This window comes from Eutrema salsugineum, unplaced genomic scaffold, assembly GCF_000478725.1.
Source record: "Eutrema salsugineum unplaced genomic scaffold, Eutsalg1_0 scaffold_2, whole genome shotgun sequence".
Classification (NCBI taxonomy): domain Eukaryota; kingdom Viridiplantae; phylum Streptophyta; class Magnoliopsida; order Brassicales; family Brassicaceae; genus Eutrema; species Eutrema salsugineum.
In genome coordinates this window covers 12,798,051-12,870,139 of record NW_006256829.1, presented here as the reverse complement: position 1 = coordinate 12,870,139, position 72,089 = coordinate 12,798,051, and the positions used below count along the sequence as shown (strand labels likewise).

The 72,089-nt window shown below is 36.2% G+C and overlaps 7 protein-coding genes and 2 non-coding genes across 10 annotated transcripts in view; 4 read left to right on the top strand and 5 right to left on the bottom strand.

The window, feature by feature from the left end:
• LOC18016406 (dehydration-responsive element-binding protein 1D) overlaps positions 1-21 on the bottom strand; it is a 905-nt gene extending 884 nt beyond the window's left edge. The window contains exon 1 of the mRNA XM_006401816.2: positions 1-21. This exon is cut by the window's left edge and continues 884 nt beyond it. The gene's annotated coding sequence lies outside the window, so the exon portion shown is untranslated.
• Positions 22-1,424: 1,403 nt separating this feature from the next.
• On the bottom strand, positions 1,425-2,966 carry LOC18016405. The gene has a single exon (XM_006401815.2). It carries the CDS (start codon positions 2,779-2,781, stop codon positions 1,588-1,590), a length of 1,194 nt encoding a protein of 397 aa, XP_006401878.1. The 5' UTR covers positions 2,782-2,966; the 3' UTR covers positions 1,425-1,587.
• A 5,954-nt stretch (positions 2,967-8,920) lies between these two features.
• Positions 8,921-9,026, bottom strand: LOC112086921. The gene has a single exon (XR_002899775.1). It is a non-coding gene; the product is annotated as a small nucleolar RNA R71 (small nucleolar RNA).
• Positions 9,027-19,659: 10,633 nt separating this feature from the next.
• Positions 19,660-20,145, top strand: LOC112086521 (glutathione S-transferase T3-like). The gene has a single exon (XM_024155482.1). The coding sequence runs from the start codon at positions 19,660-19,662 to the stop codon at positions 20,143-20,145; it is 486 nt and encodes a 161-aa protein (XP_024011250.1).
• Positions 20,146-27,061: 6,916 nt separating this feature from the next.
• On the bottom strand, positions 27,062-28,042 carry LOC18016404 (ethylene-responsive transcription factor ERF025). The gene has a single exon (XM_006401814.2). It carries the CDS (start codon positions 27,917-27,919, stop codon positions 27,215-27,217), a length of 705 nt encoding a protein of 234 aa, XP_006401877.1. The 5' UTR covers positions 27,920-28,042; the 3' UTR covers positions 27,062-27,214.
• Positions 28,043-35,047: 7,005 nt separating this feature from the next.
• On the top strand, positions 35,048-37,399 carry LOC18016403 (traB domain-containing protein). 2 transcript variants are annotated; one of them, XM_024155694.1, is made up of 7 exons: positions 35,048-35,550; positions 36,059-36,174; positions 36,249-36,337; positions 36,432-36,506; positions 36,589-36,696; positions 36,785-36,886; positions 37,020-37,399. In XM_024155694.1, exons 1-7 carry the CDS (start codon positions 35,174-35,176, stop codon positions 37,314-37,316), a joined length of 1,164 nt encoding a protein of 387 aa, XP_024011462.1. In that variant the 5' UTR covers positions 35,048-35,173; the 3' UTR covers positions 37,317-37,399. The 2 variants fall into 2 exon arrangements, with proteins under 2 accessions (XP_024011462.1, XP_024011463.1); XM_024155695.1 differs by having other exon boundaries at positions 35,172-35,550; positions 36,034-36,174.
• An 843-nt stretch (positions 37,400-38,242) lies between these two features.
• On the top strand, positions 38,243-41,832 carry LOC18016402 (serine/arginine-rich splicing factor RS41). Its single transcript, XM_024155696.1, is given in 7 exon segments — positions 38,243-38,329; positions 39,407-39,517; positions 40,420-40,532; positions 40,620-40,861; positions 40,945-41,289; positions 41,291-41,503; positions 41,580-41,832. Coding segments are annotated over 6 exon segments (1,050 nt in total). The 5' UTR covers positions 38,243-38,329; positions 39,407-39,411; the 3' UTR covers positions 41,611-41,832.
• Positions 41,833-52,567: 10,735 nt separating this feature from the next.
• LOC18016401 (protein DETOXIFICATION 50) lies at positions 52,568-54,269 on the top strand. The gene has a single exon (XM_006401807.2). It carries the CDS (start codon positions 52,611-52,613, stop codon positions 54,153-54,155), a length of 1,545 nt encoding a protein of 514 aa, XP_006401870.1. The 5' UTR covers positions 52,568-52,610; the 3' UTR covers positions 54,156-54,269.
• Positions 54,270-65,166: 10,897 nt separating this feature from the next.
• LOC112086883 lies at positions 65,167-65,273 on the bottom strand. The gene has a single exon (XR_002899737.1). It is a non-coding gene; the product is annotated as a small nucleolar RNA R71 (small nucleolar RNA).
• Positions 65,274-72,089: the final 6,816 nt, after the last annotated feature.

The window sequence follows — 72,089 nt, the reverse complement described above, 5'->3', positions numbered from 1 at the left end:
CTTTCTTTCTTTCTTTTCTGTTTGTTCAGATGTGGAAACTTTTTGGAATTAATTATAGAAGTAAAAGAGAACAAGTTTGTTGTTTTTATAAGGTGTGAGAAAAAAAATCAAAGAGGGAACACGGTGTATCTGGTAACGACAACTGTCCCACGGTTTGTGACTGACACGTGTCCTTTTCTTTAACTTAGTCTTGAGTATATGTGTACTGTCTAAGTGTGTGCTGCCTTTCAAGTATTTGATGATTCAGTTTTTAAATGACTTACTGTTTTTGGATTATTAAATTGGTTTTGGTATGTTCGAGGAACGGGGACGAATAAGGGAAAAGGACAAGAGACGCTTTAGTTTAAAAAAAAAAAAAGAAAGGTAGAGGATGACGTCAGTAGGACACGGTTAGGATAGTTGGACCGAAACTGCTTTCTCTATGGTTCGGGAGGCGCGCCACGTTAAGAGGCGATGGTGCGTTCGCTGTCCAGCCACGGTCTGACCCACGCGCTTTTTTCATGTTGGTCCCTTATTGTTTATTTTGGATATTTTTTTTTCCGGCACCTTTTTTGGATATTTTTTTTTTCTCTCCTATTTGTTGTTTACTGAAAACTAGAAACTACAGTCAACTTCAACTATTATGCATTTTTTATTAGCAAGATTTTGCATACGTGTCTGGATTTCGCTGAGTTTCTTTTCTCTATGTTAACTCAAATGTTTAAACTAACCGTTTTTGATAATGACTTGACATTGGAAGTTTCAGTATAGTTCGGTTTGGATTTTTTTATAGGTTTTATGTAATGAACATGTCCAAAATAATAGGGCTAAGGTTTGTTTGGTTTAGGTAAAAAGATAATAAGCAAAAAAAATGTATACATAATTATGATGGCTTTCTCCATCAAACGAAGTTCATTCAAAATTATTACTTTAATAATTTAACTAAAAAAGCCGGGTTGGCTTGGTTTGTTTGGGTAAAAAAGTTACTCTCTTCTTCTGTGACTTCAGTTAACTTCGCAAAAGTAAAGCGCAGATTTTTGTTATTTTCTTACAACGGCTCTGATTGGTTGTTTATTTTCTTACAATGGATCTGATTGGTTGGCATTGTTAGCGTCAAAGTAATTATGATACTGTCTTTCGCCAAAAAGTTGTCAGTCAAGTAACAATTCTCAGTTTTGTCTTATTAGTTATACAACTTATACTCATATGAAGATTAAAGAATTTGGAATTCCAATAGACTCTATTTACAAGTAAAGATTGCTGAAGCATTTGCATCAAATTCAAGAAGAGTAAGCTCTGTTTCTTTGATCCGATTATGACAATTTTTTTATCCTACCCATGGATGTGAGTTAGCACTTGTGAGAGCACCTCAGTTTTGTAGCTATATACAAAACAATTCCTAGATTCAATTAACTTACAACCACCAGCGTAACCAAATTGGGAAGTTTTCAGAGATCAACTCATTCAACAATATAAGTCTAAACTCTTGATTTCAGAATATTGTGCTTCAACCAATTATGTATCAACCAGAGAGCTCTCATTTTCCGGTTTAGTTCCTAAACCGATAAACATTAAGAAAATGTAACTTAATCAATCATCACCAAAGAATCAAAAGCAGAGCTCATCGTCACTATCATCATCACTATCACTCAACGCAAAGTCTTCATCATCCTCCACCCACTCATCTTCCGCAAACGCAGACACATTAAACCTCCCAAACCCATCACTCTCCACCGTCATCTCCGCCGTCTCATCCTCATCATAAGACAACGAAAACAACCCATCTCCGCCGCCAAATCCACCCTCCTCCTCCTCATCAAACCGCCGTCTCTTCCCCGGAACCAAATCCGCTTCACCAATCTCCCCATTCTCCACTCCACTCCAAGGAACCCACAAATCAGCATGTCTCCCCAACGCTCTATCCCAATCACTAACCACCACAGTCCCAAGATCAGCCTCTCTTGCTTTCCTCAACATATCAGCAAAATCCTTATCATCCGATACCAAAACCAACCAATCAATCCCACGTGTCATCGAATGTTGTATCTGTCTCTTCACAGCCCAATCCGCCGCCTGTGGCTTATCCTCCACCGTCTTCACATAAACACCAGCTCGCCGGAGCTCCGCCTCAAGCCCGTACCCAACTTTCGGCGTGAGCAGCCTCCTCGCCGCCTCGTTATACTTCTCGTTCCCGGAAACGTAACGCTCCTTAAACTTTTTCCGTTTCTTCCCTTTCAGAGATCTCATCCGATTCACTTTCTTCTGCCTCTCCCTCTCGTGAAGCTGCTTGAAATGCTTCTTCAAATCGAGATTCGTTTTGCATTTCCGGCCACACACGCCGCAGATGTAAGGATCGATCGGAATCACTTCTCCTTTCCTCTCGGCGAAATCGAGGTTCCTCCTCGAGCGACGCTCCTCGACGACCCAGTGAGGCAAGTGGATGAAAGCGTGGCGATTCGCGTATGCGGAGATCTCGACGACTCGGCCGAGTTTCTCCGCGACTTGTCGGAGAGCCGTCGCTGCCTCGTACGGTGGACCGCGTGGTGGTTTGTTGTCGAGGTCCCATAAGACGACTACTTTCTTCTCCTTTGGAGCGAACACGCCTTCTTTGTTCTTTACCATATCGATTTCCGACGACGAAGCTGATTTGAGGCATGATTTGATCGGATATTGACGACGACGCGGAAAGGCGGCAAATTTAGGGATTGGGGATTTTGCATCGGAGAATGAAAAGAAGTGAGATTTCTGGGGAAAGAAGGGTTTTTGATATAGGGTTTCTAGCGAATTACAGAGTAAACTCATCGGAGAGATTCTTTTGAGCTTCGTGGACGCGATTCAGAGATGGTGTCTCTGGAAAAGTTTGGGTTTTGATTGTTATCGAGCATGACCGGCGAGGAAGACGACGGATGTGCGGATTATTCTGGCTGATAAAAGTTTATCCTTTTGCGTTTATTGGTTTTTCTTTTCTTTTTTTTGTCGTGTTTTTTCTTTTCTTTTCGGCAACTATTAAGTACACTAAGATTATTATTTATTATTTCAGGATAAAAGTTATCGTAAATTCAGTGTTTTTAAACCCGGACCGGACCGGCGGTCAGACCAGATTGGACCACAAACCAGAAGTGTAGCCGGGTTGAGTTGAAAACCGGATTGAACCGTCTAAAATTGGATATTAGGTAAACCGATAGAACCGTATCAAACCGAATTCAACTAAAAAACTTAAATCAATACTTTTTTACTTTTTTGTTTTTTTTTTCTAAATCCATATACAATTATTTGAAAAAAATTTATCAAACCCGGTTGAACCTAGTCTAACCATATTAACCCATGAACCCAAAAGTTCTCCCGGTTCGGTCAGCGGTCCGGTTTTAAAAACATTACTAAATTGGTCAACTGTTTATGCTCCTTTCTCTATATAGAAACATCTATTTAAGAAACAAAAATACCAAATTTCTAGAGGCAACCTAAAGTTGCTGTGTAGTACATGGAGCTAGTCAGCAAGCTCTACTCTGTTTTAATAGTTTATTTTCCTCTCCTATTAACTCCAAATTTCTTAAAACTGTGGATGGATTGAACCTTGTGAATTGAGTGTGAACCAGGTTTAGTATGGACTATAAAACATATTTACTCACCAAAGTATCAGACACTGATAAACGGTGGAATTATATCAGACCGGATAATGGCCCGAATCAATCAAATCAAAATTGTATTTGGCTAAGGAATTTGTTTATGGATCTTCCGCAGATCATAAGATTAGCAAAAGATAAGGGATTGTACATCTCTAATTCTCACTCGTACAAACAAATATAGACTTGGCATGTGTTTTTTCTCCTCTTCTTTTGTGTATATCCAGGTTTAGACTTTTGGTGTCATATCTTCGCTTTGTTTTTGGTTTTTGTAGATGAGTTTGGAGTACCCAAACTGGAGTTAATATGCTTTTAATCGCCTTGTAGAATCATGCAAATCCAACGACTCACTCTTCGCAGCTTCATATGAAAAGATTTACATCTCAAAAACTAATGCTCTATCTATAATAGTTGGACAAAACTTTGAATCTATCTTGAAGTGATTTATGAGCACCAAATTCATAGAAAAATTAAAGGATCTTTCAACTTCAATGCTTATAATTCTACAAACTTGCATTGATTACAGTATCATATGTTGATATGTAAATATGTTGATACACAAGTTTTTGACAAAAATGGCATGAAGCAAAGGGTTGGTGGCTGCGGGACAAACAAACAAAGGGCGGACTTCATTTGCTCATCTGGTGTCTTCATTTGTGATTTTGGGGATCTTTAGACATCATTCACATGGTTTTGCTATCTCTACTAAACAAAAAAAAAGTTCAATGGAAACCAATTATACTCCCTCTATTTTAAAATATAAGTTGTTTAAAGTTTTTTCACACATATTAAAAAAAGTTTAATTTTCCATTATACCATTTATTAATGTATTATATATATTATGTTCATGCTTAATTAATTAGCTGTAAGAGTATGAATAAAAGTGGAATTAAAAAAAAAAACATTTGTATTGAAAATCGAAAACGACTTATATTTTGAGATATAAAATCAATCCCAAAATAATTTATATTTTGAAACAGAGGGAGTATATACCTAGCTACATTAATTCAAAATATTGCAAATTACTTCATAAATTTCAAACTTTTATTTTGGAATTTATAAATTCTATGTAATGTGTAGCCTAAGACCTGTGCCTCATTCGCCTCGCAGCTAGGCATATGTCTTTCTTTCTTTGAAGTTGAGCCATTTCTTTTCCAAAGACATCTCTCTTATTTTACGGTAATTTGTCCGAATCTATTCGGAACTAATCGATTCTTGAGCTATATGTTCATCAATGACTAAACTTCAAGAACCACTGATTTGTACTATCTGTTTTTCAGCCACCTTGCTATTGGAGACAAATCCTTCAAACCAACATCCAATGGTAGGGGCGTTAGTTGGTTTCTGGCAAAGCTGGTGATTTGGGCAACAAGAAAGGATCTCTACAGTGAATCAAGTAACCGACAACTTAGAGCAGTTCTCCAGTAACCTATCTTGAACTAGTGGAGGAGAAGTGCTTGTGTCGTGTTGGTCGAGGCAAATCGTGGAAAGTCTCCACATGTTCCCAAGTAAGATACATGTTTTGCTTTTGCTAAACTTTTTGTTTATGTGTTTTGTATTAAGATTTTTGTGTTATAGCTTGTAAAATGTTTGTAGTAGTCAGCATTAGTGTATTAGTTTTTAGGTATAAAATCTCATCATAGTACGCATCTTTCACGAGCATATCCTACGCTAGTTATATACTGTTAGACCATCTCCAACGCGGTATCTGCGGTACGTCGGTGGGCCCGAAAGGCTATTTTGCAATTAAAAAAAAACTTTGGGCCGAATAATCTGGACGGACCGTCTCTTTTAGATGAGACCGACGAGCCTGTCTCAAGCGAGTATCGTTGGTGACGTGGCGGATGGTGAGTAGCTGGAATTTGGAGGAAAGTGTTTTAATTTTTTCATTCTTTTTTTGCCCATGCCACTTTGTTTTCGAGAGAGAAGTTGTGTTTCCCCTTGGTCTCTTTATGTCACCGACGAATCGTTTCACCGGCGAATTTGACCGCTGAGACGACGAAGCTGTTTCATCGGCACGGCGCGACGAGCAAGGTAAGATTTCCGACCTCGTAGCAATCAGATTTGGTGGGTTTTTTCGTTCTTTAAATCGAATTTAGGGTTTGAATCAATTTGGGGGAAAATCTAGGGTTCGTCGAATGGAATGAAATTTGGGTTTAATCGATTCAGTAGTAGTGTCTAGGTGATTGAATCGGCAAGAATATGATCTTCTTTCTCGGTTATTTGAAATTGATTCACTATGTCGCTTTGCTTTTAGTGTTTAATCGATTTGGGGAAAATTTTAGGGTTTGTTTTCTTTTTAAAATTGAGGGTTTACGATGCAATGTTTTAGTTTTTGTGATTGAATAATACGTTTAATCGACTGAACTGTCTTCTCTTTTGTTTTCATCTTCCGTTTGTGATTCGAGCATCGTTAATGCGATCTCCTCTCTTTTCTTTTTCAAACATGGGTTCGTTGTAATTAGGTTTAGTAAACGTGATGCTCGAATGGTTAATGCGTATTTGTCTTTATCTTTTCAAATTTTAAAACTGATTACATCAAATGCTTCTGTTTGTCTCGGCTATATTGATCAATAAGTTTCCTTGAAACGTTTTAGCTTCTGTGTTTTGAATCTGTTTTCATAAACCGGCGATATAGACTATAGTACTGTATTTCTTATGATGTAAACCATGGTATCTAGTTTTGTTGGACTTATTTAGTTGTTTTCTTTAATGTATACAGGATGCCCATTAGCTACAGCGATCCATCTTCTGATGACGAATATATTGAGGACTTCAGTTGGGTATTAGAAGATGCCAAGTTCGGCATCTGATAACACCGGATTTTGACCATTTTTATGGATCACTTTAATATCTTTTACAGGTGTTTTTACTCCATTTTCAAAGGTTTTCAAAGGATTTCTATGTTTCCGGATTTTAAAAGACTTTTCAGGTAATTTGGGATAAAGAGGCACAAAATGGAACAAAAAGACTCTTTTGGATAAATGCAGACCGTCAGAACTCTCATGGAGAGACGAAGACCTTCTCACCGTCTGATCAACCTCAAAATTGGATAACTTATAGAAGAATCAACAAGCTTTCAAATGCACTTGGTTTGGAGACATTCCAACGGTTGGATCTCAAGATATTCCATTAGCCCCGGAGCCACTTGAAGTCGGCCAGCAAGTCACGCGACCGCGGTGATCAACCTATTTCCCGCGGTCAGAAACTTCCCGACCGCGGCCAACAAGCCAATCCCTGCGGTCACGACACTCCCGACCGCGGCAATCAAGCTCTGAATTAAAGCCCATGTATCTGAAGCCCAAAGTCATTCTCAGCCTCAATTCCGGAACCCTAGAGACCATGGAGTATTGAAGACTATAAATACATGTCATTTAGGTCGTTTTTAGAGAGAACCATTCATACTTTACAGAAACCCTTTCCTTTAGCCGTTTTTATGAGATATTGTAGAAGATTGTTCAAGTCCGAGTTCTTCAATAGAGAAGCTTTCTTTATCTATTTTCTTTACTGTTTTTCATTACTTTTATTAAAACCAATGATGATGTCGAACTCAGCCATGTCTGAGTAGATCCCGAGTTGGGTTTAGGGTTCCCGAAAGGGGCTCTCATAATCGATTAAGACATCTAGGTTTATAGATCTGGGATTTCGACCTGTTCTCTGTTTATTCTTGTTCTTATTGCAGGTACGCTTGATTGATCACCTAGTATCTAATCTAGATAGTTAGTGTTGCAAAAGTTTTCATTAAGTATCAGCCCTAGAATGAAACAGGCGATTTTTCCGTAGGAGTGGAAACCTACCTGCGGTGAGATTGTGAGTATTGACGAGTCTTGTGCAGCTCTTGCGTTATCTCCCTTCCAGGGCCAGAGTGGAAACCTACTGGTCAGGGTTGCGAGAAACAGTTGGTTATGATCACGACAGTGACGCAGTCATACCGCCATACTCTAGCTCTAGAACCCATATATCGTTATCTGTCAATCCCAATCTATCTACCTTAGTGTTAAAACCGATTATGATCCATTAGAGTTCCTAAAAGCTCAGCGTTTTTAGCCATAGTTTACAATTCCATCGATTTTTTTTGCTTACTTAGACCTGCATTTCAATTTCCTTAGTTCGATATTTACTTGCTTCACTAGTCTTTCATTCGATATTTACTTGCCTTATTAGTCTTTCATTCGATATTTTACTTGTTCTATTGTCTTTCATTCGATTTCTTTACTTGCTTTTTAGGATAGATTTATTTGCTTTCTTTTGTTTTAGTTTAATTTGTGACAAACAACCAGCCTTTAAAAACCAATCTAGTCTAGACATAAAGTTAAAAACCGTAGAAGAATACCGGGCACACAAATCTCTGTGGATTCGATCCCTAAATACTACAACTGATTAGCTGTGCACTTGCGGCTTTCATTTGTTTTGTTAAGGGTAAAACTTGTTTCCTCACGCAGTTTACACGAACATCAAGTTTTTGGCACCGTTGCCGGGGATTTGTTTCGCTGCCTTTTGCTATTTTTCTTGTTTTAACTTCTGTTTTAGACACCTGATCTCTAGTTCTTTCTTAAAGTTTTTCTGAACTATCTTTCCCTTCTTTTGTTTTTCTCTGAATTGCATGAATACCAGGCGTAGACCTGCAGGAGATATTCCAATTCTAGACGAGATAGACAGACACGAAAGAGAACTTCGAAGACTTAGACGAACGCAAGGAATGGCCAACGACGACCAGCCTGGAGATCCTGTTAATCGAAATTTAAATATGGACCAAGAAGGGTCCGAACATGGAGAAAACGAAGAGAATGATCATAGAGGAGGTGATCAAGCTCGACAAGATGGAGAGGAGGACGAGGTTCCTCCAAGAAACCACCAGAACCGAGAGAGAGAAGGACGTGAAGACCTTGATCCACCCATCAATGCCGCCGATGGTGACCACCCAGCAATGCAGCCGAATGAACGCATTCACCGCCCCATTCCGCCAACAAATCAACACTGAAAAAAAGCAAGGAACCATCGCATAGCTGATTTTGATGCACCTAATCAAAATTTTCAGAATGGATCTGCAATTCAAGTACTATTTCCAAACCGGAATGAGTTTGAGGTCAAGCCTCAAATAATCTCATTGGTGAAGCAAAACCAGTTCCATGGAGTTCCTTCTGAACACCCAATGGACCATATCGAACTCTTTGAAGAAATTTGCAGCATGATGAGAACGAACCAAGTTCCACCAGACTATTTAAAGTGTAAGTTGTTCCCTTTTTCACTAGTAGATAAAGCTCACTGTTGGTTGAAGTCTTTTCCTGCAGGATCGATTACTAAGTTAAGGTCAAATCAGTTGAGAACGAAGATCTCAAACTTTCAACAAGGGCCAACTGAATCTTTCTATGAAGCCTGGGAGCGTTTTATGGAGTATGAACGTGATTGCCCTCACCATGGATTTCATGGATCAAGCCTGGGAGCGTTTTAAGGAGTTTTACCGAGGTATGCAACCGAAATACAAACTTTCACTTGATACAGCTAGCAATGGAGATTTTGGACAAAAGACGATAACCCAAGGAAGACCTCTCATCGAAAATTTGGCTCAAGCCAATAGCAATGACTGTCCTGAATACGATCGATTGATGAAGCAAGCCGGAACAGACAACAAGGAGATAACCGAGTTGAAGAACATGGTGAGCCAGCTTCTGAAGAATAACAATCGCCCAATCCATGCTTGTGAGACCAACAATGGCGCAGAAGATGAAGGACCTAGTGATATCGATCACATTAATCAAGTCTTTCAAGAAGAAGATGTGAACTACGTAGGAGCACTGGTGCCATATCAAAATCGCTCCAACAATAGCTTCAACAACAACTTCCGGAATGCAAATTACAACAATCTCTCTTACCGCAATCCAAATATGGAGAATCCTCAAAACCAGTACTACCCACCTCAGCAAAAATCCTTCTAAAACAAGTTTCAAGGTGGAAACGTTGGAGGAAGACAGCCATATAACTACCAAGGTACGGGTTTTAACAATCAATTTGTACAGCAGCAGGGAGTCACGACGAACCAGCTAGCTTCACAAATTGGTAGACTTGAACAGTCTATCCAACAGCTCGTTATGACGAACGAAAAAGCATCTGAAGACGTGAACGTGAAAGTTGACTGCACGTACAATGATCTAAATGGTAAGTTTGAATCTTTATCTTCGCACGTCAAAAAGCTAGACGTGCAAGTCGCCCAAACAGCCGACTCTATGAAGAGGCAAAGTGGAGTTCTTCCATGAAGAGTTGAAGATAACCCTAAGAAGTTTTGCAACGCCATAACCACATTGCCCGAAGAAGAGGCCGGAACCGATGGAAAGAAAGAAGAAACCCCAATCTTTGTACCACTGTACAAGGATATCGACCCCAAGCAGTCACCGTTTAAGGTACCTGAACGATCACCGTTTCAAAGGCTTACAAAAGCCGATGATCCAGGACGTTTTGTTTTCCAATGTTTCATTTCAGGAATCAAGTTTACAGACTGCCTGTGCGATTCCGGAGCCAATGTCAACATCATGTCTAAAACGTTTGCCGGAAAATTGGGCAGTAAAACCTTAAAGACATCGACGGTTAAGGTTATTTTTGGAGATTCATCTCAAAAATATACTGAAGGGGCGATTCATGATCCACAAGTTCTAGTGGGAGACAAAATCGTTCCAACAGATTTCCAAGTCTTGAAAATGGATAAAGACAAGGAGAGGCCACTCATTTTTGGGAGACCATTCCTAGCTACAGTAGGAGCAGTAATCGATCACGCAAACCGGAATGCTGTTTTCCTCAATGTGGATCGAAAAAGGTACTTTCCGACTATCTTAGACGATTTTCCAAGCAAAGGAAACAGGCCAAAAGAGAAAGAAATGGAGAAACCGAAAGCATTTGCAAAGATCAAGATCATCATTCCACCAGATGCAACAGAAACCAGTGAGGACCAAATCCAGGAGCTGATCGAAAACACAAAAAGGGTTTTAAACAATAGTAAAGTCCAAAAGAAAAGTAAAGGAAAGAAGACGGCTCCTCAAGGAGAAGAAGTAAAACCTCCAGCGACCGGAAGTGATAAAGGCACATCAAGTGGAGTGCCATTCAAATCAGCCTGATTCCTCATGCTTACGTCGAGCTAAACGACTTAAAACAAAAACGCTTAATGGGAGGCAACCCATTTAGGTACTCTTTCTTTTAGTTTTCTTTTCCTTTTACAATTTATGTTTTCTTTTTTCTTTTAAGTTTTAGGTATTTTATAAAACAAAAACACAAAAAATCAGAAAATTAGAAAAACCAAGAAGAACAAGGTAGGTTTTTAGCTGCTCGGCCCGGCAAAGACGAGAAAATTGGACAAAGGCCGCAGAAGGAATAGCCGTGGTTGTGACTGACCGACCCGCGGTCAAGGGTGCATCGACCGCGGCACCGTGAATGTGACCGCGGCCGAGCCCTCAATCACCGTGGTCGCGCGTCTCCTGACCGCGGCTGTTGGTCGTTGAGGTGACGCCGCGGATTTTTGCCGCTTTTCGGTGTTACCTGGTATTACCTGGTGATTCCCGGTGTTTTCCGAAATATTCCCGGTAAAACCCAAAAAGATCCTCCGTAAGTTTTAAACTTTCCTAATGTGCAAACAAGAAAGGTAAGTTCCCGTAAACTTAAAAATTTCCAAATTTTTTTGTTTTTGCTACAAAAACGATTTTTAAAAAAAAGAAACAAACTTTTTGGATCAAAACTCATTCTTCTCTTCTCTTCCAAAAGATTTGGAGAATTAGGAGAAATAACACATTTTTCAATTCTTAAGCTTTTTAAGAGATTTTTGGCTCAAACCTCACTCTTTTTCAAAGCTGATTCCAGTTCTACCATCAAATCTCTCATTCCAGCAAGGTATGAACCTCAAACTCGCCATTTTTAACTGATTTCAGAACTTAGGGTTTTCTTAAAAAGCCCAAATCTCTGTTTATTGATGGTGGAAATAGCTTAAGAACAATAGATTATCCTTTTAGGTTATCTAAAACTCGTTTTTAACAGCTAGGTTAAGAGAAATTGAGATTTTTGAAATTTGGATTCTACATGCTTCATAAAAATCGAATTTGGAACAGCAAAATTGATGAGTTTGATTAAGTCTTGTGTGATTAGTGATTAGTATTGGGTAATCTTTAGAATTTACATGGAAATTGCTCATAAAAACCGATTTTTAGAAGATTTCTATGTTGATAACATCAAAAATCCGAATCTGGTCATGAACTACTTGATTTCTCTGATTTAATATCGATTTTGTTTGCTCATGGTTTTAATTAATCTCTTTATGCTAATATTAGTATAACAAATCTTAATGTGTTAAAATCAGCATCCATATTCACTCTTTTTCCAAGAACCATTTCGTTTTGCAGAAAAATGGAACAAACCAGATCCCGAAGAAGCCGTCGCACTGGTGACAGCTCTGAGGACGTTCCCGATGATGCTACTCTAGGAGAGTACATGTTGAACCAAGCCAGACCGAGAAGGAGAAACTATGTGATGAGATTGCTCCAGCACTTAAGAGAAACACGAGCAGCTCCTGAGCCACCACAGATTCGATACATTGGGAGGGAGACAAACCCGAGAGTGGACTATGCAAGACGTTTCAAGAAGCTGAACATCAAACCCACGCCTTGCATTGATTATCATACACTCGAGATGCTTGGAATCAGAGAGGATGTGATCTGGTTCATAGATGCACTTAAGCTGAGACCATACATGGAGCTGAACCGAGATTGTGTAACGGAGGACGTCCGCGATGGACTCCGGAACCCGATGATTTTCTGCCTTCTATACCTCGTCTACCATTCACCATTGGCCAATACATAGTGGCCAAGGCGAAGCGTGATGCAGCTGCGGCCCGTGCCCATTTTCAGCCATCTATTTCGACCGGCCACACCTCATCATCTACATCATCGCACACTCATTCCGACCTGGAGTGCAGAATTGAGAGACAGGGACGACGCTTTGAGCGCGTTGTCACCTTCTTACAGTTCGCAGACGACACATCGGAGGATGAGTGATTGATCAGCACTTCACTACCATCACGGTTCTATCATCATTTTCTTTTCTTTTATCTTATTTTATTTCGCTTTTATTCACCATATTCTCACCAACTTTTTCACACTGGGGACAGTGTGATTTAAGTCTGGGGGAGGATGTCTATCCGTACTAATCATTTTCTTGCTTTTGCTTTTAAATTTCAAGTACTTTTTAAATTTTAATATGTAACCTATTCGACATTAAGTATTTTTCAGGAATGTTTGACGCAAAACTATGATGATTTAGACCTACATGCTTCTACACTATGCATGATAGCTCATTTGTGGTTAGCACTAGACTAGGCGGTAGCTAGAGTACTTGCACTACGAACTCCCACCAGAGGACTTCTATTCATGGAGATTCTTTTTGACAGGATATACTAGCTCATTTTATTTGGACTTAATATTGATATCTAATTTTCTCATCATTGATTTTAGGCAGGCATTGACATACACATCTACGACGTCTTTTACCATCACTTTTACCACTCTTTGTCGTCTTAGATGACCAGTTTATCTTTATCTGGTACCATACCCTAAACCCAAAACCCTTGTTTTCAATCCTCATGCATTCTCTCTTTAGTTTATATCAGCAGATATGTGCAAAAACGTCGGAGAGAAGAGGAGCGACGCAGTTTTCAGTCACTCACAAAGGAGACTGAATGGAATTGGGAAGGAAGAGTATCAGAAACATAATAAAGCTTTACAAGACAGATATTAACTGGTAATTTCATGCTCTCTAAGACTCTATATCTAAAGGTGTTTCCTTTCTCAAAAAAAAAAAAAAAAAAACGTGAAAAGAGAAAGGAAAACAAAAAGCCCAATGAGTCTTAGATTGTCAAAATTTGTGGAGGAATAAGCAACCACTATTCGTTTAAGGAGCTATGGTTTTGAAAGATTTACAAAAATCTAAGCCTGTGGGAGTTAAGAGAGAACCTGAGGAAGAAGACCAGGAATCTATGGCAAGAAGAAAGTGAACTCGTTTTTAACAGCTAGGTTAAGAGGAATTGAGATTTTTGAAATTTGAATTCTACATGGTTCATTAAAATCGAATTTGGAACAACAAAATTGATGGATTTGATTAAGTCTTGTGGGATTAGTGATTAGTATTGGGTTATCTTTAGAATTTACATGGAAATTGCTCATAAAAACCGATTTTTAGAAGATTTCTATGTTGAGAACATCAAAAATCCGAATCTGGTCATGAAGTACTTGATTTCTCTGATTTAATACCAATTCTGTTTTCTCATGGTTTTAATTAATCTCTTTATACTAATGTTAGTATAACAGATCTTAATGTGTTAAAATCAGTATCCATATTCACTCTTTTTCCAAGAATCATTTCGTTTTGCAGAAAAATGGACCAAACCAGATCTCGAAGGAGCCGTCGCACTGGTGGTAGCTCCGAGGACATTCCCGATGATGCTACTCTAGGAGAGTACATGCTGAACCAACCCAGATCGAGAAGGAGAAACTATGTGATGAGATTGCTCCAGCACTCAAGAGAAACACGAGCAGCTCATGAGCCACCACAGATTCGATACATTGGGAGGGAGACAAACCCGAGAGTGGACTATGCAAGACATTTCAAGAAGCTGAACATCAAACCCACACCTTGCATTGATTATCATACACTCGAGATGCTTGGAATCAGAGAGGATGTGATCTGGTACATCGATGCACTTAAGCTGAGACCCTACATGGAGCTGAACCTCTTGGTTTATCCTGAGCTAGTCCGTGAGTTCTTAGCTACTATTACACTCCACCACACGAAGAGGAGGAACCCCAGAGCATCAGATGGCATCTTGTCATTCTCTATCCGCGGACAGCCTTACTCTCTCACCATTTCTGAGGTTTGTGAAGCTCTTAAGCTTCCATACACTGATGGCATTTACCTTGATGATGAACCTGATCTTAACCTTTGGAGAGAGATGGGTCATGGAGTCTATGATAGTGGGAGATCGAAGTCAGCCCTTCTTACTCATCCAGCAGTGAGAGTTGTGCACAAACTCTTAGCACACACGATCTTTTCTAGAGCCAACATGGGAGGTGTTTTGAAGACTGAGCTCATTACACTTCAGATCCCATTTTTGGACGATCCACGACTTGCCTGTTTTTCCTGGAGCATAACGCAGAATATGGTAAAGGTGAAGCATGATTTACATGGTTGCGAGGACGCTACTCCAGCTTTCGGGAGTGGTATTACAGCGATACTACAGGCTGTAGGATTCGATTTCTCATCTGATGAGCCACTTCCCGATGTCTGGTGTGACCTACTTTATCTCTCTCGCGATCACACTATCTCTCGTGCCGCTTTCGATCCAGACAGGTTTGGTTACAAGTATTGCACTGGCACTGAGGAGCACCGAGTCAGCTTGCCTTCAGCATCTATCCCGAGATTGTGTAACGGAGGACGTCCGCGATGGACTCCGGAATCCGATGATTTTCTGTCATCTGTACCTCGTCTACCATTCACCATTGGCCAATACATAGTGGCCAAGACGAAGCGTGATGCAGCTGCAGCCCGTGCTCACTTTCAGCCATCTGTTTCGACCGGCCACACCTCATTATCTACATCATCGCACACTCATTCCGATCTGGAGCGCAGAGTTGAGAGACAGGGACGACGCTTTGAGCGCGTTGTCACCTTCCTACAGGAGCAGCACCAGTTCGCAGACGACACATCGGAGGATGAGTGATTAATCAGCACTTCACTACCATCGCGGTTCTATCATCATTTTCTTTTCTTTTATCTTATTTTATTTCGCTTTTATTCACCATCTTCTCACCAACGTTTTCACACTGGGGACAGTGTGATTTAAGTCTGGGGGAGGATGTCTATCCGTACTAATCATTTTCTTGCTTTTGCTTTTAAATTCCAAGTACTTTTTAAATTTTAATATGTAACCTATTCGACATTAAGTATTTTTCAGGAATGTTTGATGCAAAACTATAATGATTTAGACCTGCACACTTCTACACTATGCATGATAGCTCATGTGTGGTTAGCACTAGACTAGGCGGTAGCTAGAGTACTTGCACTACGAACTCCCACCAGAGGACTTCTATTCATGGAGATTGTTTCTGACAGGATATACTAGCTCATTCTATTTAACCTTAATATTGACATCTAATTTTCTCATCATTGATTTTAGGCAGGCATCGACATACACATCTAGGACGTCTTTTACCCTCACTTTTACCACTCTTTGTCGTCTTAGATGACCAGTTTATCTTTATCTGGTACCATACCCTAAACCCAAAACCCTTGTTTTCAATCCTCATGCATTCTCTCTTTAGTTTATATCAGCAGATATGTCCAAAAACGTCGGAGAGAAAAGGAGCGACGCAGTTTTCAGTCACTCACAAAGAAGACTGAATGGAATTGGGAAGGAAGAGTATTAGAAACATCATAAAGCTTTACAAGACAGATATTAACTGGTAATTTTGTGCCCTCTAAGACTTTATATCTAAAGGTGTTCCCTTTCCCTAAAAAAAAAAATTAAAATAAAAAAATAAAAAAAACGTGAAAAAAGAAAGGGAAACAAAAAGCCTATTGAGTCTTAGATTGTAGAAATTTGTGGAGCAATAAGCAACCACTATTCGTTTAAGGAGCTATGGTTTTGAAAGATTTACAAAAATCTAAGTCTGGGGGAGTTAGGAGAGAACCTGAGGAAGAAGACCAGGAATCTATGACAAGAAGAAAGTGACTGAAAACTGTGGATACCAACAGCTTCACTCTCTCTTGCGGTTTTGCATAATATCCTGCATCCTCCAGATCTTCAGGTAACCCATAAACACTTTAAGCCTTACCCCCAAAATAATCATTTTTGACACCTAGCCTAGACTGCTTTGCCTAGATTTTCTTTGATGAGAACCACCGAGATTTTTAATGAATGTTAAGAGCTAGTTGACTGGAAGTTAGAACCTAGTGAATAGATTTTCGCATGACGGATTAACGGACTAGTTATGCCTGTATCGCTAGTGAGAATTTTTTAGGCTATTCCCGATTGATGCATACTGATTGATATTGGTCTAGAAGTTTGGTCTCTGAGATTTTTTTTAGTTCCTGCATTTTTAAACCTCTCGCCGAGATTTAGCTTTTGTTTTGTTTGAGGACAAACAAAAGACTAAGTCTGGGGGAGTTGATAACACCGGATTTTGACCATTTTTATGGATCACTTTAATATCTTTTACAGGTGTTTTTACTCCATTTTCAAAGGTTTTCAAAGGATTTCTATGTTTCCGGATTTTAAAAGACTTTTCAGGTAATTTGGGATAAAGAGGCACAAAATGGAACAAAAAGACTCTTTTGGATAAATGCAGACCGTCAGAACTCTCATGGAGAGACGAAGACCTTCTCACCGTCTGATCACCCTCAAAATTGGATAACTTATAGAAGAATCAACAAGCTTTCAAATGCACTTGGTTTGGAGACATTCCAACGGTTGGATCTCAAGATATTCCATTAGCCCCGGAGCCACTTGAAGTCGGCCAGCAAGTCACGCGACCGCGGTGATCAACCTATTTCCCGCGGTCAGAAACTTCTCGACCGCGGCCAACAAGCCAATCCCCGCGGTCACGACACTCCCGACCGCGGCAATCAAGCTCTGAATTAAAGCCCATGTATCTGAAGCCCAAAGTCATTCTCAGCCTCAATTCCGGAACCCTAGAGACCATGGAGTATTGAAGACTATAAATACATGTCATTTAGGTCGTTTTTAGAGAGAGCCATTCATACTTTACAGAAACCCTTTCCTTTAGCCGTTTTTATGAGATATTGTAGAAGATTGTTCAAGTCCGAGTTCTTCAATAGAGAAGCTTTCTTTATCTATTTTCTTTACTGTTTTTCATTACTTTTATTAAAACCAATGATGATGTCGAACTCAGCCATGTCTGAGTAGATCCCGAGTTGGGTTTAGGGTTCCCGAAAGGGGCTCTCATAATCGATTAAGACATCTAGGTTTATAGATCTGGGATTTCGACCTGTTCTCTGTTTATTCTTGTTCTTATTGCAGGTACGCTTGATTGATCACCTAGTATCTAATCTAGATAGTTAGTGTTGCGAAAGTTTTCATTAAGTATCAGCCCTAGAATGAAACAGGCGATTTTTCCGTAGGAGTGGAAACCTACCTGCGGTGAGATTGTGAGTATTGACGAGTCTTGTGCAGCTCTTGCGTTATCTCCCTTCCAGGGCCAGAGTGGAAACCTACTGGTCAGGGTTGCGAGAAACAGTTGGTTATGATCACGACAGTGACGCAGTCATACCGCCATACTCTAGCTCTAGAACCCATATATCGTTATCTGTCAATCCCAATCTATCTACCTTAGTGTTAAAACCGATTATGATCCATTAGAGTTCCCAAAAGCTCAGCGTTTTTAGCCATAGTTTACAATTCCATCGATTTTTTTTGCTTACTTAGACCTGCATTTCAATTTCCTTAGTTCGATATTTACTTGCTTCACTAGTCTTTCATTCGATATTTACTTGCCTTATTAGTCTTTCATTCGATATTTTACTTGTTCTATTGTCTTTCATTCGATTTCTTTACTTGCTTTTTAGGATAGATTTATTTGCTTTCTTTTGTTTTAGTTTAATTTGTGACAAACAACCAGCCTTTAAAAATCAATCTAGTCTAGACATAAAGTTAAAAACCGTAGAAGAATACCAGGCACACAAATCTCTGTCGATTCGATCCCTAAATACTACAACTGATTAGCTGTGCACTTGCAGCTTTCATTTGTTTTGTTAAGGGTAAAACTTGTTCCCTCACGTAGTTGACACGACAATCAGCATCCCGGAGAAGTGCTTCTGTGGTTGAGTGATCGAGCTAGGAGGCATGTCTGCTGAGGCGGTTAGGACTCCAGGCCGCCAATACTACAGCTGTCCTGCATGGTTAGAAGAGGTAAGAGTGAAAAGTTAATATACTTCCATATTATTGCATTATGTATTTGTTGAAGCTGAGTTTAGTATCGATCGCTTGTTCTTATGTAGGGAACTCGGGAGCATATCTTCAAGTTCTGGGACGAGGCAGTCACGGAGCAAATTGGCATCCTGGAGAGAAGGATTTCGAATCAAAGACGCGACATGGGAATGGTTGAGAGAATGCCGGATACGAGCATGGCACTCTTAAAGGAGGAGATAAGAGTGATTCAAGGGGAAGTTGCACGATTGAAGGAGGCACTGGCTAACCAAGGTGACAGCTACATGTTACTATGTTTTTTATGTGTTGTTGCAGCGATTTCCTACATGTTTAAGTAGGCTTATTAAGTTGCTAAGTGTTATGCGGCTATGTTCTTTTATCTTACAACATTTGTGTTATGGTAGAACCGGTATGGTTAGTTGCTATTTTAGGTAAAGACAATGGTTAACGATTGTATGGTATGACTTGGTATTGCTTGCGGTTGTCGTTTGGTTATTTGCTTGTTTCGGTTATTGTGTTATCGATTGAATGGAAGAACTTGGAATGGTTTGCTTTTGGTTGTTGTTTGGACATTGATTAGGGCTATGGAAGGACAGATGCGAGGTGAAAGGGTATCTTCGAGCAAGGTAACATTAATGATTCCTTGTACTTCTTGTTAAATACTTAATGTTTTCTTGTAGTTGCTAACGTTAACGTTTTTCTTTTTCCCAAGGGTCCTATATGCCTGTCCTAAATATGATGGGACAACAACGCGGACAAGGCTTTCTATACGCATGGTTGACAAGGTATTTCATCTCTTTTCTTTTCCGTTTTATGAATGAAAGCTAGTTGTTCATTAATGTGTGTTTGGTGCAGAGTTAGGTTAGTTTAGGTTATGTTAAAGACTGCCTTTCGTTTCAGATATCATATCAAGTAATGGTAGTTTAAGTTTTATGGTTGAACATTTAATGCATTCCTTTTGATGGATAGAAAACTTTAACACTTAACCTATTATAAAACCGTAAAACTCTAAACAGTCTTAAAAAACTTAAAACACTAAAAATGCTTAACACGCTACAATCTTCTTAAACCTAACTCTCGAACCATATGGACTCTCCAAACCCATTTGGTAATTCTCAAGGGTTTCAAGAGGACTATCTTTTCTCCTTTTTACCGCCAATAGATGTAGGATCACCACAGGTGCCCAGGTTTAGTCACGCCGAAGAGCCAACAGTTGTAGCTGAAGACCGCAAAGTCACACCGAGGAGGCAGTGGACACCAACAGAAGACCTTGTCCTCATCTCTGCTTGGTTGAACACCAGCAAGGACCCCATCGTGGGTAATGACCAGAAATCTGGTGCCTTCTGGTCACGCATCAAGGCCACATTCAACTCGAGCCCGAAGCTGAAAGAGTATCCAGATAGAGAGGGGACCCATTGCAAGCAGAGGTGGAGCAGGATGAACAACCAAGTGTGTAAGTTTGTTGGCTGCTATGACACTGCGGTTAAAGAGCAATCATCCGGCCTAAACGACAACAACGTGATGAAAGCTGCACACCAGATCTTCCTCAACGATCACGGCTTCAAGTTTTAACTGGAGCATGCTTGGAGGGAACTTCGTCATGATCAAAAGTGGACTTCGGCGACCACGGTAAGAGATGCTGAAAGGGTTAAAGGCTGTGGCATCATACGATCTTTGGTTTTAGCATGCCTTTTTTGGACCTCCAGGTACTTTAAACGATATCAATGTCTTAGATCGCTCACATGTTTTTTATGACATCTTACATGGTAAAGCTCCGAAAGTAAAGTTCTCTGTCAACGGTCACAACTATCGTCTACCATATTACCTCACGGACGTTATATATCCAAAATGGGCAACATTTGTCAAGTCTATTCCTCTTCCCCAAAGTGGAAAAGATATATTATTTGCTACATGCCAAGAATCTGTACGGAAATATGTCGAAAGAGCTTTCGGAGTCTTGCAAGCCCGGTTTGCTATTGTCAAAAATTCGGCCCTTATGTGGGATAAAGAGAAGATAGAAAAGATTATGAGAGCATGCATCATATTACACAATATGATAGTAGAAGACAAACGACCTACTAACATTCAACATAATCTATCTGAATTCGAACAAGGTGAAGGAAAAAGAACTTCACATGTCGATATGGGTTATTCAACAGAAATGGCATCGAATCTGGGCAATTTGATCGGCAATCATATTCAAGTTCGAGATATCGAAATTCATGATCAATTGAAGGAAGATTTAGTAAAATATATTTGGCATAAATTTGGAGGAACCATACTTTAAAATTAAGTTTGTATGTTTTTTTCATAATTTTAATAATGTGTATTTCAATTAATCATGTATTCCTATATTTTATGTCATATAATTTATGTAATTTTATTTTTGAATTTATTAAATTATTGTTTTAAAAAAATCGAAATATTAATATTTTATTTAAAACAACCTCTAAATTAGAGATCAGGGATGGAGGGGTACAAAACATGGAGTTCTTCCCAACTAAAAAAAATGAATAACAAAATTAAAATATGCTAAAAGACCCAAAAGAGGATATCAGCATTGGAGATGTTCTTATTCTGAGATTTACTAGGCATTTATCTTTATCAGGATTTATTCATATCTCTATAAGGGAGATGTTTTTCACTTTTTATGGGTTTATTTCTTACTAGGTTTGTTTGTATCCACCGGTGAATTCGTGTTTACCTTTTCGTGGGATTATCATTACCCTTGTATAGGTTTTATCTGTGGTTATTAAGTGGGATATGTTTATATTATTTGATGGGTCCATTTTACTTTGATCTTTTTTTAATAATCTACAAAAAAAATTATATTAATTATTCTGTTATATTTTTTGGGCGATTTCAATAACCGCTCTTATCTCTTCAGAGATAACCGCTCTTATCTCTTCAGAAATTGCAGTTTTCCGACAGTTTTTCACCAAATTTTTCGAAATTCTGTCGGTTTCCGTCCGTTGGGAATCATCTCTGACGGTTTTTGTGTCTCATCTTCCCCGGATGAGTATCAAAATCCAAAACCCCCATGGATTCTCAACTATTTATACCCCACTCTTTCTTCAATTCTCACTTTTCTCAACCTTTTCATTCCATCGATCTTCTCCAAAATCATGAGTGATAACATCCGCCGAAACCTTCAAAACCTCACCCTCGGTGTTGAAGATGAAACAATTTCTCTTCCACCGGAAATCTGCAACCAAGCGGCAAGTATTAACCGCTTCACAATCATCGGGACTCCGGTAAATCCTCGCAAACAACCTCTTCGCCCCATGCTTGCTCATATGCCTCGTCTCTGGGGTTTGGGAAACTCGGTGATTGGAAGAATTGCAGGACCAAATCGATTTCAATTCGTGTTCCAGTCTGAGGAGGCAATGAATCTCACACTTCGCAGAGGGCCCTGGTCCTTTAATGAATGGATGCTGGTTCTTCAACGATGGTCACCAAACTTTCCAGAAGAGACTTTGAAATTCATTCCCTTCTGGATTCAAATCCGTGGGATCCCATTGCAGTTCCTGACTGAACCTATGATTCGTTTCGTTGCAAGGCATCTGGGTGATGTAATGGAAGTGGATTTTGATGCAAATTCTACAAGAGTCGACTTTTGTCAGAGTAAAGGTAAACTGGAATATAGAAAAACCCCTCCGCTTTCAACGCAATTTCCAGTTTGGTGTAGATGAGAATACTCTCTTGAAGTTCTGGTTTGAAAGGTTAAGGAATTTTTGCAACAAATGTGGTTTATTGACTCATGATGGTAAGGAATGTCCTTTGAATGATGAGGCTTCCGATGGTGATGAGCCTCATGATCAAAATGACAATGATGACCACAATGCTAACGATCAAGGGGCTTTGGAAGGAGGCTATGGGTATGCAGATTTGCAGATGGAGCCAATGTCTGCAGGATTCAACACAGAACATGAACCATACCATCCTGAGCATCCGGCCACGGATAATGATTTGGTTGTTGAAACTGTTCGCTACCTGCAAGCCAAAATGGCAAAAGGAAAGTTTAAAGAAGGTGATTTCATGGAGGTGTTTGCGGCTTACACAAGAGAAGAAGAATCTCCGGGAGGCTTTAACAAGAGGAAGAGACGTGCAGTGGAGGAAATACTTGAAGCACCGTTCCAGTCTCGTTGCCACAGGATGGTCCTGAGTCCTGCGAGCAAAAGACTAAGTTACAATGAGTCGCAGGGCTCTTGTTCTGCTTCTTTCCCGACAGACAGAGGCGCGGGGGGCCCGGTACCCCCATTGTTTCCTCCATGAGAGTCATCTCCTGGAACTGTCGGGGTCTTGGACCTGAGGGATCGCCGACTGAACACAGGCTAAAAGATCTTTGTAAAACTTATAAGCCTGACATTCTATTTTTAGTTGAAACTCTACATAAGTGTGATGTACTTAGGGATATGTGTGTCTATCTAAAGTTTGACTATGTATTTACCATTCCTCCATTAGGGAGGAGTGGAGGTTTGGCTTTATTTTGGAATTAAGGATGTCGATATTATAAGACATCATAGTGATGAAAGACTCATTGATGTTGATGTAAAATATAATGGTATGTCTTTCTATTTGTCTTGTGTCTATGGTCATCCAAACCAAAGACATAGAAATGATTTGTGGGAAAGATTACAAGATATTAATCGATCAAGACAAGGCCCTTGGATGCTCATTGGTGACTTCAATGAAATATTGTCAAATGAAGAGAAAGATGGAGGTCCTCTAAGAGATGATAAAAGCTTTCAAGATTTTCGCAAACTCTTTAGCAATTGTGATTTATCTGACCTTCGAAGCAAAGGAAATCGTTTTTCCTGGATTGGAAAAAGGCACACTCATACGGTCAAATGCTGCCTTGATAGAGTAGTAGTCAACACTGAATGGATGGTATCTTACCCTGCTTCTGAGACTACTTTCTTAGGCTTATATGGATCAGATCATCGTCCCACAGTCACTACGATTGCATACACGGAACAATCTTCAAAGAGAATGTTCAGATTTGACAAAAGATTGCTCCAAGTTGAGGATTTCAAAGACTATGTTAGAAGAGGCTGGAACTCGCCTAACTTGAATCATGTTCCAAGGATATCAGATAGAATCCGTGACTGTCGCAAATCCATGGCACAATGTCGACGAAAATCTCGTTTAAACTCTGCTAAAAAGATCGAAGGTTTGCAGATAGAACTAGAATTTGCTCTAGCTGACTCGAGAACTCCATATGACGATATTGCTCAAATCCAAAAAGAACTCGCACAAGCTTACAATGATGAGGAAACATATTGGAAAATTAAAAGTCGAAATACATGGTTGACTCAAGGTGACCGTAATACCAAATTCTACCAAGCTGTAACCAAAACGAGATATTCCAAAAACAAAATCATGTCGATTATTGATGATCAAGGACAGCTATACAGAGGAGATGTAGAAATTGGTAAACATGCGGAAGAGTTCTTTACAAAAGTCTACAAAAGCAACTCAAGTCCATGCCAAAACAATATTTTCTCTAACTTCCAAAAGACAGTTTCCGATATTGTTAATGAAAAACTAACAAGGGATGTTTCAGAAAGAGAAATCAAGGATGCAATCAATTCAATCGGAGCGGACAAAACACCTGGACCAGATGGGCTTACTGCACGTTTCTATCAATCTTGTTGGGACATTGTGGGTAAAGATGTAATCACAGAGATTAAGGATTTCTTTGAAACGGCTCACATGAAAAGAGGAATTAATCACACAAACATTTGTATGATTCCCAAAATAGATAAACCTCTTACCCTCTCTGATTACAGACCAATTGGTTTATGTAACGTTCTCTACAAAATTATTTCAAAGATCTTAGTCAATCGACTTAAAGAGTTCCTAAGTTCCATCGTCTCTGAAGCTCAAGCTGCGTTTATACCGGGTCGTATGATAACTGATAATATATTGATTGCACATGAGCTGATGCATTCCCTGCAATCCAGAAAGAGAGTCTCCAAGACTTACATGGCAATAAAAACTGATATCACAAAGGCATACGACCGCATTGAATGGAACTTTTTGGAAAAAACATTGCAAGCATTTGGGTTCGATGAACAATGGATAAAATGGATAATGGCAACAGTGACCTCAGTAGAAAACTCTGTTCTCATCAATGGAAACCCACAAGGAAGAATAACGCCAGAGAGAGGTTTGAGACAAGGTGACCCTTTGTCTCCATACCTTTACATCCTTTGTGCAGATGTTCTTAGTCACATGATTCAGGAGCAAGAAAAATCGGGCAAAATCAGAGGAATTAAAATAGGAAATGGGGTGCCTGCAATTTCCCATCTATTATTTGCTGATGATTCATTATTCTTTTGCCAAGCAAATAATAGAAACTGTAAAGCTCTACATGATATTTTCCGAGTCTATGAAGCTTGGTCTGGACAACAGATAAATGCTTCAAAATCGACAATAACTTTTGGTTCAAGGATCCCAGGAGACTTACAAGAAAGATTGAAACGCTTACTTGGAATTGATAACCATGGGGGAGGTGGAAAATATCTTGGCCTTCCAGAACAATTCGGAAGAAAAAAGAAGGAAATGTTTTCGTTTATTATCGATAAAGTGAGACTACGCACTTCAAGCTGGAGTGCAAAATTCTTATCACAAGCTGATAAAGAGATCTTGATCAAATCAGTGGGTGTTTCAATGCCTGTGTTCTCGATGTCATGTTTTAAGCTACCAGTACATATAACAGATGAAATAAACACTCTCCTCATGCGTTTCTGGTGGGAAAAGGGAGATCAACAAAAAAAGGAATCCCATGGGTAGCTTGAAAACGTCTGCAATTTTCAAAGAGGAATGGTGGTATTGGCTTCAAAGACTTAACCCTCTTCAATGATGCACTTTTAGCTAAACAAGCTTGGAGGCTACTAAAGTTCCCAAATTCGCTTTTTGCAAGATTGATGAAGGCCCGTTACTACAGAAATACTGATATACTCAAGGCTAAAAACAGAGCTAACCAATCATATGGATGGAAATCAATTGTCCAAGGATTGGAATTGCTTAAGAAAGGAGTAAAACATATAATTGGAAATGGGGAAATCAGTGTACAAGATGATAATTGGTTGTTGTCTCCTCACCCAAGGCCAGCGAGATTGATCCAAAATGATGACAAACTTATGGTTAGTGATCTTATCACTACTATAAACAATAGGAGATTTTGGAATAATGAGAAGATTGAGGAAATGATTGTGGAAGAAGATCGTGATTTGATTAAGAACACATATTTACCACATTGTGGTAAACCAGACCGGGTTGTTTGGAGTCTGGAAACGACAGGAGATTACTCAGTTAAGAGTGCATATTGGTTTGCGTTTAATCAGGCAAGACAACAAAATGAGGCTATTATGATCCCTCATGGAGATCCAAATTTAAAATCAGAATTGTGGAAATTACCCATCACTCCAAAACTCAAGCATTTCCTATGGAGAATATCTTCTCAAGCTATTGCAGTGGCTAGTAGATTAAATACAAGAGGAATTATAATGGACAATACCTGTCAACGTTGTTGCTCAGCACCAGAAACAATCATCCATACTTTCTTCACATGCCCGATTTCTCAAACGATATGGAGACTATCAAATACTCCTTGGACACCTTTTGTAACACATAATGACTCTGTAGATGATCTTCTACGCAGTATACTTGATTCACATGCTAACTCTTCCATGTCTGCTTCTCAAAAACTGATGCCATTTTAGATTTTATGGAGAATTTGGAAATCTAGATGTAACCTAATATTTCGAAAGATCAGAGTATGTCCATACCGAGTTGTTAAAGATGCGGAAGTGGATATTGCTCAATGGATATCTGCAAATAATGAGGTTTCAAATCAAATACATAGAAAGACTGCTCCAGAAAATTCAACCAAAACTTGGGAAAGTCCAGATCAAGGAATGCAAAAATGTAACTTTGATGCTAGTTTTCACTCGGGTAATAACTATTCTTCTGCTGGATGGATTGTCCGTAACAGTCAAGGAATACCATCTCTATGGGGTTCAGCAATTATTCAACCAACGACATCATCTCTTGAAGCAGAAGCAAAGGCTTTGTTAATGGCAATGCAACAAACTTGGAGCGCAGGAATTTCAAACATCTATTTTGAAGGAGATTGCAAAATACTTATAGACGTCCTTTGGAGAAAATCGGAAAATATTTTTATTGAAAACATATGTTCTGATATTCTCTTCTGGAAACAAAAATTTACAAAATGCATCTTTCTTTTTACTTCAAGAAATCATAATAATCCTGCTCATTTGTTAGCAAAATATGGACCACCTAATTGTCTTTTCTATTCAGATAAATTGTATCCACCATTATGGTTATCTCATGCTGTATTTGCTGATTGTAATCTTTTTCATAATTAATAAAATTTGATTTGCGGAAAAAAAAAATGTATGGGGAAAGAAAGGGAAAAAAAATCATAGAGAGCGATTCAGCATGCATCATATTTTGAACAAAAACATAGACAATATAATAAGTTAATAACCTATTTTGATTTTACATTACAGCGACCAAAGAGTAAAGAATAACAAAAATTAATACAAAAAGAAAACAAAAATCTCATCCAAGAAGAAGAAAAAGAAGAAAAAGACAGCTTCAATGGAATCAATCATTTGTAACTCCAGAGACTATCTCCTTCATGATTCTCCGGCGAATCATCCATCGTCGGATTTGTCATTCTCGGCGGACTCATCAGCATCCCTTCCGCCATCTCCGTCAACAAACTCGGCATATTCAGCATCGCTTCCTCGTCCATAAACTCCAACGAACAAGATAATAAAGCTTCTTCCTCTTCCTCCTCCTCCTTCTTTCCGGGTCGACCCGAATTCTCTACCCGCTCAGCTCCACCCGGATCCGGCTGCTTCATCTCCGCGGCTCTCGCAGCGGCAGCTCTTATATCGGCGGCAGAGTTCGAAGCCGGAGCCACGTAAGTCGAAGCCAAACCGGGAAAGTTCAAAACGGCGTCGGAGCCTTTAAGAGCTAACGCCGCCACGTCGTAAGCGGCGGCAGCCATCTCCGGCACCGGATAAGTCCCGAGCCAAATACGTGTCGTTTTACGCGGCTCTCGAATCTCCGATACCCATTTTCCGTTTCTTAGACGAATTCCCCTGAAAAATGAGTGCCGGCCGGATAATCCAGTCGTTGTTCTCCTCGCCGGAGATACACCGGAGGTGAGTGATGGTCTCGGTGAAGAAGATGAGCATGGTGAGGATTGAGGAGACTGATCATAGGGTTTAGAAGGTAATGCGATTGAAGCTACACGAAACGTCGTCGTTTGTTGATTCCCGGTGGTCGGAGAATTAGTGTTCGACATAAAAATTATTTGTGTGATAGCTAAATTGATGTAAAAAATGTTTCTGTGTTCTGTTTTTGTATCAATGTGTGTTTGTGTATTTATATGTTCTTGCAGGTGATAGTAAACCGTGGGAAACTCGCAAGAACCTCCGCTTTTTTTTGTTGAATGTTTATAGCTGTTACACATAAATACACTTTGATTATTATTTATTATAATTTTCACAAGATTATTTGTTTATAATGGTTCAATAAAAAACGATTATTTGTTTATTATCATCGTATAAAGAGAATTATTTGCAGTTTTCCTCTGACCTTATTCCTCATTTTATTGTACTTAAATTTTGTTTTTTAACTAGTACTAGTATTAGTTTAAGAATTTGTATGCTCGTTGCTTAAAATGTCAACCATGATTTGCCAATTAAAATTAGAATTGTGAACCCCATGTAGAGACAGCCACTTAAAATGACCAAATCGCCAACTAAAACACTTCTTGATTTGATTTTTACCACTTAAGCAGTAATTTATTGTAACAATAAAAAAAACATATAAACAATAGCTTCTTATAGTGGCTGACTTCTGGATAATCTATTCAGCCAAACGAAAAAAAGGTTATACAAACAATTCAAATATATTTTAAGGTTATACAAAACAATTCAAATATACTTCTTTTTTTTTTTTACTTTAAGGTTATACAAACAATTCAAATATATTTTAAGGTTATAAAGTTATAGTGAACCAGTAGACAATTGATGAGGGACTGAAACATCATTTCGCGATACGAATGAGCAAAAACATTTGTGGTATGTATATATATATATATACTCTCAATGGGTGTGGTATACAATAGGAAAAAGTAGGAAAAAATTTATAAATATTTTCGAAAACCATAGCTTTTTCTCTTTTCGAAACCATAACATACAATGATATACAAAAGGTATTTATATATTCTTTTGAATTTTTTTTGTGGGTTCATAAAAATACTAATAATAGTCGATAAAATATTGTAAATGAATGTTGCCGGAGCAAACACATGTCATTATTCTAAGCGTAAAGAAATTGTATTTAAATCCAGTATTACATAATTTGGAAGTAATTGACCAATCCAGTATTAAATAATTTGGAAGAAATTGAACAAATCAGAACTTTTTGTAGTTGGAACATAGTGAATTAGTGATGATACACTTCCGTATCAAACTCCACTTAATGAGTTGTACCAAAAGGTATTTATTTCCACCTTTGCCAACGATTTTAAAACTAGCCAAACGCGAGGCTGCGGATAAAACACGTACTCTGCGCGATTTTCTTTATTTTAAAACAAAATTAAACTAATCATAAATAATCATCATCCTTTTTCTCTTACAGAAATTAATTTAATGAAATAATTAATGTGAACCAAAAAGGCAACAAAAAAAGAGAGTTAAAAGTCAAAGATATACTTGTATTAATGGGGTAATGGCGAGCACTTAAGGAAGCCAGCCAACACATTGGTCAGACGACGAGTTTATAAGAATGAATGTCCCACACGATGAGATTCACGCTAGGACTCTTTGATAGGCTTCTTTTCATATTTTATTGTTTCATAATTACAGCCCACATAATCACTAAATATGAAATGAGATAGTCATCGGTGTTAGATATAACTAAAGAGTGGATGCATAGATATTTTTGTTCAATATTGACATTATGGGTTGACATGGATTAGATGCACTGGAATTTTAAGATATCTGGATTTTGATTTATGAGATCTGAAATTTATTATCTGAACTGGATATATATACATCCGCAAATATCCGGATCTGAGAACTTCAAATATCCTAGTTCATGGATTGGATATTAGATTGAACCATGAATTTATATATTTTGCCAACTACAAGACATATTTTGTTTTTTAGTAGTTATGTTACATTTCATTTTTAACAAAGTAGAAAAATTATTAATTATTCATGTGTCTAATTTATCAGTCGTGGAAAAAATTACCTAATTTTACTATTTCATACTCGTATATTCCATGTTTCGTTTAATTTAAAGATCAGATGTTTAGTCCATTTTAGTAGTTTTGTGGTTGTTTTTTGTTGTTGTCAAGTTGCTTTTAATTTGTTTGTTTGGCTGTGGTTACTTTGGTAGAAGTTTAGATTTCAATATGCAAGAAAAAGAACAAACTATCAGTCGTCGACTTACATATTTTTAGAATTTGCCAAACTAAACTATTTTTAGTAAGATTAAACCGTTTGTCACCGTCAAACGTTTAGATAGTCAACATAAACAAACTAAACATCTAATTTTTTGGTCAAATCCTTTTGTTTATAAGAAATTATATATATAAACCATGTTTAGGTTTAACACAAAATCCTTTGAGAAATTCTTATACTCTTTGACATGTTTTATTGGAACATCAGACATGTTTTCTCTCTTTAACATTTTTTAATAATTACCACATTAGTTTAATAAAAAATGATTAAGGAAAGGCTAGAGAAAATATTCCAACCAATAAAAAATAGTTAAACCGATCTAACTCCTAAACCCAAAGCCAAATAAATAAACGAACCTAGTTTTTCAAAAGATTAAAAATGCTCAGTATATATGCATAACGCATTCGTAGGATACACACAATTGTTAGTGTCAAATCTCACCATAAGATTCGCCCTATTAAAGCTCAAAATACAAAACGAAATAAATCACCAAAGGAGGCGAATTCATTGTATTCATCAACAAATCCCAATAACACATATTTCTCATTCGTTTGTTCAGAAAAGCTTAGCTCCAATTTACATTTTATTTAATCTGGTTCATGAACCGAATCTTGCATCCACAACAATTATAATTAGGCTATATGTATAATCTAATATAAAGCATATGTAGAGATCTTACGACTAGTTAGATATTAAAAGGGCAGGCCCCTACCACAACAGAACCAATTGTACCAACGTTAATATAAGTCACGTTTCACCATACGAACAACTTCCGCCCCTTTAGCTCACTTATGTTTCCTCTTTCTTGTTTCTTTGCTCTTCGATTTGACTAATTGCTTTACATGTTCTTGTTTTGTTCCTATCGTGTTTGTTGTCCATCACGTGCTAACTTCCTGTGCTATGAAATTTGTCTTAAAAGACCCACAAAACGTTTGGTTAACAAACTTTATAATAGAAATGCACTATTCTGCCAATTTTTACGATTTAATATGTTTGAATTTTTGATTTTTTTTTTGTTTTTTTCTTAGATAAACTAAATTTTAGAAATAAATATATCCTCAATCGGAGATATACATAATAACAAGAGCTAAGCGGTGAACTACTCATGGATAATAAATTAATTAAGTAAGTACCAACCATAATTTAGAAATAAAGTAAATACAATTGACTAAATGCATTGTGTCCAAAAGTGCCCCTATGTCAAACAAAGATAGCGTCTATATCAGCATTAAATGCTCTTACCTTTTGAGGAGACAGAAACTAAAAAAATACAATTGATATCATATAAAGATGTTGTACCACCCTACCTCTTATTCTCATCCGTTCGTTAATAAAGAAAAAATTCGATTGAATTATCTGTAAAATTATTTATCTCAGTTAACGTAAAATATATCTGATTAGATTATCTGTAAAATTTGGATCAAAGAAACTTGAGTGTAGAGGTAGTTCCAACCAAAAAACTGATGCATTAATCTCGGAGTGAATATGGGAAACATACTTCAGCAATAGTTTTTGTTTGTTTTATTGGGTGAAGTTGTTGTGGTATTAGAGGATGACTCATATAATGCTGATTTAACAGGTAACACATGTGGAGTTCAGACTTGTCACCAACTCGGAGGGGTGAAGACCAACGGGAAGGTGAATTGTAGTAGTATTGTTGAATGTGAAACATGAATAAGTTAGTATTCAATCAAGTAGAGTTAACGTTTATGTTAGTTATGTATTAATTGAGTTATTGTTATCTGACATATTTTTGTTTGTTATCAGGTAAATTTATTACAGAGTCAACCTCTACCAACATATACCATAATGTGGAACGATTGGGTTAGTGAGTATAGTTGGGTCTAAGTGACATGACTTAGAGCCCGCTGTCCTAAAATCCATTCTATTATTTTTGTTAAACAGATAATATATTGTTTTGACAAAAAAACTCTTATTTTGTTAACAGATAATATGGTTGTCCGGCTAATGACGAATATATGCTCTAATAGTCCAGTTATGTCGAGTGCAGATGCGGCTTGGAAGATTGAATATGGGAAACATACTTCAGCAATAGAAGGTAATAGATTTTGTTGTTTTATTATGTGAAGTTGTTGTGGTATTAGAGGATGACTCATATAATGCTGATTGAACAGGTAACATGTGGAGTTCAGGCTTGTCACCAACTTGGAGGGGTGAAGAACAACAGGAAGGTGAGTTGTAGTAGTATTGTTGAATGTAAAATAGGAATAAGTTAGCATACAATCAAGTGGAGTTAACGTGTATGTTAGTTATGTGTTAATTGAGTTATCAGCTATATATTGTTATCTGATATATTTTTGTTTGTTATCAGGTAAATCTATTACAGAGTCAACCTCTACCAACATATACCATAATGTGGAACGATTGGATTAGTGAGTATAGTTGGGTCTAAGTGACATGACTTAGAGTCTGCTGCCCTAAAATCCATTCTATTATTTGTGTTAAACAGATAATATGTTGTTTTGACAAAAAAAAAATCTCTTATTTTGTTGACAGATAATATGGTTATCTGGTTAATGATGAATATAAGCTCTAATAGTCCAGTTATGTCGAGTACAGATGCGGCTTGGAAGAGTGAGAGTCAATACATTGGACCCATTAGTGATTGCTACATATGTGTTACAAATCCATTATCAATTAACTCGGTTATCAGCTAAACAAAGCTAACTAATCATGCTATAAGCAATACACTGTCACAGCTCTATAAGGTTTTAGTAGTTGCTTCGGTTATCAGGTAATCACATAACAATATTTATCTTCTTTGTGGTCGAATAGTCTTTTGTCCATAGGATAGTTGACAGATTTCCTCTTATTCGTCATGTTCACCGGAAATTCCCACAATTTAAACCGGTAACTATCTTGAACTCGCAAAAAAGAATCTGATGGGATAACCAACAAATAAGATCCATATTTCATTATTTCTCTTCACTTCTAGTTGTCAAGACAATAAGAACAACCCAAAAGTTCCAGACCACGCCGGCATAGATGGAATGTCGATCAATTTACCGGCGATTGACGGATGAAATTGACCTCATATTCTTCCAAAGCGGATATAAGATCTTGTATAATGCTAAATTCTTATATGGAAATAACCCCCTGGCCTCAAGGTTCAGCTCCGACGACTATAATCTTCTTTGTAACTTATTATCTAACATCTGCAAATTAAATGCCACTAACCCAAAAAAAATTAGGGAAATTGAAACAGAACTCATCTTTACCTTCTTTGCGAATGAAAACTTTGAATTTCTTCAACAAAAACGATAACATGCACTAGATTAGTGATCGCTGGCGATAACAAAATTTGGAGACGGTTTTTGAGTTGGAGAGATAACCGATAACAAATATCGGTTTTAAATACAAACTCTGGTCTCTTCTTTTTTTTCCTTCCTTCCAAAATAATTATAAAAATATTTAAATAAAATTTTTTAAAAACTTGGATACTGTTGTCGGGATTACTGGCACATGCTATCTAGGGATCCATCTATTTTTTTCAGCTCATTTTTACAGCAAACTCAATAAACTCAATGTAGGGATTCAATTGTCTTTTTATTGTGAACAGAACCATAGCACAGTACAGAATTTTCATGGCTTAATTTCCAAAGTTTCTGTTGGCAGATTGTGCAATTACTCTAATAGCAAAGCAAACTCTCGGCGATTTCAACTTCTTCTCCAAAAGCAATTCTTCTCCATTTTTCTATTGTTTTCGGCCGATGCCGTCGGTTGGCTGTTTGCTTTCCTTAGTTTATTCAAATTAAGTTGATCGTGTCAATTCCATCGCCTCGTCGACACAAACCCATCCGAGATCCATCAACACATCTGATCCGTTTGTGGTTCTCTCTGACAATTCTTCTCGGTCTCTTTCTTCGAGAGAATGCTCTTCCGACCATAATCGGCGAAAGTCCAGAAACAATAGTGCTGGTTTCATTATGTGGGAATTTCTTCATGCAGTTTTACTTTTCTTCAACAAATATATCGTTTCATCTTTGAAAACTTTTATCTCTCCACCATATAATTTAGTTATGTTTATCCAAACATTTGAAAAGTTCAAAAATTTCTGAATTTGGATTATCCAATTTATCTGGGGATGTTCATTAGAACATTGACTTTGAAAAGTATTTTGGAAAAAAGTCTAGAAGCCATTAATGACTTTAGTTAAGGCATAAAGAATGATAGGATGTAAGTATTACAACAAATTAGAGAAAAAAATAATGTTTAAAGATTTGATGGGTATTGATTAGAACAAGCGAATATTGCATATCTTATCGAGTTTTAGAAAACATGTTCTAGATTCATCACCAACAAAATTTAATGTTATCTTATTAATCAAAATAATGTCAAGTACATTTTGAAGTTTTATCAGCAAGATGATAACCAATAAAAAGTATATAAAGGAGGCAGACATAACAGATTTTATCTATTATCGTATAAGACTACTTTCAATAAAATAGCATGATTACTCTATATTTTTTCATCGAAATTGTTTTAATTTTTTTTATTTGCGTTAACGGTTGTATTGAAAATATTTCTGAATCTTGTAAATTCGTTATGATAACAAAAAAATATCTTCAATCATTTATTTATGTTGAAAATCACTAAATAAATACTATATAACAATTTTTTTTAATGATATACAGCTGTGTAACGGTATAATTAAGATTCAAATCATCATCCAACCACCCATTTTAAACGTTTGTTATAACTTATAACCATAGTTTTAAAAGTTATCTTCAAACACTCCTTCCAACCTAAGAGTTTGCGCTACCAATCAGAGCCATAGGAGGAAAGTCTAATCTCATGAATTTACTTGGTGATTATGGATTACAGCAATGCTTATAAAGAGATTACTTGATGATCTTCGTGAAAAATAAATGGCTATGCTATGAAAATTGAAAGAAATGAATGTCAAAACTCCATTGTAGCCATTAACGTGATCCTGGCACCCAAATGAAATCTAAACCAATCAAAATGTCAATACTTTCACAAAAAACGATTGAAACAAATTTATTTTCAAAAAAGATCTATCGAAAAGAAATCTCAATTCGATCATCTCTCTGTTTCATCCAATGAAATTCCTTCCGAATCCAGTAACCTTCCCCTTCACTTATAAACCACTCGATTACAAACCTTTGAGACCCATCAAAGTCTCCGTCCAGACTCCTCCGCCGGACTTCGACTTCCGCAACGAGGTCGCGTCAGACTCACGCGCCGCAATCGCCAGAACTTTCCCGGAGCTGCTCGACCTCGCCGATAACGGGACACTGATCCTGGTCCAGAAGCAGAGTTTCGGCCCAACTCCGGCCTGGCGCAAGGAGTTCGTCGAGCCGGAGTCGATTTGGCTCGTTGGCACTTCCCATATCTCGCCGGAGTCTGCCTCCGACGTTGAACGCGTCGTTCGCACTGTGAAGCCAGATAATGTCGCCGTCGAGCTCTGTCGCAGCAGGAAAGTCGATTTCTTTTTCCAAAGTTTGAGGCTTTTGTCACCATCAGAGATTCAGGGTTCTGAAATCGATGATTTTGCGATGCTTTTGGGGAAATTTGGATAGGTTTAGATTAGGGTTACGAGATAACCGAATGAAAGTGATGATTTACGAACGGTTTTGAGGAAATTGGATTAGATTTGACACAATTTTGAGACCTCATTGTCTTGTGTTATGTGATGAGAGTAGTGGAAAACAGAGTATTTAACAGTAATACATTGCAGAGCTGGGATTATGTACACAGTACACTGATAGTGTCGGAGAAGATTTAGGGTTATGAAATAGATGATTTTTTGATGCTTTGGGGAAATTTGGATAGGTTTAGATTAGGGCTACGAGAAACCGAGTGAAAGTGATGATTTTTACGAACGGTTTTGAGGAAATTGGATTAGATTTGGCACAATTATGAGACCTCAATTCATTGTCTTGTGATATGTGATGAACAGAGTATCTGACAGTAACACATTGCAGAGCTGGGATTATGTACACTTCAAGTGTCGGAGAAGATGACCAAAACCTAAAATCCGGAGTGTTGTCATTGACCGGAACAGGCTTTCTCGGTGCTGTTGGCCGGAGCTTAGATTTGGGTAAACTAATCAAAGCTTCACTCTTTCTCTCTCTGTTACTTCTTCTTTGATGTGTGTGTGATGATTGATCATAGGAGGCCAAACTGCTTTGGCCTTGCGACTTCTCTTGGCGGTTTTCTCTTCCAAGTTATCTTCTGTTGCTGACCGCCCTTTCGGCGATGAGGTATTCTTGATAACCCCACAAGATTTCAAGGCTAGTTTCTTGAACTTTGTGAGACTGTTCTTGATCAAACTATGCTTGATGTTTTGGTCGACAGTTTCGTGCTGCTCGGATAGCGTCTGAGGAAGTTGGTGCACAGCTGGTTCTTGGAGACAGACCAATCGAAATAACAGTAGTCCTACGATGATCTTTATAACCAAAATCATTCGGATATGTAAAAAAAGCAATGGAACTTAGCTCTGATAACGTTGCAGCTTCAAAGGGCGTGGAACTCGTTGAAATGGGGAGAGAAGCTTAATCTGGTGATGGCTGTGACTCGAGCAATCACATCGTCCTCCGGTATATCTGCAGCAGAGCTTAAGGTTTTGTTCTCTATCCTAAACCGGTTTTTGCTTGATTTTTCGAGAAGCATTAGTTGTAATTTTTCGGTTGTATATTGCATTGCAACAGGAACAAGAGAGAGATGAAAGCAATGGAAGTCTGCAGCTTTACGAACGGCTAAGTTTCTCGTTCCCATCTCTCTTACTGCCACTGATACACGAAAGAGACACAGTAAGTATAAAAAACCAAACCGGACTGAACCAAAAATCCGAATGTTGATGCTTAGTATGGAGACTGCTAAAATGTGTTTGAGACTTTTTTGTTGATAATGATTTTGATGAGATAATGTTTTTGATTTGATTAGTATCTTGCTTGGTCGTTGAAGAGGAGTAAGGCGGTGAATGGGTGTAAAACAGTGGTGGGTGTGATAGGAAAAGGACACATGAACGGTGTGATCTATGCGTTGGTATCGGATTCTGGTGATCTCCGGTTTAGGGATTTGGTGGGAAGAAGAAATTCATCTGATGGTGGTACTACATCGAACGGTTGGGTTCAAATGGTTTTGAAGAGCCTCGCAAGAGATACAATTGTAGGGTTGTTGTTATGGGAGTTGTATGATCAGTATCTCAAGTTTGTGATGATGACCCAAAACGCTTCATGATTAAAAAAATTATAATCTAAGACGTTGTAAATCCAAAAAGTGTATAAAGAATCTTAAAAACGAGTACAGATATTTGATGCTTTCTTCTTCTAGACTTTTGTATAGTCAAGTACAAAAGTACTGTGTATATGTCTTTTTCTTTTAATTTTTTTTTGTATTGACATGTTGTATTAGTTTTAGTGTTTTTGACGCCAATATTTTGTTTTTAGCTACATAAAATTTACGTGTTACAAGATAGAGTTAGTATACACATTTCCAATATTTTATATTTGGTTAATTTGTGAAATATGCAAGTTTATTAACAAAATGTAGTTAGAGATTCATCATAACTCAATGTTTTTTTAATATGATAATGGATAAAAAAAATTCATAAATTTTTATAAAATTTCAATCATAAAAGTTTGTTTTTCTGTCTAATTTATTTTTTATTATTTTTTTCGTTTAAATTTTTTATCTATTACAGATTAGCAATATTACTATAAGAATAATTTTTTAATTGACAAATTTATCCATTTTATAAGAATATATGCTAAACGATTTTTCTTACACTACACCGTTTCATAAGAATTAACGGTAGTTTAGGACCACAATAAACGGCTTTCTTTATACAACATTGAAAATTTCTTTATAAATTTATCTTTATTAATAATTTGCAGAAATTGTATCTTCCGAAAATTAAAATTTATAAATTATTTGATATAAAAATATTAATTAATCTTTAGTCGACTACTGAATTAAAAGACTTCCACCGTTGTAGACTTCCACCATTAAAAGCTTAAACAAAAAACTTGCTTACATCACATCAGTTATTTGTGTTTATTTTTGTTAATTAAAGTCAAGCCAAAGGGTCAGCTTTAGACTTAATTTTTTTTTTGGTTGAAAAAGGTTAAATATCAGGAAAATAAAATAAATATATAAAGATATCTATCTGTTTCACTTTCATTATCTCGTGAGCCTCGAAGAAAGCAAAAAAATCTAAGAGCTTGTTCTAGGGTTTCGACTTTCGACGGCCGGTAAGGTTTTCAGCTGCTCGTTTATAGTTTTGGAGATCTTGAATTTCGATATCTGTTTTGTCAAATTAGTCTTTCTCTCTCTCTTTTCTTGTTCGCCAAATTACAAATCGGTATCTATTTTTTTCATTTTTCTTCTTCTTTGAGTTCTTGTTTGTTTCCTTATGATATTGTTCCGTTTGTTGTGAAATTTTATAGCTTCTCTTGCTTTTTTTTTTGGTTTGGTTTCTTTTATGATTGATGTCAGATCTGAGGTTTTTGCTAACTTTAGCTGCATTTCCTTTGATTATAATGAGATGTTATGTATTTGAGTTTGATTATAGCTAAAAATTTGAAATCTTAAAAGTAATCAAAATTTGATGTGGTTTGGTTTCTGGTACAAAACTTGAAGACAGTATTCAATTCAAACAAACACATAGGCTTGTTATTGCTTCTCTCTTGGAGTGTGTTCCAATTGATAATTCTGGTTAAATCTGTGCTCTTTTTGTGAATTCCTTGGGAAGTATCTTTTGTTGCTTATGTTGTGATGGATATGAGTTTGATTATAGCTATCGACTTGATATCCTGAAGTAAATTTTATCAAAAAATTTGCGTGGTTCGGTTTTCTGGTATGGTATACAACTTAGATTGATGAATAGATGAAGCCAGTAGTCAATTTAAACAAACACACATGGTTGTTATTGCTTCTCTCTTGGAGTGTGTTTCAGTTGTTCATTTTGGTGAAATCTATGCTCTGTTTTTGTGAATTTTCTTGTGAAGTATCTTCTGTTGCTTACGTTGTTATGTATTTGAGTTTCAGTATAGCTTTTAACTCGAAAATCTTGAAGTAAAATCTCATCCAAAATTTGAAGTGGTTCGGTTTCTGTTATATTCATGGTCTTTGATATTAATCTGAGGTACTCAACTTCTTAGATTGATGGATTCCTGAACACAGCAGTCAATTTAAACATATCCATATGCTTGTTTATTTTTGGTGAAAATCTGTTCTCTGTTAAAGTTGTGGACTCCTTGGGAAGTATCTTTTGTTGCTTAGGTTGTTGAGGGGAGCAATTTAATCGAGTTCTCATGTCTTCTGTGCAGGAAACATGAAGCCTGTCTTCTGTGGGAACTTCGAGTACGACGCTCGTGAGGGTGATCTTGAGCGGCTTTTCAGAAAATATGGAAGGGTTGAGAGGGTTGATATGAAAGCTGGTAAGTCCTTGGCTCTTTGGCTCTCTTAGTTTTCTGTTTTTTGTTTTCTTTTCTGTTAACTTGGATGAACAAAGAAGTCTCGTAAACCACTACAAATCCGATGAGCAAGCGAAAATCCAAAACTCCTCATTCTTAAAAATCCACTTATGCGCTCATTCCATGAAAATCTCTGGAGTACCATCGTCACCATCCTTTCAAAGTGTGGTCTCTGCACTCCGTATGCCCATCGATTCTTCAGTCATCTCTGTGGAGGCACTTGAAGCACACGGCATGAAGCTCAGCGATCCATACTTTAGAAGAGAAAAGAACAAGTAATTTTAGGGTAAAACCGCCATACTCAACATTTTCTTTGGCGCAGGATTTGTTTTATTCCTCGATCTTGGGATGCCCATTCTCCCACCATTGATGGACCATATGGAAAATCCATTTCCTGCCAAAAATTAAGAGTCAGCCACTCATCCGCAATGGCACCACCTTCTTCCCATTATCCTCGACTTAGTTGCATTTCATTCCCTCATGACTTTCCTACTCTTGGACATGCCTTTTTGGTAGAGTCATACCAACCTCCCCACCACAGAGGCATCAGGAACAAATGGAGAATGCACCACCTTTGTTTCCTGTTCACGATTCCGTCTCAATCACCCTCGTTTTCAGTTGTTCCTTGACATATTAATTCCATAATGCAAGGTCTGTAAACTGCTTCACTAGTCACTTATAGTTTGAAAGAGTTTCTAGGGAATGTTCGAAATTTATATGTCACAGTTGTATGTAAAAGGCTGTTTTTGATGCTGCCGATGGAAGGAGAACGGTCTTTCGTGTTGCGACGGGAGGTTATATCTTGGTTTAGTTTCTTGATTGTTCCTTCTGTTCTGATGTCTTCCTTTTGTTTCTTGTCTTCACAGGGTTTGCCTTTGTCTATATGGAAGACGAAAGGGATGCTGAAGATGCCATCCGAGCGCTTGATCGGTATGAGTTTGGGCGGAAAGGACGCAGACTCCGTGTTGAGTGGACAAAGGTAAGGAAATTGACTTATCATTTTTCAGAGTTACTATCGGAATAATATTCAATGATTGAATAATGGAAATTATAACTGTTGGTGTAGAATGAGCGTGGAGGTGCTGCAAGGTCAGGTGGAGGATCAAGAAGATCATCATCGGGGATGAGACCTTCCAAGACTCTGTTTGTGATCAACTTCGATGCACAGGGCACTAGGACTCGGGACTTGGAGAGACACTTTGAGCCGTATGGAAAAATCGTTAACGTTCGAATCAGAAGGAACTTTGCATTTATCCAATATGAGTCCCAAGAAGACGCCACCAGAGCACTGGATGCTACAAACTCGAGGTTTCTTTCTGTCTATTTTCACAACTCTCATAATGCTGGAGCTTCAAGTTCCCATCGTCTGATTACCTTTTTCTTTGTTGCAGTAAGCTGTTGGATAAGGTGATCTCAGTGGAGTATGCAATGAAAGATGATGATGCGAGAGGAAACGGATACAGTCCTGAAAGACGTCGTGATAGGTCACCTGACAGGAGAAGGCGATCACCGAGTCCTTACAGGAGAGAAAGAGGAAGTCCTGACTATGGCCGTGGTGCTAGTCCAGTTGCACACAGGAAGGAGAGGACTAGTCCTGAATATGGCAGAGGAAGACGCAGCCCGAGTCCTTACAAGAGAGCCAGGCTTAGCCCGGACTATAAGAGGGATGATCGCAGGAGGGAGAGGGTGTCTAGCCCTGATTACAAGAGGGATGACCGTAGGAGGGAGAAGTTGGCTAGCCCCAGAGAATGGAGCTGTGAGGAGCAGGAGTCCAAGAAACGGACATGGTGAGAGCAGGAGCCCTCCTCCATATGAGAAGAGGAGGGAGAGGTCGAGGTCAAGGTCAAAGTCAAGCCCTGAGAATGGTCAAGTTGAAAGCCCTGGACCGGTAATGGAAGAAGAATCCGGAAGAGGAGGATATGATGGTGCAGAAAGCCCGGTTCGCGAGAGGTAAAATCTCAAAACTATCTTTAGATTATCATTGATATCATATGCTTGACACATTCTGTGCTTTGAACTGGTGCAGCCACTCTCGTTCGCCTCCAGCTGAGGAATGATTGGACTTCTATGTGTGTCGGATTCACAAACAAACGATGTCTCTCTCGAAGTAGCTGTGTCTGAAGTCTTACGACTTATGTTCTGTTTTTTAAGTGTTATTTGTGTCTTTGTTAAAGTGCTACTGTAAACTTAACTATTGACTCATTTGAATTCGGTTATTGTAGTATTGGTTAAAATTGCACCTGACTTTGGTTTACTATATTTCAGTAGATGTTTTTTTATGAGCGCAGCTTTTGTTTAACATGTAGATGCAACAAAAGAGAGTCGACAGAATCAGAAGTTTTAAGCCATTATTGACGGTGGTTACATAGTTAATGTGCTAGGCCAATGTGGCACAGAACGAAGAAAAAGAGAAATTTAAAACATTTTTAGCGTCTAAATATAATAGTTTATATTTCTTTGTTCATGGCATTAGGTTTTGGGGTTTATTGAATGTACAGTATAATTTACATGCAAGATTAAATAACTTAACGTGGCATGTATTAGTTAACGAATAGAAACATGAGATTTAAGGGAATTGCCGATGGTTATATTAGATATGCACTTAGGAACCACTTTGATGAACATAACAAATATAAAGTGGTGATACTAATTTCACATATATTACGTCATGGATAGCTAAAAATGAGGATGAAAAAGAGGGAATCAAAAAAGTTAGGCAGAAACATCTACGAGGGAGAGTGAGTGCGAGAGTGGTTACTTATTAGGCTAAAACTTACTATAAAAAGTAAAGAAAAAGAGAGTGTCTCAATTCTCGAGACATGAGAGTCTAGAAACGCAACTCCCACATGCACATTGTTATCGATCACTAACAAAATTCAAGCAGTGAACGGAATCTAGTATTCTATTAACTCATATGGATCTTTTGATAGATTTGATAAAGACATCAACTCTTAGCTTGTTCTTCCCAATCAGTTCTAATGGTTATGAAACATGCAACAGTTAATATCATCAAATCATCCAAAATATTTTCAAAAAACTCCAATATAGAAGAAAATATTGAAAGTTGCGAAGTTTTATGGAATTCCAATTTGAAAACTAATCAGTAATGAAATGATTGATATAAATCTTTATTATTATTGTTGTTATTATTATTCTCATTTTTTTCCTAATTTTCAATGTGAAATTTTAGCATAAAATCAAAATTTAGTATCACAATTTATTAGCTTAAATAAAATTTATTAATGGTTTAAAGCACAGATTTCAGAGATAAGTTAGATTTATTGAGTGTCTCAATTCTTCCCACACATTATTATCGATCACTAACAAAACTCAAGCAGTGAACGCAATCTAGTATTCTATTAAATTATATGGATCTTTTGATAGAGACATCAATTCTTAGCTTGTTCTTCACAATCAGTTCTAATGGTTATGAAACATGCAACAGTTAATGTCACCAAATCATCCAAAATATTTTCAAGAAATTCCAATATAGAAGAAAATTTTGAAAGTTTCAAAGTTTTATGGAATTCCAATTTGAAAACGAATCAGTAATGAAGTGATTGGTCTAATTATTGTTATTATTATTATTATTATTATTATTATTATTATTACTATTATTATTATTATTATTATTATTATTATTATTATTATTATTATTATTATTCTTCTTCTTCTAGGATTTTTCTTCTAATTTTCTCGTGAAATTTTAATATTATATCAAAATTTAATATGATATCACAATTTGTCAACCTAAATAAAATTATTAATGGGTTAAACATGGATTTCAGTAGAAAATTAGATTTATTGATGGTTCAAATGCAGATTTTAGTTTAAAAATGAGCCAATAATAACCATCGTATCGAAGAGACATGGTAAGTTCTCATACCAAAAAACTAGAAAAAATAATATAATGTATTATAAGACACAAGCCTATAAATTTAACATGAGTCAACAAAAAAAAGGTGAAAGGGGACACTGTTTATACTGTATCTTTCTCTGCTTCAAATTGAATATTGATTAATCCCACTTTGCCGACTATTACATTGCATTGAGTATATATGATAAGAGTAAATACTAAATAAAAGAAATGGAATTATTAAAATGAGAAGTGTGATGTTAGGGGAATGTGGACCGTTGGATGTGCAAGCCGTCAAAAAGATGAATCCCCCTTGGCAAGTTCAGCTCCTATCTTGTTGCTTTTACTCCAACAAGCTTCCTACTTTTGGCTTTCCAAACTCTTTTTGTTTTCGGCTATAAAGAAAAACTTTTTTTTTCTCTTCTTTTATACTATATTATAAAATAAATTACGTTAGGAATCTATTGTAGTGATGATTATCTTAGTAAAAGGGACCTGTCATAGATTACCTGGTTTACAACTAATAGCATTTCATTAAATATATAGTTTGAGCTGGATTAGTGAAGTTCATGAAAATATGGAAAAAGGGGAACGAGAAGTTGATTACGATTTTATCTCCAAGAAACAATGAATGTAGTTGATATTCATTGACACGTCATGCATGATTGTACTAATATATGTTTTTGAATCATTTAAAAGTTGTAAACATAACCCTTTTCGCAAAAAAAAAAAGTTGTAAACATTGAAAATTTATCCAAACTGTAGTATACAGAGACAATGTTGATGGTTTTTTTTTTTCTTTGCAATAAAAAGTATTTATTTAATAAAGTATACATGCGATTTAGATACTCAACTTAGTCAAGGTTGAAATCTAAACAGATTTCGATGACTAATTTTTATAGTGTCTACTGTCTGCTATGTCAAAATTTGGTCAGATAGAAAACCAAATCACAAATATAATTGAGTTTGATCAAATATATATATATATATATATATTTCGTTTAAATTTCTAGTCCAAACTTATCTTTCTATTATATCGATATGAGACAAAAAAAATTATCCGTAATTAATTTGGTTCAATAATTTGGACCTTTGTTCTTCTTTTTTGTTTTACATTTTACCGGTATCATCATTTACTTTGTTTTTTTTCTTATATATATATATTAATACATTAATACATGTAGATATATATACATGTAGATATATATACATATATATATATATATATATATATATATATATGCAACACGTGTGATTCTTTAGTACAGAGCTTTTCAGCACAAAGAACTTTCGGAGAGAGATCTACCGAAAGCTGTATTATATATTTGACTCAAGGTACGTACTTCGTGGAATTCATCATAAAAAGAGCAGAAATAGGCAAAAATATATGTACATGTATTATTATTTTTTGTCAACATATGGAAAATGTATTTCGTAGTAACTAGTAGGAAAGAAGACAAGATATACAGGACAAAAAGGTACAGCAGAAAAAATTGCACGACGAGTGGCTATCGTCGACAAGATAAGTAGATAACCATGACCACTTCCCTTGCTTATTCCAAAAAATTAAATAAGATTCTAAAGTTTTTTTTAGTTATCCTTGAATATGATTGTACGTTTCATTTTTCAACCCCGATGAATATTAGTAGTGAAGCTTTTGTAGATTATCGTTGTAAAAATATTTTCCTCGACAACTAACACATTATTGAATTTTAATATGACTTGCGCTTTATAAAGATTGTCATTTTAAACCCATATTTTAATTTCATAAAAAGTGGGTCTTGTATTTTTTTTTGTTAAAAGATATAACATATAATTTGGTTTGAATGGTTTCGTATCTCCAAAATAATTTTTTGAATAAAGTTCTCATTTTAATTTAATTAGTTTAGTGTATTAATTACAGAGATTAATTGATCTAATGTTTTAATAAAGAGATTAGTAAAAATTTTAACAATTTTCTTAAATAAGATTGGATAATTGTAGAAACGACATTCTTTTATGAAATAGAGAAAGTATAAACTATTCCTCTGTTTCAAATTAAGTACTCCCTCTGTTCAGAATTATTTGATGTTTTAGAAGGTTTTTTTTGTTCAGAATTATTTGATATTCTCACTTTTCAATGCAAAATTTAATGAATTTTTATAGTTTTTGACTTTTTATATTCTGCAGATAGTCTTCTTATTGGTTGAATGATATTTAAATGAATTATAAATAATATTTTTAGTATAGGAAAAATAAAAATTAAATGAATTCTTAAACTGTATGCAAAAACCTTAAACATCAAATAATTCTGAACAGAGGGAGTATCATTTTGACAATTTTTATATGCATTAGAAAAAGATAAATGTGTAACTATATCTTTGTTTAACTATTGGAATTCTATATTATCTAATATTTTTATCAATTTAATTAAAAATAAAGCAATAAATTTGATTTTTTTTTCTTGAAATCATAAAATGATATATAGTAACAAAACATTATTCTATCACGACATTTAAATTGATATGTAGGATATTAAAGTTACAAACTTCGGTTAGATGAATATGACATGCAATTGACAAAGGGATTAGTCGTAAAAGAACATTATTAGTCCTTCTTAATATATACATGCACATTGTTCAATAATATAATGACATTTGGTAAATCAACAAAATATCTGGCTTTTATGCATATTTAAGAGTGATAATCAAAAAAAAAAAAGAGTGATCATCAAGAAAATATATGGAGTGGTAATATGAACAAACATTATCAGGGAAAACAAGTTAAGGAGATGCAAAGTTTTATAACATTTTTTCTGTCGTTGTGCGATTATTTTCCACATACTAGACGCGTGTGTAACAGAAGACAACTAGTTGTGAGCTACATATATATAGGCGCATGCTTGAATAGTGGCGTATTATGATTTAATTATGATGTCAAGAAATGATATGATTGTATGTAGGATAGTTAATCAAAGTAAGAGTATCATTAATCGTACACGAACTATACGAAGATGACTTAGGTGTATAGAATTTTGCAATATATTACCTCTATTTGTTTGATATTTGTTTGACGTGTGGGCTCTTAGAGAAATTTAATTCCACTTCTATTTGCTTGAACTGATAAAAAAAAAACTGACACTGTTGATATTTTTGCTAGTTTCTCGTCTCATTTCAAGCTACAAAACAATGTACAAAATATTTTTTGACACTTCAACTTAGCGTCTAACACAAATTCTAAATTAATCCACCTTGCTTAATTAGGTGAAATTCACTAAAAAATTACTTTCTTTTTTAAATGTAATGGAAAAACATCTAGGGAGAAAAGCTATCTAGAAGTTCCTACACCACATCCTTGTAGTCTTTAAGCTTCTCTTCACTTTCGTTTCATGGATAATGCATTATATTATTGTATATCTTCAATTCCTAGTCGTCTTGGTCTCCATTCTGATGCAATGTAACAATTTTCATTCACTCGTAGATTCTTAGACTCTAAGTTAATGGCTTAATGTTTATGTCTATCTTTCTTGATCTACGTGGACCGTACCATTTGCGAAGTGGTTTCAAATATTAGATCCTTTTGATTAGTCTATCTTATCTTTGTGGATTAAATACGTACTTTCTATTTGTGAAATTGTGAATTAAGTACGTACTTTCTATTTGTGACTAAATTTCATATGGATTAACACTAATATATTTATAACACTAAAATTTCTATAATTCTAATTTTCTTCAAAATATGAAAGAAAGATAAAGCTGATTCTAAAGCTAACAATAAAATATAGTTCTTGACCAAATAAAGCCAACAAAGATTGCACTAATGTCTTAAAGTGTCCCTTATAATTGGATTACAAGTTATACGGCTGCCAATGACAATTTGTTCGACTAAAAATGACGAGACGTGTAAGGATTTAGGAAAATTAGTAAACCACCAAAACTGTCATTATATTTTACAAGTGATCCAATATAACACGAGAAAACGATGTAATCAGTATTCGTCCAATCAAAACTTACATTGGTTGTTTACTTAATTTTGTTCAAATTTGTAAACATCACAATTAGAAAGAGAATTCAAATAGGAAAAGGAAAATGGGCATGGGCGTCTGTTGTTCCCAACAGTTTATGTTATGTCATTTTTTCCAATGTGTTATGCAAGGTGCAAATCCAATTCAATGAACCAAATTTAAATATCTATACAATGAATTGAACTCACCAAAAACCAATTTGTGTAACTTCGCGCACTAATTAAGCAATTACTGCGGGCTTACTTAATAAACAGTCACAATCTGAACGCATAATATAACTTCGCCTTTCCATTTCTTCTGAACATATGTATTAAACCTCAAAGTTGATTGGTAGTTTGTTTTCTTTTTGTTGACATATTTTCTCAACTAATAAGTAAACACTGTAGTAAATTATTGAAGGTAAACAAAGAAAAAAGAAAGGAAAAGGAAACCTAAATTGTAGGAAACTCAAAACCATTTGAAAGAATTGCATATGCAGCCCTATAATTTTGTATTAGCGCATCATCACCAATGTTCAAACTCATTAAAATATTATTTGGGCACTGAACCGAAAAAATATTTATCAAAAGAGGTTTATCAAATTGAGTTTATTTTGTAGTTCTCAAATTCGTAAATTCCATCCATTACAGAGTGTACCAAAGTCAAACCGTCCCATTCTAACATGGTTTGTAATATCTCTAAAAAAACTATTAGAAAGCAAATCAAACAATTAAATTACTACCACAACAAGTTAATTATAATTATCAATTCAAAAAAGATTGTTCTAAAGTAAATTAAATAATAACACGGTTTAAAATAGATATTCATATAATCATTTTAAATATAACTATAATTTGTTATTTTAGTTAAAGGAAATTTTAATTATTTACTTTGATATATTTTAGAGAACATAAGTTAAACCGTTCAACATGAATAAATTTGTAAACTTAGAGCAACTCCAACCAGACAGTAAAACACCAAATTTGATATGTGAATTGCTCCAATCAGACAGCACATGAGACAGTATACTTTTGTTTTTGGCATTTTATGAACAATACCACACCATATTTGGAGTAAAATATTATTATTTTTAATTGTTCTATTAAATAATATAATTAATTTGTTATTTATTCATTGATTATATCTGTAATCAAAAATAAATATGACATTAATATTTTTGTATAAATTATTTTAGTGTTACAAAAATTTAATTATAACCTTTAACGTCCATAGTATTTTTACACATATTTTTATTTTTTTACACTAAATTTAGTGTTTTGGATCATCACAAAACTTAGTTCTTATATCAGTTTATATAGCAGCATGATTGTTTTTGTTTATTTTGTCCCAAAGTACAAGTTGTCTTCCTTTTATTGTTTTTGGTCCCGAAACGAAATTCCGTTTTTTTTCTCCAGTGTTGAACACTATTTTGCCTGGTCAACGTCCGACCAGTCAATCCCACTTTGCATATTAAGTTATTAACTAACTTCCATAGTTTTTTTTTTTTCTAAAGAACCAACTTCCATAGCTGTTAAAAAAAAATCACTTCCATCTTTTTTATTCATAAGAGTTTTCTTTATACTATACTGTATATTTCTCCCTGTTTTTCCCTTTCCGGCAGGAAACATAATCTTATATATGATCCTAAAATTTAGTGATTAAATTACAAAATTCAAACAAGTACGACGAAATAAAATAGAAAAAACAATGGGACCAATATTTAAATGGAAAACACTTCACAAATATTATATTGCACCTTTTTCATAATTTGTTCATACCTTTTTAAGTTGTTATTCATCCCTAAACTCCATTTGGCAACTTATACTTGACTCTAATTCAACGTGTGGGGCACACCGTGTTTACGACTTTGAAAAGTTAGACAAATTAAATAGTTATAACTTATAAACACTAAATGATGTTAAAACAAAAAAAAGAGAGAGAGAGAGAAGAAGAAGTTTCGATTGAATAGGTTCCAGTCCCACTCGTCTAAGTGCTAGTGGTATGATAAACATGAGAATTTGACCGGTCCCTTTGTTTTTTGTTTGTTACTATGCTCCGTGTTAATTAAGTTATAAACTTATAATTCTATTCATATCTTGGTCAAAGCAAAATTGTGAATAACGAAAAGTTAAATTTTGTGTACTTCAATATTTTGAGTTGGTCTCGACTAACTATCAAATCATATGGCAATCTTTTTAGGCTCTTAGCGCGTGTGAACGTAAATTACCAATTCTAATGTCATCACTTCTCTCCATCAGCACATTGCAATGATACTGTATATATTTGGATCATTTTCATCGTTGACTTGCAATATCTTATAAATACATACCGTCTATATTGTCGGATAACCAATTCTTCTAGACATTTGTCTAACTAAATTATGTGATATGTTATTACAATAAAATTTGTATCATGGTCAAACCAAAAAAAAGAGAGAGAGAAATATACCTACCAATTGTGCGTGGAATCTTGATTTTCTTTAATTCCACACAATGGTAATATTTTAGTATAATTATTGAAAACTGTAATGTTCCATCCATTTATGTATATCTAATTTTATAACCAGTAACAACTATAATTTTCGGCTTTAATGATTATGTTTTCCCGTCAAAGAGATATGCATGTTTCTGGTATATTAAAGTTGTGAATTCCTTCTATATTGGAGGCTCAAAGCTCCGAACAGGATTCGACACATATAGATTTTTGCAATTCTATAAATTTATTAATATTTATTATCAATATCTATAGTCTATAAAGGCTAGTGGTGTTATATTGATGAATCGTGGAAAGATACGGAGTCAGTAACAGATCTAGGATGGTTCTATTTTAAGGAAGATGTCAAACAGACAATAATGGGAGCACAAAATGTAAGACAAAGTCTTACGCCTCTGCACGCAGAAATGGAAGCCCTTATATGGGCTATGCATTGTATGCTGGAGAATCAAAAGATGGAAACCATTTTTGCTACGTACTGTTCAGAGTTGGTGAAGATGGTGTCTACACCCAAAGAATGGTCAGTTTTTGCTCTACATTTAAAAGAGATAACGAAGATGAAAAACAGATTCAGCTTCTATCTTATATCACATATTTTACGCGCAAAGAATTCAAAAGCGGATAACCTAGCAAGGAGTGCTCGGATCCACCGCCAAAATGTTATGTATGTATACTCAGTACCACAAGTTTGGTTAACCCAACCGTTCTAGGCACTTAAGCTAATGAAAAAAAAAAAGAAGAAGTCTTCCTATATTAGGGAACAGAGTATTATTACCACATGTATGTATACTCAGTACCACATATACTGATATATACATGTGTACAGATTCAAATCACACATATACGAATATGAGAACTTAATACAACAATAAATAAAATAAATTTTTCCAAAAATAAATACGACTTAGAGTTCGTAATTTATTGAGCCGGATGAATGCTATCCACATGTAAGAATGTAAATTCAAACAGAGTAAAAATTATGTTTGTGGATTCAAATCTAGTTAATCACACATGTTTATATATTCAATTAGAATCCATATCATGAATTCAATTCAAGTAAGTTACAATAATGAAGTAAATATATCTCTCAAAAAAGAATTACGACTTAGAATTTGTGATTTACTAATCCATATGAATGTTATCCACGTGGTACTATACAATTATAAACCGAGTAAAAAACATGTGTACGGATTCAAATTTAGTTAATCACACATATACTTATATATACATGTGTACAGATTCAAATCACACATATACGAATATGAGAACTTAATACAACAATAAATAAAATAAAATTTTCCAAAAATAAATACGACTTAGAGTTCGTAATTTATTGAGCCGGATGAATGTTATCCACATGTAAGAATATAAATTCAAACAGAGTAAAAATTATGTTTGTGGATTCAAATCTAGTTAATCACACATGTTTACATATTCAAACAGAATCCATATCATGAATTCAATTCAAGTAAGTTACAATAATGAAGTAAATATATTTCTTAAAAAAAGAATTATGACTTTGAACTTGTAATTTCCTAATCCATATGAATGTTATCCACATGTTACTATATGGATTCAAACCGAGTAAAAAACGTGTCTATGGAATCAAATTTAGTTATCACACATATATGTATATATATATATATATATATACATGTGTACAAATTCAAATCACCCATATACGAATATGAGAAGTTAATATAACAATAAAGAAAATAAAACTTTTTAAAAATAAGTACGACTTAGAGTTCGTAATTTATTGACTCATATAAATGTTATTCACGTATAATAATATAAATTCAAACGAGAAAAATTTATGTTTGTGGATTCAAATCTAGTTAGTCACACGTGTTTACATATTCAAACAGAATCCATATCGTAAATTTAATTTGAGTAAGTTATAATAATAAAGTAAATATATTTCTTAAAAAATAATTACGATTTAGAACTTGTGATTTACTAATCCATATGAATGTTATCCACGTGTTATTATACGAATTAAAACTGAGTAAAAAACGTGTATACGGATTTAAATTTAGTTAATCACACACACACATATATATATATATATATATCATGTGTACAAATTCAAATCACACATATATAAATATGAAAAGTTAATACAACAATAAAGAAATTAAAATTTTCCATAAAATAAATACGACTTAGAATTCGTAATTTATTGACTCATATAAATGTTATTCACGTGTAACAATATAAATTCAAAGAGAGTTAAAATTGTGTTTGTGGATTCAAATATAGTTAATCATTTATGTTTACATATTCAAACAGAATCCAGATATGAATTCAATTTGAGTAAGTTACAATAATGAAATAAATATTTTTTTCAAAAAAGAAAAATTGCGACTTAGAATTTGTAGTTTTACTGATCTATATGAATGTTATTCACTGTGTTACTTATAAACCGAGTAAAAATCATGTGTACGGATTCAAATTTAGTTCATCATACATATACGTATATATACATATACATGTGTACAGATTCAAATTGAATAAATTACGCGTGTGATATGTTGACTAGAAATGAGAAAAACATATGACCAAATTTGGAAAAAAAAGTAATACTAAAACACTAGCCACTTTCCTCTCTATATAAACCCAATGCTTCACTTCCCCTTCTCCACACCAAAAAATCCTCTCTCTATATTTTCGTCTCTTTCGCAGTCACAGATATAAACAAAACAAAACATAAAAAAAAAAAAAAAATGTGTCCAATAAGTCCTCTCAAAGACGAAGTTCGAGTACCCATACTCCAAAATATCTCCAAATCACAGAAACTACAAAAATACTCTGCTCCTCTCTCCATCTTCACAAATGAAGCAATCTCAATTGGCAAAATTTCTTTGCCATTGGTCTTCACGGGTCTTCTCCTTTACATCCGCTCATTCATATCCATGTATTTCCTCGCCGGTATCGGCGGAGCCACTCTCTCCGGCGGCTCCCTCGCCCTAGCATTTGCAAACATCACCGGATACTCTCTCTTCTCCGGTTTAAACATGGGAGTTGAAACCATCTGCGCCCAAGCCTTCGGCGCAAAACGCCATAAACTCTTCCGGGCTACAATCCAGCGAGGGATCATCCAGCTCCTCTCAGCTTCTATCCCCGTTGCACTTCTTTGGATGAACATCAACAAGATTCTCGAAATGTTGAAACAGGACAAGGATCTTGTGTCTGAAGCTCACACCTTTCTAATTTACTCTGTTCCAGATCTCTTCGCTCAATCTTTCTTACACCCATTAAGAGCTTCCCTCAGGACGCAGTCAAAGACCATACCTTTATCAATCTGCACAGCGATCGCGAGTGGTCTTCACTTTCCGATAACGAAAATCCTCGTGGTGTATCTCGACATGGGGATTAAAGGCCTTGCCTTTAGTGGGTTTGTTTCAAATTTCAACCTTGTCGCGTTTCTCTACCTCTACATCCGTTTCTTCAAGGAGAAGCTAAGTAGCGACGAGGCAGAGGAGGAGGATGATTCAAAGGTGGAGTCGTTTGAAGACAGAGTGAGAGAATGGAAGAAACTCGTCGCTCTATCGTTACCGAGTTGTGTATCTGTTTGTCTCGAGTGGTGGTGCTACGAGATCATGATTGTGCTCTGTGGCTATCTCATAAACCCTGAAGCAACCGTTGCTTCAATGGGGATTCTCATCCAGATCACTTCCCTTGTCTACATTTTCCCGAGCTCGTTGAGTTTCGGAGTCTCGACTCGGGTCGGGAACGAGCTGGGTTCGAACCAGCCACAGAGAGCGAGAAGAGCAGCAATCGTTGGACTCGGTCTCAGCATCGCTCTTGGCTTCACGGCTCTGGCCTTCACCGTCTCGGTCAGGAACAGATGGGCTAAAGTTTTCACGGAGGATGAGAAAATCATTAAACTGACTCTGATGGCTCTGCCAATTGTTGGACTTTGTGAGCTCGGAAACTGCCCTCAGACGACGGGATGCGGCGTTCTAAGAGGGTCGGCGAGGCCGAAGATAGGAAGTAAAATCAATCTTGCGGCGTTTTATTTGGTTGGCTTGCCGGTGGGAGGGGCTCTTGCGTTTTGGTTTGGGTTAGGATTTAAGGGACTTTGGCTTGGGATGCTCGCGGCGCAGATATCGTGTGTGATTGGTATGATGGTGGCGACTTGTAGGACTAATTGGGATTTGGAGGCGGCAAGGGCTAAGGAGCTCACGGCGGTGAAGGGCGACGGAGGTAGCGGCAGCGACGACGGGGATGTGGAGGTTGGGAGGTTGCTAGAAGATCGCTCTGTTTGATATGACTTTCTTATGGATTAATTGATAACTTTCTTCTTTAATTGGAATGAAATCATTAAGGTGACTAATGTAAAGTTTGTGAAATAATGATAACATCCGAGAGGTTCGTCGTTACAAAACATGGTGCATGCAAAGGTTTTCAAATTCATGTCTTGAAATTTTGACCAAATTGATTGATTAAAGGCTTGAGGTTCTTTCACAAGCAATTTATAATCTCTACGTTTGCCGACGGTTGCAGTTGTACACGTTTAACATCAACCAGTGAAAAGTTTTGTACCATTTTATTATGTTCTAAAGTATAAAACTAGGCCTGAGAATTAGGTGAACCGAACCGAACCGAACCGGTTCAATTTTCGGTTAGTTTGGTTTTTGAAATTGTTTTATCAAAATTAACCAAAAATAGGGTTCGGTTTTAAATTTTAGTGAAATTTTCGGTTTTTACAATTAGAAAAGAGCACTTAAAATAACAAAAAAATAGTTCTGTTCAAAACAAAATTAAAGATAGCATAAATTATTGCGGAAAAGTATTTGTTCATGTAAATGAATTACAAATATAAAGTTAAAAAATTATGGTTGAATTTTTTTTCTCCAATTTATGATTTAGATTTCTCCGGTTAAATTAGGCTTTGAGTCATTATGATATCAAAATTGTGTTGTTATTAGAAATTGAAAATTACTGGTAAGACGTTTGGAGCAAGAAGTTGCTATTTTAAAGCATTGTCCAAAAAATAATCAAACATAGACTTAAGAAATTAAATTAATTTACCTCATATAAATAACTATTATTATATGTGTTAAGAAAGTTATAAAACATCATTATTAAAATTATTAAATAAGTTGTAAATACTTTATATACTTACATGATCTGGACTTGCAATATATATAAGTCTCCACCGGAAACAGCCATGGTGTTATTATTACACATGGAAGTATAATTTTGTTGTAAATGCGAAATGTATATCCCATGAGGGAACATACAAGAGTGGGTGTCCCTGAAAGGGAGAAACGGAGTGTCTTTAAATTGTTTAGCAGATCATTATTTTTAGTTTAATAAAGAACGATAAAAGTTTATACGAAATTACGAATTCATAGATGACCCGATCTCCTGAATAATGTGCATTCTATCAAAACAATATCAAATAAAAAAACAAACCACATGCTCATTTTTATGTGATAATACATTTGTAATTTGACATTACTATAATACGAAACTAGTGGAAAAACCAGTAAAATAAGTTGTAGGAATATCCCCTTTTTAAGCATTCAAAGGCCACTACAATTTTGTCTCTACAAAACAACCAAAGTGGAAAAACTCACTCCAGACACTTCAAAAGCTTCCATATATTAGTTTATTTGTACTTATTTCTTACGAAATCCCTGTCTTAGTGAAGATTCACTTTTGTGATAAAGATTCATCACTAAGACACTTACTATTATTTGCATTACGCTATAACCTAATCAAATAGTCGATGTTCTGTTCGACAAACTTAAGTTTACTTCTATAGTTCTATTAGGACAAACTTATCAATCTCAGATCGCCATTATATATTATGGCATATATATATATATACATCTAGTCAATGAAATTAATTAAGGTTTATTTGCCAAACTGACGTGATTTAGGATAATATTTGCAGAAAGGAAAACACCGTATGGTACTTTGTAAATTCCGCATGTTTTTACCACGCATAGTGTTCTATAATTTGCTATCATTAGAATTTTAAGTTAATAGTAAACTATGTTTGGAACATAACTTAAAATTTTATCATTTTAAAGAATCGCCCTATATATTAGATATTATTTTGTATCTAATTTTCTCTGACATGGTAAAGTTAAATGTTTTTCTTGTATTTTTTTTTTTTATAAAAGTTTTTCTTGTATTTTTAGTAAAAGACTAATACATTATGGTGTCAAGAAATACATTAAGAATAGCGATTAAGCAAAAATATTAAAATACTACACTAGAACGTGGGTAAAATATCCTAAGAGGTAAACTATAGTGTATTGATTAATTCATCTTTTTTTTTTTGAAATTCATGAAGGAATTACGCAGCATCCTTTGTCTCAAGACTCTCAACGTGGCAGCTTACTGCTTACGGGGAACTGAGAAAGATTTGGTAAGGAAACACAATGCCAAGAATCACTCATGATTGAATCAATAAGTTATAACACGTACAACTGCAAAATTTGTAATTAGTTTGCTAATTAATTGATTAGTGATAGTGGGTACGTACTTTTCCTAGTCTGGTCCTAGGTATGAAGAGCCAATTGTACTTGTTTTTCTTATAAAGTAAGCATATTGTACTTGTTATGGTCTGTCAGATTCTAATCTATTACTGTATTAAAATTCCCACGTGTATACAGAATATTTGACACTAATGCACGTCAGATAAAATATTATTGAGGTTAATATAAACATTCCTTTTATGAAAAATATATGATTTATCCATATTCCATAGCATATTAATTAGTTAATTTAGATTTTTCTCGGCCACTAAGAGTCGAACTCGGCACTTAATATACTTTCTCTTCAAAGTTTTTGTTGATTATTGTACCCATACTATGTGAGTTCATAGCAGTCAAGTGGTTAAAGAATTCATCAGAGAATTCAGAAATTGGAGTTCGAACTTCTTATTACAGTTTTAATTATGATTTTTTCATGGATATATATATATATATAGCTTCTTCTTAAATTGATTGTAGAGTATTCGTACATAGTAGACCCCTACACCTTCTACATTATCGGCAATAACTTGAAGCTGATGAGATAACAACATATATATATATATAAACTATGATCAGTGAATTTATATTAATGTAATCACATGCATTTGTACCTTACATGGATCAAATTCAGGAGAGATTGCCTCCTCGACCTTCGATTATGAAACACCCTCAAATGAATTATTAAAAAAAGCCGAGCAAACCATTTGACTAATTAAGAATCCTTGTAATATATTGACTATAGAACGGTCTCAAAAGGCCATGCCAAAAACTAAATCCTATATAATTTAATAATCTTTTCGTCGTCTTGAGGCAATTGTAACAACAAAGTAACTAGAGCAAGGTATATGAAAAGCTACGCGACCCAAATTTTACGAGTTCTCTAACTCTTTAAGAAATAACTAACTGTACTGCACATATAAAATGTTACGAAAACATATTTCATTTTTCATATTAACCCAGAGATAACCAAAATGTAGATCTCTACATATAATATAAAACGTTATGATCGATCTACAATATCTTCCACAGTTTTTCTTAGTTTTCTACAGTGGCAAACAGATATCCGGACGAAAAAGACCAATAAATCAATAATAAGATGTGGATACCTCCAAACATTTGGTGGAAGCATTGCAAATACTAGTTCACAAAATTATGACTATAAAAATGTGAAAATGTCAACGAATTGGTTATCACCACACAAAAAGAAGAAGCTACAAATCATTAAGAATCTTGATCAAGAACAAAAAAAAAAATTCTTATAGAAGTACAAGGTCAAGTCCGCATCTAGCTGCTGTCGATGCAAAACATTTTAAATTTTCTATTTGACAAAAAGTATTTATTTTTTCTAAGAAAAAAATTTTCTAAGAAAATAAGAACCTAACCCGTAAAATATACAAGCTCAAAGGAGCTGAATAACGAGATGATGTCAAGAAAATCTCCTCGATTAGCCTCTTTACACCAATTAAGTCAATGGAGTATTGAACTCGCCAATATACGATTATGATCAATCACAACCCTCGATATTTCCCTTCCAACTTTGGAGCAAAAAACACGAGCAAACTTGAATGAAAGAGGTAAATTCTAGATACATTTTTGAGTAGAGTGTTGCAAAAGAAAAGGATTCTCAATAGATCATAAAAAACATGATTGAGCAACATATATATAGTTGGGGTTGTGATAAATATATATTTGCTATTTAAATGGGTCTGAAACTAATTTTGCGATTAGTGATTAAAGGGCATTTGATGCAAATTGGCTTAATTAGATTTAGTGATGAGGCTTTTGCCCTAGATGAAAGGGTATTCTTGAAAAAGCGTGTGCTAGTTGCAAGATTATTGTATCCTGATACAAACTACTATTATTTTGGCTCTGAATGATGACTATTAGAAAAATAATAGAAACGAGGAGGAAAAAATGAAAAAATGCATAAAAAGAATGGAATAGATCGATAGAACGAAATAATAACTACAACAATATAGTAACCTTTTACATTGAAAATAAAATCATCATCAAGTTTGATTTTTTAAACAATCATTTATATTTGTTGTAGTTCATAGCTAAATATGTGTAGACAGTGTAGTTGCGTTTATTACACTCAAAAGTAGTTCTTTGTGTTCATGGATTAGCGTTTTGGCATTTGTTTGTTTTAAAGTAACCGAGATAGATATTGGATCGAAACCTAAACTAATCTCCGAGGGATATAGAAAGTACAATAATTACGCCATTAATTAAAAAGTTTGTAATGATCGTAAAAATTTTTTTATTGACTCTGCAATCAACACATAATATTTTTCCGTATTTTAACCTCATTTATACGGTATTGTGAATTACTTTATAATATATCATTCAAAAATTTTTTCAGCTCAAACACGTTTAATTCTGAAATTTTTTCAAAACCCGTATCTGAAAAGATAAATACATTTAAATAACATGAATAACTAAATCAATTATAATAAACCTTTTCATATATACAAGGCATCAGAATGTTACACCAATCAAAACCGACATATCATTTTGATTACGCACGTTTCCTCGTATACCATCACTCCGTTTACTGAATATTAATATAAACGAACAGTATACGCCGAGGTTGATCACTACTATATAAGAACTAAAATAATATAAGGAAGAGCCTATAAGCCTCATTTCCCTTATTAGATTTCTCAGATTATTGAAGTCAAATCTTAATTAATCCTAATGCCCAATAGTACACAAGAAGATTGAAAAGTATAAATGATCAAATCAAGGACGAATATATAATTTATTAAACGCAGGGTTAGGGAGATAGAGAGTGGTGGCCTTGAAGGAGACAAGACAGCGGAACAAAGAAAGAGGCTTTTGCTGTTCATGCCATTGCTCACTTTGGTCTTTTGGTTAGCTTCAACAGTCGCTATTAGTTCAAATTTAGTTATTGTCCTATCGAAGTGAACATAAGCCGTACACACAGATATTGTTGAATTCTATTTGTATATTTGTAACTGTATAATCTTATTAATGTTTTTATGTGAGGATTCTTGATTCATTAAGAGACAGATTCCTTGTAAGCCCATATGTTTAATGAACTAGTCTTGTATTAGATGTGTTATTAACTTATATGTAGCTAGCTGAAGTCTAAGATGCAACTTTATTTCAATATTTTATATTGGGAGACTATAAATTGTGTTTTCAAAAATTGTTTGTCATCTTCTGATAAAGGCGTAGCAAGTTATTTTTGTTTTGACCAAAGCAACTTAAAGGGATCTAACTAATCTTTGATTTTATTATATATTATGTTTCTACAATTGTAATTATTCTGAGAAAGACATACCAGGTTAGAAAGTCCTGTCACTAATTTTTAGATTTAAAATTACATTTCCTGACTTAGAATTTATTATAATCATAACTAAAATATATATCAAAAGGACGTATCACGTACGGTGTGCATGCGGCGGCCCAATACTCATGCATTTGACTTTTCATTTTTGGAGGTTAAAAACGCGTTTGACATTTTCAATTATATGTAAAATATGTTGAGGATGCAAATAATTGACATATTAGAAGAAAAAAACAAAAAAAAGTTGAGTGAATTGACTATCTCATGGAAATTACAGGATTTATATATGCCAGACTACTAATACATTATATATAAAAATTGAGTCAATTGACGATAATTTGGATTAATAGTTGCTGAAACACATAGCGATGCATGTTTTGTTGAAGCAAAATAACTGATTTGAATGACGCCATATAAGGTTTTCATAAAAAAAAAAAAGTGTTCCAAATCGATTTCTATACCTCCTTTGTTACGTATTTGATAAATACGTGATCTGGTTTATTTTATGTAATTTTTAGATAGTGTATTATGATTATATAAACAGGAGGATTAAAAAAGCAATGGAAGGGCTTGAACTTGGGTTAAATTGCAAAGGCAGCCGCTTCTATCAATTGGGAGGCCTCATAAGAAGCAAGTTGTGCCCTTGTTAGTAATCGTTATTGATGGACTACCCACATCATATCGTGAAAGCATATTTCAAAATAGATTTTGAACCAAATAGTCTATCTGAGGTTGAAAAGCTATTCTTGGCTGAAGGGGCATCCCATGTGTCCTTAGCTGAATACCATTTAAGCTCATCTTTGTGAACTTGCGAGTAGAAGAAGTCATTTTTAGATGTAAGAGAAAAGTGTGGGACTTAAAAGAGATGGATATGAAGCTCTTAAGCTCTTTGTAATTCCTTTATTCTTGTGCAGCATGATGCGACATTGGAGGAGATTGACATTCTTCGTTGCCTAGTTAGGTCTATTTGGTTCAAAGCACCGGATGAGGGTTCCCAAAGATGACTAGTGATCAAACCATATAAACTAACCCTCTCAACTAGGCGTCATCTAAGGAATTGTGCAGCTAGAAGCCGAAGGGTTGAGTATAGATTTCCATATCCACGAAGTTTGCTTATTTTCATCCATACTCCAAAATCATGTCTTAAATCCTGTGAGCTTTAGTCCACACTCCACAGTGCCCATAAAAACTCGCTATTGGCAAAAAACATCCATGATAACTGCAAGCTTTATGTTTTAATATTCTATATTGTGAATATTGTAGGTTACAAAGCTTAAGGCCTATCAAAGTGTCAATCTATACCATGATATGTGTAGGATTAACGCATCCAACATATGACAAATGGAAAAACAAGAACTTGTTGCAAAGTCAAAACTTTGTAAGAATTTGATGATGAAGTTCATTTACAGTAATATTTATCTGATTTTCTTTTATTTATAGCAAACATTCGTCCATTGTAAGATATACCAAAAAATCAAATACAAAATCTCTCTCTCCCTCTTTGGTACACATCTATCTTCATTTTTATTATTACCTTCTATTAAAATAACTATATTAATATTATTCATATATTTATGCTGATATAATATATGATATATAGTATAATTAAAGAACACGTTTTCAGCATGATCATTCTACATCTATACTTTATAATTTTAATTTTAATTATTATAATTAGAGTGTAGCTCTGCCACCCCATTATTATTTACTGCTATCATTATTTACTTTCTTTTTATCATGATTGTTTTATGCACCATAATGGACAGTTCAACCGTCTAAATAATTTATCTTATTTTATATAGATTATTCTGTCACCATATATTTATTTACTCGCACTGTTTAATTATTATACTTATATGGATGATTTAAGTCACCATAATTTATTTATTTATTATTTTAATATGGATGACTCAATCACCATACATTTATTTACCATGCTCACATGGATTCACCATTATTTATTTATTTACTATTTTAATATAGATGATATGATCACCATATATTTATCTTTAAATTAACATTTCTACTATAATTAGAAATAAATTTATACCACCAATGTATAATTATATATATATATATATATATATTCATTGTTTAAATTATTAGTCTGATTTTACCTTATTTTCTTTGCTTCCAATGGTCATTAACAAAAACAATTTTTTTTTAAAAAAAATTTTCAAACGGCTACATAACGACTAATAAACAGTATTATACAATCTATAATTATATTTATCTATCATTCATTTCACTCAAATATTTCATTCCCCATTGAATTTCTTTCCAAGAAAAAAAATGGTTCATCCTTTTTTTTAGTTTTTGTAATAGGTTATATACTTGTTTTTTTTATAGTTTACTTTTTGGAGAATTATCTCCGGAAGAATATGTGATGATTTTTATTTTAAGCTTTTATGCATTTGTATTCCTTGTAATCTCCTTATGTATTCCACCACCTTGCATATATTAATAAAAATCATTTTTATAATAATTATTTCTGTTATTTTATTTAGAAAATCTAATGACAAACGTTGAGAAGCTCCAATTATCGGCTTTAGACATCACTGATGCTAATTACATATCTTGGACCACCACCGTTGAACTTCACCTCGAATCTCTAGGTTTAACGGAAACCATCAAAGAGAAGAATACCTCAGTGACCCAAGAAAAGGCGAAATCGGTGATCTTCCTAAGAAGACACCTAGATGAAAATATCATCTATGATTACGCACACATGAGAGATCCCCAAGGACATAACACTTCCACTTGCTCGGAATGAGTGGCAAAATCTGAAGTCCCTTAAGGATCGTTTCGATCATCAAAAGGACATAACACTTTCCACTTGCTCGAAATGAGTGGCAAAATCTGAAGTTTCAAGACTTTGACAAAGTGATGAACTACAAAGTTTTGTGGTGAAATGATAACACCGGATTTTGACCATTTTTATGGATCACTTTAATATCTTTTACAGGTGTTTTTACTCCATTTTCAAAGGTTTTTAAAGGATTTCTATGTTTCCGGATTTTAAAAGATTTTTCAGGTAATTTGGGATAAAGAGGCACAAAATGGAACAAAAGGACTCTTTTGGATAAATGCAGACCGTCAGAACTCTCATGGAGAGACGAAGACCTTCTCACCGTCTGATCACCCTCAAAATTGGACAACTTATAGAAGAATCAACCAGCTTTCAAATGCACTTGGTTTGAAGACATTCCAACGGTTAGATCTAAAGATATTCCATTAGCCCTGGAGCCACTCGAAGTCGGCCAGCAAGTCACGCGACCGCGGTGATCAACCTATTTCCCGCGGTCAGAAGCTTCCCGACCACGGCCAACAAGCCAATCCCCACGGTCACAACACTCCCGACCGCGGCAATCAATCTCCGAATTAAAGCCCACGTATCTGAAGCCCAAAGTCATTCTCAGCCTCAATTCCGGAACCCTAGAGACCATGGAGTATTGGAGACTATAAATACATGTCATTTAGGTCGTTTTTAGACAACACCCTTCATACTTTACAGAAACCCTTTTCCTTCAGCCGTTTTTATGAGATTTTTGTAGAAGATTGTTCAAGTCCGAGTTCTTCAATAGAGAAGCTTTCTTTATCTCTTTTCTTTACTGTTTTTCATTACTTCTATTAAAACCGATGATGATGTCGACCTCAGTCATGTCTGAGTAGATCCCGAGTTGGGCTTAGGGTTCCCGAAAGGGGCTCTCATAATCGATTAAGACATCTAGGTTTATAGATCTGGGATTTCGACCTGTTCTCTGTTTATTCTTGTTCTTATTGCATGTATGCTTGATTGATCACATAGTATCTGATCTAGATAGTTAGTGTTGCGAAAGTTTTCATTAAGAATCAGCCCTAGAATGAAACAGGCGATTTTTCCGTAGGAGTGGAAACCTACCTGCGGCGAGGTCGTGAGTATTGACGAGTCTTGTGCAGCTCTTGCGTTCTCTCCCTTCCAGGGCCAGAGTGGAAACCTACTGGTCAGGGTTGCGAGAAACAGTTAGTTATGATCACGACAGTGACGTAGTCATACCGCCGTACTCTAGCTCTAGAACCCATATATCGATACCCGTCAATCCCAATCTATTTACCCTAGTGTTAAAACCGATTATGATCCCTTAGAGCTCCCAAAAGCTCAGCGTTTTTAGCCATAGTTTACAACTCCATCGATTTTTATTGCTTTCTTAGACCTGCATTTCAATTCCCTTAGTTCGATATTTTACTTGCTTAATTTACTTTTCATGCGATATTTCACTTGCCTTATTAGTCTTTCATTCGATATTTTGCTTATTCTAATTGCATTTCATTCGATTTTCTTACTTGCTTTTTAGGATAGATTTATTTGCTTTCTTTGTTTTTAGTTTAATTCGCAAAAAAAACAACCAACCTTTAAAACCAATTTAGTCTAGACATAAAGTTAAAAATCGTAGAAGAATACCAGACACACAAATCTCTGTGGATTCGATCCCTAAATACTACAACTGATTAGCTGTGCACTTGCGGCTTTCATTTTTTTGTTAAGGGTAAAACTTGTTCCCTCACGCAGTTGATACGAACGACATCAAGTCTTTGGCGCCGTTGCCGGGGATTTGTTTCGCTGCCTTTTGCTATTTTTCTTGTTTTAACTTCTGTTCTAGACACCTGATCTCTAGTTCTTTCTTAAAGTTTTGCTGAATTATCTTTCTCTTCTTTTGTTTTTCTCTGAATTGCATGAATACCAGGCGCAGACCTGTAGAAAACATTCCAATTCTAGACGAGATAGACAGACACGAAAGAGAACTTCGAAGACTTAGACGAACGCAAGGAATGGCCAACGACGACCAGCCTGGAGATCCTATTAATCAAACTTTAAATATGGACCAAGACGGGTCCGAACATGGAGAAAATGAAGAGAATGATCACAGAGGAGGTGATCATGCTCGACAAGATGGAGAGGAGGATGAGGTTCCTCCAAGAAACCACCAGAACCGAGAGAGAGAAGGACGTGAAGACCTTGATCCACCCATCAATGCAGCCGATGGTGACCACCCAGCAATGGAGCCGAATGAACGCATTCACCGCCCCATTCCGCCAGCAAATCAACACCGAAGACAAGCCAGGAACCATCGCATAGCTGATTTTGATGCACCTACTCAAAATTTTCAGAATCGATCTGCAATTTAAGTACCATTTCCAAACCGGAATGAGTTTGAAGTCAAGCCTCAAATCATCTCATTGGTGAAGCAAAACCAGTTCCATGGAGTTCCTTCTGAGCATCCAATGGACCATATCGAGCTTTTTGAAGAAATTTGCAGCATGATGAGAAGAAACCAAGTTCCACCAAACTATTTAAAGTGTAAGTTGTTCCCTTTTTCACTAGCAGATAAAGCTCACCGTTGGTTGAAGTCTTTGCCTGCAGGATCGATTACTAATTGGGAAGAATGTAGAACTGCTTTCCTGAATCACTTCTACACTAAGTCACGGTCGAACAATTTGAGAACAAAGATCTCAACCTTTCAACAAGGGCCAACTGAATCTTTCTGTGAAGCCTGGGAGCGTTTTAAGGAGTATGAACATGATTGCCCTCACCATGGATTTCATGGATCAAGCCTGCTGAGCACATTTTACCGAGGTTTGCAACCAAAATACAAACTTTCACTTGATATAGCTAGCAATGGAGATTTTGGACAAAAGACGATAACCCAAGGAAGAGCCCTCATCGAAAATTTGGCTCAAGCCAATAGCAATGATTCTCCTGAATACGATCGATCAATGAAGCAAGCTGGAACAGACAACAAGGAGATAACCGAGTTGAAGAACATGGTGAGCCAGCTTCTGAAGAGCAACAATCGCCCAATCCATGCTTGTGAGACCAACAATGACGCAGAAGATGAAGGACCTAGTGATATCGATCACATTAATCAAGCCTTTCAAGAAGAAGATGTGAACTACGTAGGAGCACTGGTGCCATATCAAAATCGCTCCAACAATAGCTTCAACAACAACTTCCGGAATGCAAATTACAACAATCTCTCTTACCGTAATCCAAATGTGGAGAATCCTCAAGACTAGTACTACCCACCTCAGCAAAAATCCTTCCAAAACAAGTTTCAAGGTGGAAACGTTGGAGGAATAGTACCGTATCAACCGCGACAGCCATATAACTACCAAGGTACAGGTTTTAACAATCAATTTGTACAACAGCAAGGAGTCACGACGAACCAGCTAGCTTCACAAATCGATAGACTTGAACAGTCTATCCAACAGCTCGTTATGACGAACGAAAAAGCATCTAAAGACGTGAACGTGAAAGTGGACTGCATGTACAATGATCTGAATGGTAAGTTTGAATCTTTATCTTCACACGTAAAAAAGTTAGATGTGCAAGTCGCCCAAACAGCCGACTCTATGAAGAGGCAAAGTGGAGTACTTCCAGGAAGAGTTGAAGATAACCCTAAGAAGTTTTGCAACGCCATAACCACATTTCCCGAAGAAGAGGCCGAAACCGATGGAAAGAAAGAGGAAACCCCAATCTTTGTACCACTGTACAAGGGTATCGATCCCAAGCAACCACCGTTTAAGGTACCTGAACGATCATCGTATCAAAGGCTTACGAAAGCCGATGATCCGGGACGTTTTGTTTTCCAATGTTTAATTTCAGGAATCAAGTTTACAGACTTCTTGTGCAATTCCAGAGCCAATGTCAACATCATGTCTAAGACATTTGCCGAAAAATTGGGCATAAAAACCTTAAGGACATCGACGGTTAAGGTTATCTTTGGAGATTCATCTCAAAAAGATACTGAATGAGCGATTCATGATCTACAAGTTCTAGTGGGAGATAAGATTGTTCCAGCAGATTTCCAAGTCCTGGAGATGGATAAAGACAAGGAGAGGCCACTCATTTTCAGGAGACCATTCCTAGCTACAGTAGTAGCAGTAATCGATCACGCAAACCGACATGCTGTTTTCCTCAATGTGGATCGAAAAAAGTACTATCCGACTAACTTAGATGAATTTCCAAGCAAAGGAAACAGGCCAAAAGAGAAAGAAAAGGAGAAGCCGAAAGCTTTTGCAAAGATCAAGATCATCATTCCACCAGATGCAACGGAAACTAGTGAGGACCAAATCCAGGAGCTGATCGAAAACACAAAAAGGGTTTTAAACAATATTAAAGTCCGAAAGAAGAGTAAAGGAAAGAAGACGGCTCCTCAAGGAGAAGGAGTAGAACCTCCAGCGACCGGAAGCGAAGGCACATCAGGTGGAGTGTCATTCAAATCAGCCTGATTCCTCATGCTTACGTCGAGCTAAACGACTTAAAACAAAAGCGCTTAATGGGAGGCAACCCATTTAGGTACTCTTTCTTTTAGTTTTCTTTTCCTTTTTACAATTTATACTTTCTTTTTTTTTTATGTTTTAGGTATTTTATAAAACAAAAACACAAAAAATAAAAAAATAAAAAAAAATCAGAAAACTAAGAAAACCAAGAAGAAAAAGGTAGGTTTTTAGCTGCTCGGCCCGGCAAAGACGAGAAGGTTGGACAAAGGCCGTAGGAGGAAGAGCCGCGGTCGCGACTGACCGACCCGCGGCCAAGGGAGCATCGACCGCAGCACCGTGAATGTGACCGCGGCCGAGCGCTCGACCACCGCGGTTGCGCATCTCCTGACCGCGGCCGTTGGTCGTTGAGGTGACGCCGCGGATTTCTGCCGCTTTTCGGTGTTGCCTGGTGTTTACCTGGTGATTTTCGGTGTTGCCTGGTGATTCCCGGTGTTGTCTGGTGTTTACCTGGTGATTCCCGGTGTTGCCTGGTGTTTTCCCGGTGTTGCCTGGTGTTTACCTGGTGATTCCTGGTGTTGCCTGGTGTTTTTCCGGTGTTGCTTGGTGATTCCCGGTGATTCCCGGTGTTTCCCGAAATATTTCCGGTTAAACCCGAAAAGATCCTCCGTAAGTTTTAAACTAATGTGCAAACAAGAAAGGTAAGTTCCCGTAAACTTAAAAATTTCCAGAAATTTTCCGTTTTTGCTACAAAAACGCTTTTTAAAGAAAAGAAACAAACTTTTTGGATCAAAACTCCTTTTTCTCTTCTCTTCCAAAAGATTTGGAGAATTAGGAGAAAGAACACATTTTTCAATTCTTAAGCTTTTTAAGAGATTTTTGGCTCAAACCTCACTCTTTTTCAAAGCTGATTTCAATTCTGCCATCACATCTCTCTTTCCAGCAAGGTATGAACCTCAAACTCGCCATTTTTAATTGATTTCAGAACTTAGGGTTTTCTTAAAAAGCCCAAATCTCTGTTTATTAATGGTGAAAATAGCTTAAGAACAATAGATTATCCTTTTAGGTTATATAAAACTCGTTTTTAACAGCTAGGTTAAGAGAAATTGAGATTTTTGAAATTTGGATTCTACATGCTTCATAAAAATCGAATTTGGAACAGCAAAATTGATGAGTTTGATTAAGTCTTGTGTGAATAGTGATTAGTATTGAGTAATCTTTAGAATTTACATGGAAATTGCTCATAAAAACCGATTTCTAGAAGATTTCTATGTTGATAACATCAAAAATCCGAATCTGGTCATGAACTACTTGATTTCTCTGATTTAATATCGATTTTGTTTGCTCATGGTTTTAATTAATCTCTTTATGCTAGTATTAGTATAACAAATCTTAATGTGTTAAAATCAGCATCCATATTCACTCTTTTTCCAAGAACCATTTCGTTTTGCAGAAAAATGGAACAAACCAGATCCCGAAGAAGCCGTCGCACTGGTGACAGCTCTGAGGACGTTCCCAATGATGCTACTCTAGGAGAGTACATGCTGAACCAAGCCAGACCGAGAAGGAGAAACTATGTGATGAGATTGCTCCAGCACTCAAGAGAAACACGAGCAGCTCCTGGGCCACCACAGATTCGATACATTGGGAGGGAGACAAACCCGAGAGTGGACTATGCAAGACGTTTCAAGAAGCTGAACATCAAACCCACGCCTTGCATTGATTATCATACACTCGAGATGCTTGGAATCAGAGAGGATGTGATCTGGTTCATAGATGCACTTAAGCTGAGACCATACATGGAGCTGAACCTTCCGACTTACCCTGAGCTAGTCCGTGAGTTCTTAGCTACTATTACACTCCACCACACGAAGAGGAGGAACCCCAGAGCATCAGATGGCTTCTTGTCATTCTCTATCCGCGGACAGCCTTACTCTCTCACCATTTCTGAGGTTTGTGAAGCTCTTAAGCTTCCATACACTGATGGCATTTACCTTGAAGATGAACCTGATCTTAACCTGTGGAGAGAGATGGGTCATGGAGTCTATGATAGTGGGAGATCGAAGTCAGCACTTCTTACGCATCCAGCAGTGAGAGTTGTGCACAAACTCTTAGCACACACGATCTTCTCTAGAGCCAACATGGGAGGTGTTTTGAAGACTGAGCTCATTACACTTCAGATTCCATTTATGGACGACCCACGACTTGCTTGCTTTGCCTGGATCATAGCGCAGAATATGGTAAAGGTGAAGCATGATCTACATGGTTGCGAGGACGCTACTCCAGCTTTCGGGAGCGCTATTACAGCGATACTTCAGGCTGTAGGATTCGATTTCTCATGACGAGTCACTTCCCGATATCTGGTATGATCTACTTTATCTCTCTCGCGATCACACTATCTCTCGTGCCACTTTCGATCTAGACAGGTTTGGTTATAAGTATTGCATTGGCACTGAGGAGCACCGAGTCAGTTTGCCTTCGGCATCTATCCCGAGATTGTGTAACGGAGGACGTCCGCGATGGACTCCGGAACCCGATGATTTTCTGCCTTCTGTACCTCGTCTACCATTCACCATTGGCCAATACATAGTGGCCAAGGCGAAGCGCGATGCAGCTGCGGCCCGTGCCCATTTTCAGCCATCTATTTCGACCGGCCACACCTCATCATCTACATCATCGCACACTCATTCCGACCTGGAGTGCTGAGTTGAGAGACAGGGCCGACGCTTTGAGCGCGTTGTCACCTTCTTACAGGAGCAGCACCAGTTCGCAGACGACACATCGGAGGATGAGTGATTGATCAGCACTTCACTACCCTCACGGTTCTATCATCATTTTCTTTTCTTTTATCTTATTTTATTTCGCTTTTATTCACCATATTCTCACCAACTTTTTCACACTGGGGACAGTGTGATTTAAGTCTGGGAGAGGATGTCTATCCGTACTAATCATTTTCTTGCTTTTGCTTTTAAATTTCAAGTACTTTTTTAAATTTTAATATGTAACCTATTCGACATTAAGTATTTTTCAGGAATGTTTGACGCAAAACTATGATGATTTAGACCTGCATGCTTTTACACTATGCATGATAGCTCATTTGTGGTTAGCACTAGACTAGGCGGTAGCTAGAGTACTTGCACTACGAACTCCCACCAGAGGACTTCTATTCATGGAGATTCTTTTTGACAGGATATACTAGCTCATTTTATTTGGACTTAATATTGATATCTAATTTTCTCATCATTGATTTTAGGCAGGCATCGACATACACATCTACGACGTCTTTTACCATCACTTTTACCACTCTTTGTCGTCCTAGATGACCAGTTTATCTTTATATGGTACCATACCCTAAACCCAAAACCCTTGTTTTCAATCCTCATGCATTCTCTCTTTAGTTTATATCAGTAGATATGTGCAAAAACGTCGGAGAGAAGAGGAGCGACGCAGTTTTCAGTCACTCACAAAGGAGACTGAATGGAATTGGGAAGGAAGAGTATCAGAAACATAATAAAGCTTTACAAGACAGATATTAACTGGTAATTTCATGCTCTCTAAGACTCTATATCTAAAGGTGTTTCCTTTCTCAAAAAAAAAAAAAAAGGTGAAAAGAGAAAGGGAAACAAAAAGCCCAATGAGTCTTAGATTGTCAAAATTTGTGGAGGAATAAGCAACCACTATTCGTTTAATGAGCTATGGTTTTGAAAGATTTACAAAAATCTAAGCCCGTGGGAGTTAAGAGAGAACCTGAGGAAGAAGACCAGGAATCTATGGCAAGAAGAAAGTGACTGAAAACTGTGGATACCAACATCTTCACTCTCTCTTGCGGTTTTACATAATATCCTGCATCCTCCAGATCTTCAGGTAACCCATAAACACTTTAAGCATTACCCCTATAATAACCTTTTTAACACCTAGCCTAGATTGCCTTGCCTAAACTTTCTTTGATGAGAACCACCGAGATTTTTAATGAATGTTAAGAGCTAGTTGACTGGAAGTTAGATCCTAGTGCATAGATTTTCGCATGACGGATTAACGGACTAGTTATGCCTGTATTGCTAGTGAGAATTTTCTAGGCTATTCCCGATTGATGCATACTGATTGATATTGGTCTAGAAGTTTGGTCTCTGAGATTTTGTTTAGTTCCTGCGTTTTCAAACCTCTCGCCGAGATTTAGCCTTTGTTTTGTTTGAGGACAAACAAAAGACTAAGTCTGGGGGAGTTGATAACACCGGATTTTGACCATTTTTATGGATCACTTTAATATCTTTTACAGGTTTTTTTACTCCATTTTCAAAGGTTTTCAAAGCATTTCTATGTTTCCGGATTTTAAAAGACTTTTCAGGTAATGTGGGATAAAGAGGCACAAAATGGAACAAAATGACTCTTTTGGATAAATGCAAACCGTCAGAACTCTCATGGAGAGACGAAGACCTTCTCACCGTCTGATCACCCTCAAAATTGGACAACTCATAGAAGAATCAACCAGCTTTCAAATGCACTGGGTTTGGAGACATTCCAACGGTTGGATCTCAAGATATTCCATTAGCCCTGGAGCCACTCGAAGTCGGCCAGCAAGTCACGCGACCGCGGTGATCAACCTATTTCCCGCGGTCAGAAGCTTCCCGAAGGCGGCCAACAAGCCAATCCCCGCGGTCACAACACTCCCGACCGCGGCAATCAATCTCCGAATTAAAGCCCATGTATCTGAAGCCCAAAGTCATTCTCAGCCTCAATTCCGGAACCCTAGAGACCATGAGTATTGGAGACTATAAATACATGTCATTTAGGTCGTTTTTAGACAACACCCTTCATACTTTACAGAAACCCTTTTCCTTCAGCCGTTTTTATGAGATTTTTGTAGAATATTGTTCAAGTCTGAGTTCTTCAATAGAGAAGCTTTCTTTATCTCTTTTCTTTACTGTTTTCATTACTTTTATTAAAACCGATGATGATGTCGACCTCAGCCATGTCTGAGTAGATCCCGAGTTGGGCTTAGGGTTCCCGAAAGGGGTTCTCATAATCGATTAAGACATCTAGGTTTATAGATCTAGGATTTCGACTTGTTCTCTGTTTATTCTTGTTCTTATTGCATGTATGTTTGATTGATCACCTAGTATCTGATCTAGATAGTTAGT

Bases quoted from the DNA above. Each gene is read 5' to 3' on its own strand.
- LOC18016405 (XM_006401815.2), bottom strand. From the start codon at position 2,781: ATGAGTTTACTCTGTAATTCGCTAGAAACCCTATATCAAAAACCCTTC.
- LOC112086521 (XM_024155482.1), top strand. From the start codon at position 19,660: ATGGACTCTCCAAACCCATTTGGTAATTCTCAAGGGTTTCAAGAGGAC.
- LOC18016404 (XM_006401814.2), bottom strand. From the start codon at position 27,919: ATGTCGAACACTAATTCTCCGACCACCGGGAATCAACAAACGACGACG.
- LOC18016403 (XM_024155694.1), top strand. From the start codon at position 35,174: ATGAAATTCCTTCCGAATCCAGTAACCTTCCCCTTCACTTATAAACCA. The intron at 36,175-36,248 runs GTAAACTAATCA...GATTGATCATAG, and splicing joins TGGCCGGAGCTTAGATTTGG to GAGGCCAAACTGCTTTGGCC. The intron at 36,887-37,019 runs GTAAGTATAAAA...TGATTTGATTAG, and splicing joins TGATACACGAAAGAGACACA to TATCTTGCTTGGTCGTTGAA.
- LOC18016401 (XM_006401807.2), top strand. From the start codon at position 52,611: ATGTGTCCAATAAGTCCTCTCAAAGACGAAGTTCGAGTACCCATACTC.